At 34.7% G+C, this 72,089-nt stretch overlaps 1 long non-coding RNA gene across 1 annotated transcript; it reads right to left on the bottom strand.

The window, feature by feature from the left end:
• Positions 1–18,666: 18,666 nt before the first annotated feature.
• Positions 18,667–44,533, bottom strand: LOC121733828. Its single transcript, XR_006036618.1, has 3 exons — positions 44,522–44,533; positions 36,100–36,107; positions 18,667–18,836 (listed from the first exon to the last, which is right to left on the bottom strand). It is a non-coding gene; the product is annotated as an uncharacterized LOC121733828 (long non-coding RNA).
• Between the last annotated feature and the right edge of the window lie 27,556 nt (positions 44,534–72,089).

The following is a 72,089-nucleotide window of genomic DNA, read 5'->3' as shown; positions in this document are numbered from 1 at the left end:
TAGATTTTGCTGAAATTTGGCATGGATAACTCCATAATAAATTCTTAAGAGTCCCGAAAAAGGACATAGACAGTGGCGTAACTATAAGATCCGGGGCCCGTGGCAAATTGATGGGGCTCTATCTGTAAAAATCTTCACGTTTATAATAAACAATTTTATGTACTTAAAAATTATTGCCCATTTGGGTCGGGGCCGTGGCATTTTGCCAGCCCTTTATTTACGCCACTGAACATAGGATACTTTTTGTCTCGGGAAAATGTACGGTTCCCGAATCCCGCGCGATTACTCCGTTGTGCAAGAGTTATGGCACAACGGAGTTACGGGCGTCATCTCTTTGATAATGAAATACATCTGCATTTTCCATTTTTATTTTGCATGTATGGTTGAAAAGTTGCTGAAAATATATTTGTTCAGATTTTTCAATACATAGCTCCACTTTCACGTCGTACAGTCGATTACCTACTCTGGTCTGTGTTATTACTTTTACACGGATGATTCGTTCTCTATCATCATGGATTTCGAAGACTTCATGAACATGATTGCTTTGGAATTAGTTTGTGCTCTTTATTATTTAATTAGGTAAACAATCTGTTTTTAGTAATAAGTAATAACTAAGAAGATGATCTTACAAATAAATATATATAAAGTCAAAAATCATATTCAATGAATTTGAAAGAATATTTCATGATCGTGTATATTTAAGTAAATATAGCTTTCGATAAGTACTGACTTTCCGCGGAAAAAGTCTGCGGAAACATTGTGAAGTCCACAATCAATAATAATTTAGCTCATTACTTTTTATTGTGCTAAAAATATAAACAATTACCAAAAAAGTGCATGACTTGTATGAGAATCATATGAGAAAAGCGCCCGTGAGTTTCCGCCGTCAACCGACCCGCAGCGTTGCCGTAGCTTAGCAACGATATCCAAGAAGCCTATTCCACTGTTCTTAGCAAAGAGACCTAACTAGTAGATCGTTTCTCTTATTTAATAAAAAAACATCTAAAATTATGAAATTCCTATAATCTTCGTCTACCCAAAATGATTCAGGTTTAATTAAATCGATATTATCCAGGACCTTACAGTCATTTATGGTCTCTCCATTGTCATTATGTTGTTGAGTTTTTGGAAGGTCCTGAGGGAATTTTGTTTGGGATTCATCGGATTAATGTCAGCTTGTCAAATTTTTATTCAAAGGTATTTGAGTACCTATACCTGCAACTCTGCATGCCAATATTTAAATGGGGATTAGTTTTTTCGAAGTTGTGTTTGTGAAATATGCATCAATTAATATTTTTGTTATTATTTCTCAGGCTTAGTTGCGAATAACCGCTAAAATTATGCTAATTTGATGTACATATATTATATTCTTTGCATAACATATTAAGTAACATAAATACACAGAGGGAGCATAACAGTAGATACACATTTTGAAATTTCTCTCCTAAAGACTAAAAGCAAGTAACGCTTTTTTTATTGCTGAGGGCAGCTCAAGTGGCCCTGACTGATGTCACTGCGACCCTTGAGGATCTACTCGTATTGTGACTCCTTCGCATTAGAGTACCGTCCCCAACCCAATGCTGTTCATAAATTAAACGATGTGGTTGGGGTTGGTGGCACGAATTTCCTCTGTGCATGTGCATTCGTAGTGACCAAGGTGCCTGTTCCTGCTCTGTAGTAGAGCAGGACAGTCAAGAAGAAGGTGTATAGGTGTCTCATCCTTCTCCTTGCAGAATCTGCAAGTCGTTAAGCTACTAACACCTATTCTGTTAAGGTGCTTATTGAGCTTGCAGTGCCCAGTTAGGCTTCTGGTAAGGATTCTTAATTGATTCCTACCCATGGTGAGCACTATATTTCTGACAGTTTCTTGTTAAAGCCAGGAATTAGTGCCTTGGAGTGTGCAAGGCCAAGACATAAATAACGCTTAAGTAATTGAACAAAATCTTAAAAATTAAAGTATATTAATCTTAGATTAAAAATTTTTATAAGACTAAGAAAGTAAAGCGCAAACAGCCCATCGGATAATAAGAGAAAATTGCGACTGACTACGAGGGCTGCTATTTATGTATCCGGAACTGGCCACTTACAAGAACAATATTTAAAAAGTAATTACAACATTTGAAAATAGAACTCTTTGGTTGAAGAATACATTTTGTTTCATGTGACTGTCAATTATTTTTCCATTGTGGCGTCATTTTGAAAATTGCGTGTCTTCATTTGCCATGGATTTAACGCGTGAACATTTTCGTGCAATGATTTACTACGATTTTCGGCGTGGGCTAAATCAACAACAGTGCTTTATTCAACTCACCGCAACTTTTGGAGATGAAGCACCATCAAAAACCACTGTTTATCACTGGTACAGTGAGTTTAATCGTGGGCGGTCTATGCTCACGGATGAAAATAAAGAAGGTCGCCCAAAAACAGCTGTTGTCCCACAAAATATAGATGCTGTGCGGGAACTAATAATGCGTGATCGTCATGTTACATATCGCGAGATAGAGGCGTCCTTAGGCATAAGTATGACGAGCATACATAAGATATTACACGAACATTTGGCTGTAAAAAAAATATGTTCGCGTTGGATTCCGCACAACTTGACAATCGATCAAAAACGGGCTCGTGTCGATTGGTGCAAAAAAATGATAAAAAAATACAACCGTGGTACGTGAAAAGCCGTTTATAATATCTACACAGGTGATGAATCTTGGATCTATGCATATGACCCCGAAACTAAACAACAGTCAACGGTGTGGGTGTTCCAAGATGAGCCGAAACCAACAAAAGTTACTCGTGCAAAAAGTACTTTGAAGCAAATGGTCGCCTGTTTTTTTGGAATTAATGGACATGTGGCTACAGTGCCATTAGAGAATCGTAAAACGGTTAATTCTGAATGGTATACGACCATTTGTTTACCAGAAGTCTTTGAAGAAATAAGAAAGGACAACCGACAACGCAGAATCATATTACATCACGACAATGCTAGCTGTCACACCTCAGCTGAAACAACTCAGTTTTTGGAGGGTCAAAAGATCGAATTGACTGGTCATCCGCCGTACAGCCCTGATTTGGCACCTAACGATTTCTTTTTATTTCCATACGCGAAGAACAAATTACGTGGTCAACGTTTTTCGAGCCGCGAAGAGGCTGTTGATGCGTTCAAAATGCACGTTTTGGAGATACCTCAATCAGAATGGAAAAAGTGCTATGAAAATTGGTTCCAGCGTATGCAAAAGTGTGTCGATCATCGCGGCGAATATTTTGAAAAGCAATAAAACCATATTAAATGATATATGTTTGTTTCTTTTTTTAATTCCGGATACATAAATAGCAGCCCTCGTATTAAACTAGAGCATACACTTACGAGAATACCTCCGGAGAATTTGCTGGAACCTGCAATTGTTACTCTTCAGAGGAAATGCACAAGTATTTTAGCTATAAATTGTCACATTCTTACAAAATCTCCTCTTAGTAATAAAGCCAAGAAACGTTACAATAGTACACGTATTTTAAAATGTATAGCATTGATTTCCAATTTCTTTTAATGTTTTTTACAACGACTGCTCACAGTCATATTTATATATTTTTAATTTTTCGTCCTTTTAGTAAAAGATGGTCCCGTGCGAGTTTCTTATGCCGGTTCTTCTCGCCGGGGTAGTTTTCGAACCGGTGGTAGGCACTTTAGTAACGATGTTCGGAAAAAAAATGTAAAAAATAACTCTGAAATAAAACTATCTTGATTTTGATATTTTTTTGGATGATTATACAGCGTGTAAAATAAATAACTAGTAATACTAAAGAGTGTAAGTATTTATGTCCCTCTTAAATAGAGTTTACAGTTTTTGTAGTTGCATTGGCTTTTGATCAAAAACTCAACTTATTTCACTTTGCTTATGGACGACAGTATACACAGACGTTGTACATGTATTTGCTAAAGTTAAAGCTCGGAATGTGTTTCTATGTTTAAACTTAATAACTGCGTCATAGAAATTAATTAACGACCAGTTAAATTTTTTTGTTTATTTATAAAACAAATTTGTTACGTAGCAACTACTTAAAACGTAGTTTCTTAGTCACGAGAGAACTAAAAATAAAGAGCATGCTACAGTTTCTCAAGGATTATTGTGCTCGTATTACTACGAGCACAATAATCCTTGAGTAGTAAGGTTTTATCAATGTTTCAAAACACTTAGTTATATTACCTTAATTCAGGCAAGTTATCAAACGGCACGCGCCACGATAACTCGTAATTTATTCGTATAATAAATTGTTAAAAGTAATGTCAACCTTGGAACACTACCTAAATTAAGAAAGCCCTTAATAATTTAATTCTGACTTTGTTTAATGATTTTCCTAATGTTTTTTATTGCAGTACAGCTGTTATAACCGTAAATGGAGATGTTCAAATCTGCCTTAGAAGTATACGACATAACAATCCATACTTCCATGCTATATTAATATTATAAATGCTAAAGTGTGTCTGTCTGTCTGTCCATCTGACTGTCTGTCTGTTACCTCTTCACGCCCAAACCGCTGAACCGATTTGGCTGAAATTTGGCATGGGAATACTTTGAGTCCCTTGAAAGAACATAGGATACTTTTAATCCCGGAAAAATGTACGGTTCCCGCGCGATAAACGAGTTTTGGCGCAACGGAGTTGCGGGCGTCGTCTAGTACTATATTATGCTAAAATCCAAAGTTGTAGCTATTTGATTGACTGACTGTTTATTTTATACACACAGACTATTTTACAGGACTTCTTGTGTGATACTATGACATCATCATATCAGCCTATAGTCGTCCACTGCTGGACATAGGCCTCTCTCAATGAACGCCAAGATGACCGATCTCCTGCTACTCGCATCCAACATGGGCCTGCAACTAACCGGAGATCGTCGTCCCACCTAGTTGGAGGTCGACCTACACCCCGATTTCCCAGCCTTGGTCTCCATTCCAGAGTAAGTTTACTCCAGCGATCGTCTGTTCTTCGAGCTACATGACCAGCCCAGTTCCACTTCAGCGTACTGATTCTCTGCACTATGTCGGTGACTTTGTTCTTTGACGAATTGTTTCATTTCGAAGCTTATCCGCCAAAGAAACTCCGAGCATAGCGCGTTCCATAGCACGCTGAGCGACGGAAAACTTACGAGCTAGCCCTGCTGTAAAAGGCCAGGTTTCCGCCCCGTGATATACCACCCGTGACTATGACATACTATCGTCCATTATGAAGAATTCAATTTGAGTTTCAAATAGATCTTAAAACCTATATTCATAACAATTATACAAGTAGAGTTTATGTGTTCGTAGAACAGGACTTATAGTATTCCTGAAACACCATTTAAACCTTGTTCAAAATTCATCCAGATTATTCTTTCTCATAAACATTTACACACCAAACATTCAAACTTCGCATTTGTATTAGATCCTAACGACTAAAACGCTAAACCATCCTTAATTAGCATAACAATAAAACTATGCGTCTGGAATCCTTATCGCGTTGCCGAGCAAACACTAATCTGTTTTTAATCGTTCAAACATCGACAAAACTATGTTTGGTTTATAAAAAAAATGTTTAAACACACCCCAGGTTGGTTATTAGCGAATAGAATATTGGAAACGAAAATTCGGGTCATTATTATAATTACAGAGACTTGACGGCAAATTAGAGTCAATGAATTTTTCTACCTGCTTTTTTATTTAATTGTTGACTCTAAAAAGGGGTGTGTGTTAAGAATTTAAACACTTCCGGGAATATTTTAATTTAAAATTAGTCTACTAATCTTGATGTCGCTCGCTTGGTGGTCTACTAATAAAATAGTGCGTAATGTTGATATTGGTCATGAAGATTATGACCTAAAATGTGAACAAGCGAATAACCTAGTACTAAAACAGCTCAGTGCTATTTGTGCTCAGAATTAATATTATATTATATTATGACTCAAAAGTAAAGAATGTATTCATTGAAAAATTTATGATAGCGGCAAAGATGAGAATGTAAAGGTCCATGTATGTAAAAAGCCATCCATATTGCAAAAATGTATCATAGACAGTTAGTTATTACACACTTATAAGTCAGATGTATAACTACGAAGTAACAGTTACGGACCATATACAGTGATATAATAACATATACAGGACATTTCGCACCGATAGGGCATGATGTAAGGCGAGAATCGACGCCTTATTTAGTATCGGAAGTCGACCAGTTGTTAGCCTGAGAAAATCATAACTTGCACAAGAAACTATATCATAGAGATTTGATGAACGAGGAAGGAACACAGTTTTGCAACATGCTGCATGCTCCGTCCTTGTCTAGCGCACGAGATAGTACGATAAGAAAGATGTAATTAGATAGAACTTACTCGAGGGGATTTCTTGCAGCATAAAAACCCTATGATAGCCAACACCGCGCATTTAAAGATGTTATTATTGAACACACACATGTACATCTTTGAAGTAAAACAACAACCAGTCTTAGGGCTTGAGCAATGGAGTTTTTAGCGATGGTTACGACGTGCGCAGGTTTTAAAGGTGTTTGAGTAGCGAAGAATGCAGACGGTGTCTGGATTTCACTCAATTTCGATAATCAACTTTAATTTGTGAAGTTATCGTAAGATGAATACAACTAAATAACTATAGGTAATATTAACTATATGCACATACTTTAACCTTTATTTTTATGTATTTTACAGTAAGTTACATTGTAATTCCATCATTTTTATTCGTATTTAAATTAACTGTAAACTTTGTTTACTACAATAATAAATACACACCGAAATTACATAAAACTAACAGCCAGGTCAGTATCCTATTTCGATCTAAGTTGGACATTAAAATGGCCAGACAGAAACAGAATAGGCGAACGCGTAACCGGTGAACCGATTTGAGGACTTTATTTTCTAGAACAGAAAACGTCTATAACGAATTCACAGCGGACGCAATCTACTCGAAGTTAAAACAAACAATTACTGTAGTTTATTTGAAAAGGAACAAAAAATGGAGCAATCAAATCGCTGCAGCTACCGAGCGGCAAAAACACGTCATGGGCCGCGGCTAACGGCCGACGCAGTGTAATATAGAAGCCGGCTAAAACTGCCTTTATTATAACCAAACCAAATTACAGGTGATATGAGTAATAAAGAAATTGAAAATTAACTTTACGGTTTAAAATTGCAGAGTTGATACGTTGATCTAGAGTTTTTATGGGAAATAAAGTAATGAAATGAAACCATTGGCAACAAAACGCAAAGTGTAATAAACATATTCACAAATGTAAGGTAATCTCATCATATAATAATTTCAAATTTTACAACAAGGAATAGGCAGAATGTTACATACAATTTACTATCATAATAACAAAATGTGTATGATCTAAGCCCGTATCTAATTCTAGGCAAGGTGACACACTTTCTCGCTAACTCTGATCGGCAAATGCTTTTCATAAACGTACCCTGGAAGATTTGTGAACAAATAAAATGATTCGTCTCACCCGAGCCAGCTGCGTTAAGGAGCAGAATCGTGCGATTTGCTACGCGCCTCCATCAAGTTTTATCAAAAGGCAGGCTAATAAAGTTTAGCAGATGTGATTTTCTAAACGAGACGATAACAAATGGAATTTGAACTTATGATAAAAATGTGATGAATGAATCCTTATGACAGATGAGGATTAGATACTTTTTATCGGGTGTAATTATGGTGCATCCGTAGGAATAAAAAGGAGAGCATAAAACTAAACCAAAATTACGTAATGTTATGTATGAAATTATTACTTTAATTTGATTGTCAGTTGCAAAGCATGACGATGCTTCATCAGCCATAGAATATATCCAATTAACCCCATACATTGGTAAGGTACTACATTAGAAAATTGTGGCTGGTATAGACCAAAAGCTGAACAAAATACCTCTGATATCGGAAATTGTAAACTACACTAACAAATTCCTTAAATAAGCAAAATCATTTAAATTATGCCATGCCTTAAAGAAAATTTGAAATTCAAACACAAATACTCGGAACGGCATGTGAATTATTTAGCAACACAAATATTGCAAAAACAATACCGGCACATTTCGCTTTCGTTATCGCCACACGATCGCTATCAAAAGGATTTTTAAATTTTTTGATTTCAACGTTAAAGCCCTCGTCGGATTCCGCGCGGCCGACATTTTGACAAAGAAACTGACCTGCATCATTAAAGCCTATTGTAACTTAAAAATTTACAAAAGCGAATTCGTCAAACGTAAAACAATTCGATACGCGTTTGAATTCGTCGTTCGGCCTGACTTCAATTCAATTTCTTAGTCGAAAACGTTCTTGTGAATCGGGTCGCGCAAATGCCCGCCCTTCGGGACCAAAATGTTATTTTTTTCACACAGATTGCTCGTTCTTTGATCTCTAGAATGTGTGTGTGTTAAGCGTTTCCTACACTTTATGCTGCGAATATAATATCATAGCCGACAGCACCCCGCGGGATGTAAAAATGAAGTAAGAGCGATTCGCTATGATTTTTCCTTTTTGCCTTCGCAAGAAAATTTTATTATAATTTTAAATTTATTTACCGTCGGAGCACAGATTCTTTCATCTTTTTCTAAATGTTCCGAGACGGTCTTTCGACGTTTCCTCCTTAGATATTTAAAATAATTGTTTTATAAGGATGATTTAATATTGATGTCACTCGGACGGTAAAAGAGCTCGTGTTTAACTTAAAGTAGCAATAAAATAGCTAAGCTGTAAAATTTCAACGGCTTGAAGTCTAGCGGATTTATTACTGTGTTAATTAAATCTATTATTTTCAGTTATGTTGATACAAGTTGTGCGAATACATAAATGTTTAGAGGCAAGTCGTAATCAGCCCCGGCCTTGTTCTGCCCACGATCAAACGAGCACTTTGCACGTCACTACTACATCATAACAAATCTATTTTCTTGCATTGACTGATAAATGTTAGGAGAAGCGTAAACTGAAATTTATTGTGGCTTTCGATTCTAGATTTATCACGAACTATGAAAGATCTGTTGAGTGTAACAAATTTACCATCGCAAATATAATTTTGAGCAGCAAGAATAAAGACAGAATGCGCGATGAAGTAAAGCACTTAAACAATCTCTTTATATACGTTTCCAAAGTAAATAATGTAATAAACCTTTTCTCCATTATGAAGTTCGGTAGTGTACGGACAGACTTATTAGAGGGAGCCACATAAAATGTCCGAAGTAATCTCGAACGAACGTAATGGATACTACAATTTACGACGTGCTAAATCCTGAATCTGGATGGAGTTATTTTCATAACGCTCCCCTGAATTAGGGAAAGCCCTTGTCTGCTATTCATTAGGATACCTGAAATAGTTGCGAGACCAAAGGTCGAAGGGCAAAAATAATTAAGGTCCAATAAAGTTGAACGTTAAATAAATCTTGGATTAACAGACCATATTCTTATTTATCTAATGAACATTAAATCTTTATTTACCTTTTTAATTAAAAAGTATCAATTCTTTAAATTATAACTCACTTATATCTTTTCGGATCCAAAGTCATTTAACAAAACCGTAGACCAGAGTTTTGGTGACAAGAGCATTTTCGCCAAGTTGTAAAAATAACTACATTTTTCACTTGCCAGTTTTCATTTTAACCTACTTCCGTTGCCAGGACTCCATTCAATTAATACCTGTAGAGCAATTACAGTTTTGAACAATGTCAAGAAGTAAAACGAGTTCACGCTTCAGGACACGTTTGCGCTCTTACCCCGGATTAGACTTGGCGCTTTGAAATTTGGCACAAAGCTGTTAGCACTTTCGGCAACTTTCGACAAAGGTAACACAACCCTGTTTGTATCAGATGCAGCTGTATCATTTTCGATGAGCATTTTGTGCTAAATTTTGATCAAACCTTTGTAGGACCTAGTTCCGAATTCTATTTCATAGAAGCATAGACAAAGGAAATTTGTCTTTTAGAAAATGTTACTAAGTAGAATATGCTTACAAATAATAAAATCTTAAAACTCCCAAATTAAAGTAAGTGTGAGAACTTGTAAAACATTATTTCAATTACAAAGACTACAAAACGTCCTTTCAATTTCATACTGTGAGGTCGTGTAATATTTCATTATATTTACTAAATGATCACCATTGGAGACCAAAATACGTATTGTTGCGCGTGAGGTCCCCTTTTTCGGCTCAGGTGACGCTGGCGTTACTAATTTGGCTATAGATCTTTACGCCGATAGAGGTTCGTTTGACGAAAAAAATATTTTCAATGAATTCAACAGCTCGTATAAAACTCAATTTGATTTGCCTGTCCGTGGCGTAAAAGATCGCCGCGTCCATTATGTTAAACGTAAATGTACGTAATTTACAAAGTGACATAAGAAACATTAATTTAAAACGGATCGTAAAATATAAGGCCAGAAGTCAAGCATTTGGGCATATATCACATTTGGAATTTAATTGTAGACCAGTCAGTACCTTTCACTCGGATTAAGGCTGTTTTAATCATGCTTCATAACTTTAACCTATCGCCTCCGATAATCTCATTAGTGTTTCTTCCGAGATAAATATAATATTACTTAAGAGCTCACCTGACTCTAAAAATCAAACATCGTCCTTCTCTCCTTACACTCACGCCCGTCTTTCATATGCCAGGTGAAAAAGGACGGCGCGGAATCATCGCCGAGTTAGTTTTACTTGAATAAAAGACGAACTATAATGATTATGAAAAAAGTGTTTTGAGCAAATTTAGGTTTTATCAATACCTTTTTAGATATTAAAAATATTAAAGAAAAGACAACAAACTTCGAAGAACCAAGCAAAAATGTGTCTAAAACAAGGTTTTTTGTAAAAAATAAACTATCGAGCATTTTTTGAGTAATCGTGTTTTCGTCTTGAGCATTTAATCTTTATGAACTGAAGTTACTTGTGTCAAAAAATCTGTTTTCTAGACCTTACAGATTTTGAGATCTAGGTTAAAGTATGTAGTCAAGTTAGGGTCATATGGGCTCTTGATTTGCAAATAAAATTATGGTAAAACATTTTGCTTACTGATGAGCTTTCTTCGTGGACTCACTATTTCACGTAGCTTTACATTAGCTTCTTCAAAACTATTCAGATAATATACATGCATTTTAAAAATAGTAATGTGATCAAATAAGCAGAAAGTTGGAACACATTTTCCTATTAATCTGGACTATTTATATTGCACTCTTAATTTTGAGTCTATTGGCCGAGCTTTATCTATAATTTTTTTTCCCTTTGTCCCAAATACCCTATTACTAGTTTAATTATTCGCTTAGTCCAATCTCCTCGCCTTTTAAATACATCGGAACTAGAACTAATCTCACAAAAACGACAGGTTTTTGAAATCGCGAGCTCGCTGGGCGGTATTTTCGCGACAAAAGGATTCACAGTTAGAAATGTCAAACGTATAGAATTAATGACAGCAACCTTTTATTCGGAACTATTGTTTTGTGTAACATTCTTTTGTCCATTATAGCGTTCATAATGGCAGTGTTTAGTATCATTGCTTTTGTGATTTTTTGAAGTTCATTGTGGCCACGTGGCGCGCTCTGCGTGCGTGCTAGATTTCTAGAAAAGCAAAGGACAATGGGTCTTCATGCTCATTAAAACAAAATGGCGATCCGTTACGCACTCAAAGATTTTAGCTGACGTAAGTATAATGTAGAATACTATAGCTAATTAGTGAGTTTGTATTTTACTTGCTACCGATTATAACTGGAACTAAATTATTTAAGACAGATCTAGATTTGAAATAAGAAAGAAGCTATCCTAAACTCTAAAGTAACTATCCTATTTATCTCTATGAAAAATATAGGTACTCTATTCATACTAAATTATCTAGTATCTACCAAGTCTATCTGTCCGTCTATTTTTCTGTGTGTTCGCTTGTTATTGTGTTCCGAAAAGGATATATGATAGTTCTGTTTCAAAAACGTGTACGGTTATAGTTATCGGCCATTTCTATCTGAACTTCATATTAATATTAAATGTTATCATAGTATTCATACTAGTACCATTAGAGTTACCATAAGTTTTATAATTAATGGATGAACTCGAACAATGTTATAAGCATCTCTTACAATTATTAATAATGTTTTCATTATTAATTATTTATGCTTATATATAAACGATTACATATTATGAAACATAATATTAACAAAATTAAGACCGTAATAAATTAATGGACTCAAAGGATGGACATTAATAGGAATTCTATTAATGACTCAACTGGGACTTAAAACGAAAAGCGTTCTCGGATGAATATTTAATAACACTAAATCATCCTTTCGACTCCAGCATTCCGACATAGTCGAAATATAACAACATCTCCATGAAATTACTTTTAAATTATATTCTGACAGCTATACTTTTTTATTTCGCAGATTTTAGCTGCGATCTGCCATTTTGACAGGCATAGACTACAGCCCAGATTATTTGCATATTTTTCGAGACACGCAAAGAATTCTATCAGATACACAGGATGTTCTATTAACATAATTTGGTCGTATGCATATTTGTTTTTTTTTTTTAATTTACAGTTGCATTTTGATGCCAAGGATGGAGGTAAAAACTTGAAGGTTAACAGATTACAAAGATCGTCTTCAGATAAGAGATACAGTCTGTAACAAAAGTGCAATTGTACATACTTTTATGTTAAAACACCAACAATAAAAAATTCAACAAACTTGTCTTTAAATATTTTCTTATTTACTTACGTATAAATTTTAACGAAATCTTGTTTTATTTTTACCTTCTTTAATTTTGTTCTCCACTTTTTTGATATAAGATGTCACCGAGCAAGTTTTGATGCTGTTTCTTCTCGCCAAGCTAATAGTTCCCAAACCGGTGGTAGGCATCAATATTGTCTCTACATTAAAAAAAGTATTGTACAACGCCAATTTTGAATAGACTTTTGATTTTTATAGGGGAGATTTTATAGCCTGTGGCCACCAGAGATTACCTTTTTTGTTTTTGAAACGAAGTTCCTTATCGCGCATTCGACGTAAATCTGAAGGCTAGACAGAACGATATTTGACCTTGATTTGACCTCGACACTTTTTTTACTACCTACATGTTAGGCAGAGGGCGTTGATAGTAAGTATTCCTGTGTGTCAACTAGATAACGTTTTTTTAATAAATAGCGACGCGTGGTTCCTGGGCGTCAATAGATGGCGTTTTTATTTTTAATAATTTCATAAGAAATAACTTCGTTCCATTCGGGTGTCCCTTGACACATCTCAAGTTTTTTATTAATATTAGGGTTAACAAGCTTAATGTTTTACGTAGTTTATACTAAGCTCACCTATTTAGAATCATGTTCATTATAGACGCCCAATATACAGTAATCCAGGCTAATTTTCATCGTGATTGTACTGTCGGTGTGCGGCTTACACTAATAGTGCTAATGACTAGGGATTATGGCAGCAGCCCTTCCTGTTTAGACTTATGTTAAAGGTTTTTTTTGCATCTGCATTGTTGTGACTCATGAGTCATGCCACAAAATATATTTTTGAGCTTACCAATATCTGCTTATCCATCGAAACAAATATTAATGCGTTAGTCTGTTTCTGTCTATAATTTTCTTACTCTTTAACCGCTGAACCGATTTGAAAGCACCGAAAAACGTCAATGCGACGAAGTTGCGGGCAATAATAATGGCCTGTTTCACCACTTCCTGATAAGTGCCGAATATACTATCCACCACTTAACTTGACAAATGAAGTATGGAGAATCTGTCAAAAAAGTTGTGAATAGCCAGGCACTTTATCAGAAAGTGGTGAAACATGCCCTTAGGGCCCGTTGTTTGATCGCTAGTACTAATAGTTAAAAACTGCTAGTTAAACTAACTATTGGTTAGAAATTACAAAATGTTGTTTTTCAATCGATACTTAAGCTAACTGTAGTAAAAGTTTTTGACAAATTGTTAAATACTTTGACCACGCTCGGACTGCGTAGTTAACATTGACCATTAGTTTGATTTGTTTGTTGTAATTGTAATATCTAGTCGAGTTGAGATACTTTGCTGCCCAAAAAGAGTGCATTTATAAAAAAAATATGGATTTAAATGTACTTATACATTTCGATGACTCGGAAAGTTCTTCTGATGAAGAAATCATTCTAGAATGCGTTTTAACACGCCGCGCCGCCCGAAAACACATCGCTCTAGAATTGTGCAGCTAGCTGCTAGACTATTGGGATGAAGTCGAATTTGTCGAAAGGTTTAGAATGTCCAAAGAAACAGTACTTTGGATAGTTGCTGAAGTGATTAAGTCTACATTGTGTACTTTTTACTAAATAGGTAAGTAGCCAGTAGGTACCAACAACAACAGTGCTGTATTACATAAATATTTAAACCTGGCTACCATAAAAAACACAAAAAGGGGTATTTTTATGCAAAAAGTTTAAATAAGTCATAAAGTTTCTAAAAAATTGAGAAAACACGTGCAAAAATTAAAAACAATTGTATTTTTTACAGAAGTCCCCATGAGCCAATAAACCACTGATCTCCATTACACATGTACGCTGGATCTATGATAACCACTTTTTTTTTGTGCCATTTGAAGCGGAATCAGCGCCCCCATTATTAGGACCGAGAACTAAATTTGACGTAACCATTGGTAACCATGTATGTATTTTAATTCTCTATGGCTTAATCGTTCGAATTGTTTTCGTGTTTTTAAAGTGTTTTAAAAGGTTTTACGCGATTAAGTAATATATAAATAAGTGGTGGTAGTTCATAGTTAAACTATGAAAGGGTGTATGTTATGTGAAACACGGTACAAAAAGGGATGTGGGGTTACATTTCACAAGTAAGTGATTTTAACAGCTCATTTCTACGATATTAAACTTTTATTGATAATATAGGCACTTAAAAATGTGGCACTAATCTTATTATACCGTATTCACCACATATTTACCTTTGTTTTACCGATTTTTGATAAACAATAAAATTCAATAGTGCTGGAGTTTTCTGTCGATAAAACTTATCGATATCTATAATAATTGTATTGAAATCTCCGATAACCGATTTTTATTATCAAATACATATTATGCTCTTAAAATAATTGACAGGTTTCCGTCTGACGAAGGAAGACTGGAATTATGGTTGAAAAAAATTGAAAAGCCTGGTTGGCGTCCGAAAATTGCTATTACCGCTTGCCGTTACTATTTGAAGTGCACAAACGTTCTCTGTGAAAATACAAGGCGCAAAACTACCATTTGATCGTGATTATGTTTGGAAAGTTTATTTCAGCGTCTACTCTTTCTTGACAGACTGTAACTGTGTAACGGTAACTAATAAAATATAATGTTAAAGTATCGCACATATATTTTTATTATTTATAAATACCTTACCTACTCCACCCTAATAAAAAAATGTATTCAAACGTTCCATATTTATTTATGGATCGCATTATCCAATTAGTTAATTTCCCTCGCACTTCTGCAATCAGCACCAAAATGGCGAAAATCAAATGAGATAAAGTAAATCGATAAAAATTGGCTTGCTAGATGCATAAATAAATATGGAACTTTTATATTATTACAAGACTTTCCGCGCGGCTTCTCTCACGTAAATATCTAATTACACAGACAAATTGGTCCACAAAAAATAGCCTATATAATCCTTCACGTTATACATTCCCCCGCTTTTTCCACACTTTCCTCTATTTCTTAGCCCCTATTAGTCTCAGCGTGATAAAATATATAAAATGGCCTGTCTAACACTGAAATAATTGTTCAAATTGGACCAGCAGTTCCTGAGATTAGAGCGTTCACACAAACAAACTCTTCCGCTGTATAATATTATATGATGAGATTAGTTAGGGTCTAATCACACAGAACACTTATTCAGCTTTGTTCAGCTTTAATACGATACACTGTAGCACTACTTTGATAATATTAGAAAATACAATACAACAAAGTTTTCGTAGTGCTAACTGGTAAAAATAAATGGAATATAGATAGGTTCTGCTACTTCACGTTATCTACGTATGAAATGGTTGTTAATTTATTACGCCTATCTAAATTACGGAGAGGAAGTAATCTTTAATGCAAATATGTAGCGTTTGTATTATTCAATTTAATATTTTGTCCTAATGGTCGATTATCTGAATCTGGAAACATTTCATCGATAATAGAAAAGACAGTTGTACATCACTAGTATTAGTTCCAAATACTCCCACTACTGCTATCAGCGCCAATATGGCGACATGATGGCGACTTTCAAACGTCATTTTTACGTCAAATTTAGTTCATAGGAACTAATAATGGGGGAGCTGATTCCGCTTCAAATAGGCACAAAAAATAGCTGTCATTTCAAAGGGTATCATCAGTCCAGCGTACTTATATAATGGAGGTCAGTGCAATAAACCCATCTTTATTTATTATTATATACAAAGAATTTGAGTTAAGTTTTAATTACGTTCCTATGTCAAATACTTTAAGAGCTATTGTTCTTTGAACATTGGTTGTGCGTGAACGCAAAAGGTTCGGTACAGCCGACGTTTCATAAACAATATTACCAGTAGTAAAAAATTCTCCCTGCAGAATTTTGGGTTCCCCATGTTCCTTCAAATAGCAACACAATTGACGAGTGAAAGTCAAAAATCAGTTGAAACAACATATTTCTATTTTAACAACTGCTCAAGGTTTAACTACAGTCAACTAACTAATGGTTACGGATACTATTAGTATTTTTTTACTAGTGATCAAACAGTCTAACATAAATTAGGGTAAATGCGAAAGTGGGTCTGTCTGAAACTCCATAACTCTAAAACTACAAGTAATCCGTCCATAGTTTGTAGACATAAAATTTTATACATACCATCCTTATCCATAATATCATGTTTGTCCTGATCATACTTGAAAACTTGGTCACTTCTTAGCTTCATCGTACAACTACATGACATGGCGTTTTGAATACTGTTTACACAGTGCAAAGGAGATGTATGTTTGAAATCATTGTCATAGTTATTTATAGTGAAGTACACAATTACTATGCTTTTAACAAATAGCTCATTATACGCAAAACGTTAGGGTGACCACACTTTTAGATGGGATAATACAAGAAACTTTACTGTCTAAAAATAATGCATTTCACCAAAATATACGAGCTATATTTTTAATAAAAACTTACAGTCCTTATGATAAAACATTTCGTGACTAGAAAAAAAGCACCATAGATTTTTTCAATTTTTGTACTTACAGAAGAAAATATTTACACAAGAAAGCGGTAATGTCACAGATAAAAGAAAGCCTAACTAATAACTACTCTTCGTATTAGTAACTCAAGTAACCCTAGCACGGCCACCAGTAGAAATGCAAAAGTATAGACAAACTGTGGAGATAAACTTAAGGTGGCGTTCCGATCATTTTTCATTCCGAAAAATTTTATTATAATGCCACTTTATGACAGACTCTAGTCCTAAAAATTCAAATAATATCCTACTCTATGACATATACTATAGTCTGTCACAAAGTGGCATTTTAATTGAATTTTTGTCGGTCGCGATTGGCCGCGGTAAAGATCGGAACGGCATCTTTAGTTTATGTCCACAGTTTGTCTATACTTTCGCATTTCTACTGGTGGCCGTGCTAGGGCTACAGGTCCGCTGATAAACAGCCCTGTATCAGCGGACGTCCTTGTTTAGTTTATGCGTTTGAGGTAATACGAATTTTACAATACTTTAAATAATTAAAAAACGACAAACAGAGCTTTTAATTTTTTTATTAACTTGGTGACAATATTGGAATAAGCATAGAATAATATAGAATAATAATAGCGTAAAAGTTATAAATCCTCGTTTCTCAGCCTTCTTGGTGACCCTACACACGCAGTATTATCGTCAAGTATGAAAGGTCCGTTGTGTAAGGTGCAATCGACCACCCAGCGCGGCTGCATTGTGCGCCTCGTTAGAGGTAGCAAGGTTATTGGGTCATCAGATGGAATTACCTAATATTGATAATAAGAAAGACCAAGGCCAAAGTATCTCCAGAATTGGGAAACACTTTGTTATCGTAGACAAAGTAGAATATTACGGAAAAAAAACTTAATTGGCCTAAACCATAAATAGGAGGAAACATAATATTATTATTGAGGAATAAATCCTTTGATCTTTACAAACACTTCACATTTGATCTTCACATTATTATTATTATTATCTGGTACATAGTTAGATAATATGTTTTATCTAGATACGCGTTAGCGTATCGAGCCAAGTTCAATTATTATTTCCTTTACTTCTATGTGGCTAATGAGTTTTAAAATACTGTGGCGGTACCCACAATTCGCCTAACATTTCTGCATCGCGCTATCGAAGTTTTCTGAGCGCGTCAGTATATAATATACGACAGCTGAGATGTATCACGTGGGCTTCGGCCTGACCGAGCATAACACCTCGCTCGGTCGGAAGATCTTCCTTTGGCCACCATGCATTATTCCCACAATACTACTGAAAAGTATATTTGTTTATTTTTACAGAATTAATAGAACATTTTAGCAACCCTAGTGGATTTCCTCTTCAGATCTTCACTTCCTTTATCTCATTGAAACTTCAACTCGGCAGGGCCGGACCGTGAGCTTAAGGGTCCCTGGTCTGATACTACTTAGGGCTACAACATTTTAACTGTCAGTTCGTAGTCCCAACACCAATTGTATAATAAACCTTGACCGTAGGATTCTCAGGGATACCAACAAAAAATTAATAAAATTATGAATTATTTCGCATTATCGTCTATTTTTGACTTGACGTAGCTGGGCTGTGGAGGCCCTTGAACTCATGGGGCCCTGGGCTTAAGCCCAAATAGCCATATGGTAGATCCGGCCCTGCAACTCGGCGGTGATATAGAACTCGTTACGACATTTATTAGTTATAATGAATTACTCATTGGTTAACATGTGCTCGCTACTTAAGATTTAGAAACCAGACGTCACGTCAATCAATTGAAGATCCCTCTAACATTAAGCATATGCTACGAGCGTGAATAAGTACATTAATAAATGGCCCTACTACACGTTACATTTTGGATCGAGTTCTTATTCTCGATGAAAAATGAAATTTACAAAACGAATGTAAAATGAAATAAAAAAAATTATATCATTTTTTGCAGTTTTATGAAAAGTAAATCTTAACATACTTTAGTAAACACACGTTATAACTGATATCTGTTTGTTAGATAAGTAAAGTTAGATTTACTACCTGTAAAAGCAATACATCAAACTTAGGTGGTATACTGTTTGATACCAAACATCGAATAATAATAATTATGACAACGACAGCAACAAGCGATGATTTAATGGCCGGTTTATATTTTTCTTAATAATTGTAATAAGATAAGATAAAATTTATTTCTCAGTACAATACAATATAGAGCTATTTAACAGTAGATACATTCTTGTCCTTAGTAATTAAGTACATTCCCAAATATTATATTGTACGAGTCTGGTGCCCAAGCTAGGCTGGGCCTGTGTTTCAGGTCACCAGGCTCCTCAAACAATAATGCTTTTGTACATTTTGTCAACTCGAACGCAATTTGATAAATATTAATTCGACTTTCCACAGTAGGGGTATATAACATTAGGTGGTTGTATTGTCGCGACCTATTTATCAAAGTCGAATTAGTAGATGACATTGAGGCGCAAAACATATGGCCTATTACCCTGCGGTGAGTGGATCATTATATCGGAATTAGGTGCTAAGTAAATTATACAAATCAAACGCCATGATTAAGGAAGTCACAGTTGGTGCACGAATGTTATATTATGAAGGGTGTGCATGTTCCTTTATCGAATTCGAATGACAGTTCTTAACTGCAAAGAAACGGACAGGTTTCAATATCTGTCAAATTCGTCGGGTCTCGCTAGGATTATGAACGGATTGTGCCTCGCGCTGGCTGATATAATTTATTTTTAAATATTTAAAATAAAGATTTCAAAATTGGATTCTGACAATTTTAATCGCATGTGCCAAAACACAAACTACAATACGACCAAAGAGGAACACGTCCATCGAATATGTCATATTTTTAAATTCGTAGGTAACAAGTTAACAACCCTAGCGACGATTTTCATCATAATACGTCAAATTTAAAAATTTCAACATCAGTTCTAAGTCGGCACACTCTATTATTCTGTCTACTCTGGCTTTGTCCACACTGTGCCTTTTTTGTTCATCAAGGGCATGCGTTATAGCGCAATAGCTTTGTCCACACTGTGCCTTTTTTTGTTCATCAAGGCATGCGTTATAGCGCAGTCAACATCGCACGTGAGGCATGCCCGCGACGCTATGACACTTTTCTTTCCAACGCGGGTGGATTTTGTCGCATTCAATTATTGAATATGCCAAACGTAAGTTGAATAAAAAGATGATGACGAAAATTGAAGATGAAATTGCGTAGTGTGATATTAGTGATCGAAGGTGGACATAGCTAATAGTCCTATAGTTTTGAGAACATGTGGAGTTTGTCGAAGAATCCTTTCTTGTTTCCTACGTTTCGGTTGCTTTTCAACCGTCGTGGTTACGAATAGTTTTAGGTGACAAATGTCCTACTACTTAGCCGAAGATTCTTTAATAATATTTGTGTTCTGACTTCCGATCTATGCATGGCCTAAAACTACTGCTCTGCGACAAATTAATGATGAACCTCTTTTAATTTGTAATTTACCAGCAGTGACGTCTCTTCAAGTGAATAGTTTAATTTTATAGTTCTACTCATCTGAATAAATTAATGTTTTAAATACGTTATTACTACTATCATAGTATATTACCTTTAACATACTTCGAAATGTAAACAAGATATAATAGCGTTTAAAATTGACGATTAAAGGACATACATTAAATGCGGTTATGACTTAAACAACATGACCATGAGATTCCCGGGAGACCGATAAAAATGTCAGAGCTAAATATTTAAAACCGATATTCTTTTTGCAAATGATTTAGTAAAGGTCAAAATCAGATTTATGCTTCTTCTGGGACCAGCCATCGGACGATTTATAGGATGTAGCGAATTTGATAATCACCGTTTTACGTTTTATCAATATTTACATAATTTATTAAGTGTTTGATTACAAATATTATAATGTAGTTTAAATGTGAACATAGTGTTGGGGTTATATTTTGTCTAATGTTTCCTCAAAATATTGGATAAGATTATATTTAAGTTATTGTATCATTCGAGAAAATCAATAGTAGTTATTTATTGACGATTAGATGGCCCCGTAAAGTTGGTATTATTTTCTTCCTAATATAAATCTTTCCTGGATTTCCACGAATATTTCAAAAATAAAATTAGCCAAATCGGTTCAGCCGTTATAATAGCTCCCACGCCGGTTTCGGTGACGGTGGCCGGTTTCATTGAAACCAGGCCAGCTACGCAGGAGTAATTTTATAGTGCTCAAGTGTGTGCGCAGTACACAAGAGCACTCTCTATTCTTTTACTCTCATAACCCAGTGGGATGGCAGACCGACATGACTAGCGAGAGATCAGGCGCAGAACCGACTTTTTACATGCCCATCTGACGCATGGATCATCTTACTTGTCAGACAATCAGGTGATCAGCCTGCATTATCCTAACCAAACTTGGAAATAACATGTTTCCAACGCGGGAATCGAACCCACGACCTCCGAGTCAAGAGCCGAGCTCTGAACCACTGGACCACGGAGGCGTTATTTAAGTTATTGCAAAATATTTAAAATATTGTAACATAAATTCAAGTGAAAGATAACTTACCAATTTATCGTATCAAACTGATAACAGAACACGGGTGGCGTATTCCGAATAAATTACGCCAGAAAAAAGCCTGATACGCGAGAAAAAAAACTGATATGACAGAAAAAACGCCGATACGACAGAAAAAACCGCAGATACGACAGAAAAAAATACTACCAGATATGATACCTTTAATGTGCAAATCTTAAAGGATAATCTACATGCCTTATTATGGTAGCGGGCTCGGGGAGTATCGTGCGCGGTGTATCAACCCGCAATTTACAATCGGACCTCACACTGCAAATGTATTCGCAATTTAATTTTAATCTATTTAATAATAAACTCGCTGGTGGTATTCCAGTTGTGATAATTTACCATGTAGGTAGGAAAGTCCACTAAAGATTATGTCGAATATAGAATATAAACTATTAAAATGTTCAACGTATACCTCGTAAAAAGCTGTGACAGAAAGACATGAACAAGTAAAGTTCACAAATACTCGAAATATTCATAGGATTTTTTTCTATAGTCCTATAAGATATCCAATATTTCCCACACTGCATCCTTAAACTTTGCCTTAGTCTTAATAGCTATCATTAGTATCCTGCAATACTTTACAAATTTATTTTTATTTATTTAAATACTTCATGCAAACTACAGAGGAGGGCTTGTGGCATACTCATAAAGTTAATATACATAGCGGAATAGAGCAACAATCTCGAGCTGTCAAACGAAACCGAAATTGGTTTCATCTGTGCGTAAAAATATGTGTAGGTACGTATACACTTACACAAGCATGATTGAACATCATTTCTATGAGATTAAATTGTCAACGTGCGGCACGTGCCGACTGGACGTCAAAAAAAGAGTGCTGCTGTCATATTGTATCACACGTCTCTTTTTACCACGCAGTGTTACTGATAGTGACATCTCTCTTGCTCAGGCCTTTGTTTCTCTATTCCGCTAGGTATATTTACTTTATGGGCGTACTTTATATCTGGGGTTTCGTTGATTGGCCTTCAAAACAAAAACCAATCATCGACGCTGTCAAATAGATCTTGTCAAAGCCTCAGAAACCGAGCATAAGTTATCAGAATTTGCCATAAACAGACATGATGTATGGTAAATAGGCTGTTGCTTCGTATATTAGCGACTGCTCAATAAATTCCCGACGAGCATAATTGGAAACGCTTCGTATTGATAGAACCCGATGTGGCCTGTCAGGGCTAACTTCATAAATTAAGACATGAGCAGATGAAGTGGGTAACTAATAATTTGAAAACTAACTTTTTTTTTTTAATAAATAAGTGGATTCTATATTAGCTAGATAATGAAGTAGGTAAGTTACAAGGGTTGTAAAAACTATAAATTATAATGGAAAAAAAAACGTGTCGGACTCGCGCACGTAGAGTTCCGTACCAGAAATATCATAGATCAAAATTAGGCCAAGAATTGTGTTTTTTATTTTTTATTTATTTATTTACACTTTATTGCACACAAAACCATTAAAAAGTAACATAATATTAGAAAGACGACACAACAGGTACTGCTTATCTCTAAAAGAAATTTCTTCCAGCAGTCCTAACTAGAGAAATTTGAACAGAAACATCAGATAGGGCGTGCACAGATAATAATTAATATTGATGAACAATTTAAATTACTGTAACATTTTAAAATACAATAATTATACTATACTATTATACTACAATACTTAGATACTAATAATACTATTCTATAATTTATTACATACTATATCGACATAATATTATATACCAATTATAAATATTTAAACATTATATGGATACTGTATACTATATGTATATTTAATAATAATCTTAACTGGATTCAGTATTGAGGTAGTGTTCCTTCAAGCGTCTTTTAAAGACAGTGATTGTGGGACTATCACGAATGGTGTGGGGAAGGGAATTCCATAATCTAACTGCATACTTTGGTAAAGGAGTAGGAGAAGAAGTTGGAGCGATGGGAGGGGAGGGAAAGATTTGTTCTCACATTAGGCCTACAAGGAATGTCTAAGGGTCGAGAAAAGTTAAAGCGATCCACGAGGTAAGAGGGAGAGAAAGGGTTATAAAGGATATTGTAAAGGAGGGATAGGATATGGATATTTCGCCGAAGGCGAATCGGGAGCCACTTTAACTGTGACCGAAGAGCTGATACGTGATCATATTTTTTTAAACCAAAGATAAAACGAATGCACTGGTTTTGCAAACGTTCTAACTTCGTTAGCAACTCTTCGGTAACATCCAAGTAACAGGAGTCAGCATAATCGAGGATAGGGAGAATGAGTGACTGGACTAGGGAGATTTTAGTTTTTAAGGGTAAAAAGTTCTGAAGGCGCCTAAGCATGTGTAATGAGTGGAATACTTTTCTACTTACCTCGTTGACTTGCGGTTGTATGGAAGTCCGCCTTAAATTTGAATTTTATTTAAATATTATTATTTATTATTAAAGTACACACACATCTAAGGCCTTTGAATGTTATTATTGATATCGAGCAAAAAAATATTTTTATTTTAGTAAGTATTTGTTGTTATAGCGGCAATAGATATACACAATTCTTGAGTTACAGCCTAGAGACAGACAGATAGGCAGACAGACAGACGGACAGACAACGAAGTCTTAGTAAATTGGTTCCGTTTTTACCTTTTGGGTACGGAACCCTAAAAAGTAACTCCTTCTACTAATTTCACAATGAATTTTATACAATTGCAACACACCTGCAGCTCTTCTGATGTTACGAGTTTTCATGGGCGACGGTAGTTGGTTTCCATCAGGTGACCCGTTTGCTCGTTTGCCCCCTACGTTTATATAAAGAAATCAACTCTATACTCTACATTCATAGTACACACTCTTAAGTATTTCAATCACTTTGTTTTGTTACTCGACCCTTTGTAAGTGGCACATCTATACGTATAAAATTGGAGTGTCTGTTTGTAATATTGAAAGAACCGTCTTTTACTACATGCATATGAATGTACATACGGGACATATACCAAAATAGCACTTTTTACAATTTTTGTCTGTCTGTATGACTGTCTGTTTCTTCCGGCTTATCTCTGAAACGGCTGGGGCAATTTTAACGGGACTTTTTTTGGCAGATAGCGAATATAATAAGGAGTAACTCAGGCTACCTTTTAACCGACTTTCAATAAAGGAGGAGGACATATTTTTACTTTTTTTATTTTTTAACTATGTATTTTAAATTTTGTTGACGCGGACGAAGTCGCGGGTAACAGCTAGTATTAAAATATTTATAATTTAAATACTCGTTCTTAAGAGGATGTCGATCGCGACCTTCGCAATAAAGATACAAAAAAAAAGAAATAAAAATGCCGGAAATGAGACAAGCGAGGAGCTGTTTATTATTTACCGAACGGATATCAAATAGCAAGTATCCTGTTGTGATAAAATACCGACATTAATTGCATATAAAGTCATCTCACAAAAAATGATTTTGTCTTTTTTTTATGAAATAAGACGGCAAACGAGCAAACGGGCCACCTGATGGAAATCAACTTCCGTCGCCCATGGACACTCGCAGCATCAGAAGAGCTGCAGGTACGTTGCCGGCCTTTTAAGAGGGAATAGGGTAATAGGGGAGGGTAAGGGAGGGTAGGGAAGGGAATAGAGGAGGGTAGGGAAGGAAATAGGAGGGGGTCGCGATGCGATAGCGAATTATATTTTGTTTTTACCTGTATGTCATGTGATACAACAATTTTATAATTTCAATCTAATATAACCCAGTTTATGATGTTTTGTAAAAAGAATAGAAACTCTGACAGTTTTGCGGACAAACTGACAGATTTCCTTTGTTAATCAGCTATCATTTTGTCTAATTTACTGTTAGAATAAACCTTTCTATGGTAACCATGCTAAGCCTGCAGGCATAAATAATAATGAGTGAAAATTTTCTTCTCAAACTATAATATATAAAAACTACACTGAAAACATCAACTACTCATGAATAACCATAGAAGTAGTTCCTCACAAAACTTTATTGGAGACACAGAATTAGTTTACGAGAAATTGAACCAGTACAGTGTCACGCGATAATATTTAAATGCTGATCTACATAATTTATAGATCCCTCTGTGACAGGACTAGGAGTAATAATATTGAATGCTATTTTTATATTATTGTAACTTTATAAGTAAGTAAGTCTTTATTCTTTTTAATAATATGTGCATGGGCGTACCGGGGGGGGCAGGGGGGGCTGCTGCCCCCCCCCCCCCCCCCTGGATCATGTTGACGTTCCTACTAAGTATATTATCTAGTACTTTTATCTATAAAAATTAAAAATTAAGAACGAATTTTTGCCATTTGTTTGCAATACAATATTTTTACAACAAAAAATTATTAATTTTTTATTCTTTATAAACACCTAGCTTATGAAAAATCTGATTTGCCCCCCGCCCTGGCCCAGAACCTGGGTGATTTGCCCCCCCCCTGGCACCAGAACCTGGGTAATTTGCCCCCCCCTGGCCCAGAACCTGGGTACGCCCATGAATATGTGTAACTGATAATTGTGTGGTACTTTTAATATATTTTGATTCAGGTTCTGAAGACGTCTTCTGTTCTCTTTTTCTGTTCTCTTTGTCTTTATGTATTCTTTATTTCTTTCACTTTTATTATTTATTTAGTTCCCTATGTTGTACTGAATCATTCACATTGATGGCTTGCATAACTTTAACTTTTGTATTGAAGATGTTATTCATGTATATTGATTTTGTTAATTATTTGTAAAATGCCGACCACTTAAAGGCAATTGATAAAATGCCTGATAAATAATTGACGTATAAATCGTCAGATAATCGCGTGTCTAAAATCAGATAGTAATATTAACTAAGACTTTATTCTACCTACATTGCGTGAGATCTTCGCATACTTAAGCAGCTATTTATAGTGAATCCGTAGTCCGTACTAATATTATAGCGAAAGTGTGTCTTTCTGTTGGTTTGTTATTGATCCACACCTAAGCCGCTGAAGTAAGTCAGTAGTACTTTTAATAAGGTACCTCAAACACTTTAATGAACAACGATATTGTTGGTTTTTTTTTATGAAATAAGGCGGCAAACGAGCAAACGGGAATGAATGATGGAAAGCAACTTACGTCGCCCATGGACACTCGCAGCATCAGAAGAGCTGCAGGTGCGTTGCCGGCCTTTTACGAGGGAATAGGGCAATAGGGGAGGGTAGAGATTGGAAGGGTAGGGATATAGGGTAGGGCATTCATGGGCCTCCGGTAAACTCACTCACTCGGCGAAACACAGCGCAAGCGCTGTTTCACGCCGGTTTTCTGTGAGAACGTGGTATTTCTCCGGTCGAGCCGGCCCGTTCGTTCTCCCACGTATAAACTCTTAGCTACTCACCCAAACTTATTTTTATTTAAAAAGTAAAAATAACTGTCTAAAACTGTTTTTGTTATCTGTAGTAGAAGTACTTAACATTAAATACTATACTCAGTTACCATAAAATTGATAGCAGCAAAACCACAGTTACTAAATACGTCGGTAACTCACTAAACGATAGTATGTTTGATACCAATATGCCGAAAAATTCAGTTAGAAAGCTTTATCGCGAAAGCACTAAATCACCAAAATAAAATTTATTAGGTCCAATATAGATAAGGTTGGTAATATTGGACCATTATTAATAGGTGTTTCGATACGATCTGCTTGAATTAGGCATAAAGCGATTTTCTCAGAAATGTACTTATCATAATATAATATCTAGCGGATAGACCATCACTAATATCATCATTATTAGCACGATCCTAACAGCTCATATTACCAATTATTATATTATTATATTTGACGGTCATTTGTACCCTAACTACGATTTCATCATCAAAAAATGACATGGTATAATTTTATTATTATCTGCGAGACCTGAGGGCTGAGTGTGAAGCATACGAGCCAGCGTCCCTGGGACTCAAACTTTCTCCATACCGAATTTCATCTAATTTGGTTCAGCGATTTAATCATAAAGGTGACAGACAAAAACAAATTCGTATTTCTAAATACACAGAATAGCAATTCTTCATGAGTTAATGTAATCTTCAAGAAATGCAAATTCCACAAAAGTAACAGACTTAATCGTGACTAGATTGAAAAAGCTTATGACCTTAGCCGTGAAGTAGACAAAGGCGCATGTAGTCACTCGATGTCTACCGTCTTGCCAGACTCTTCAGTAAGGCATGTTTATTGTCTGAAAACAAAGACGACGGTTCAAGGCTTAGTGACAGCGTCTAGAAGGCAGCGATAAGAGCATGGATGTGTTATAAAATCTAGAGAAGATGGAGAAAGTAAATTTATTTTTATGAAGTTTTATACAGAACGCCGCGCCGTGTCTGACTTCGAAAAAGATGGGACAAGGAGATATAATATAAGATAGGTATAGAATTAAGAATGTGAGGGTAGGCATTTTCCCGGAAATAGCATAGATACTTAAAAGAAGCAGTCCAAACATATATATGAAGCGCAAGTAGGAATATAGTAGGTATAATAACCGTTTTTTAATCCACGAGCATTAGCATTCAGTTATTTCACAATATAACCAACATTACTACGGGTGGCTTGCACCAGAGGCGTGGTTAAAGTTAATGTTATGGTCAAAGTTAACCTCAACTTTGACCACAGAATTTAACAGAAGACGTTGCTGGTCCGACAAGGCTTTAAATGAATGTGAGCGGGGGCGCTGCTGTAAAGGAGAACTGTCAAAAATGGCGTTTTTGTATGATGACAGCGTTAGTTCCTCTTTTCGCCACGTGTATTTAAAGCATTGTCGAGCTTTAAGGTTATGGTTAAATATGGCGTCCATTTTTGACTTTAACCAAAGATTTGACATTTTGCATTGTAGTTAAAGTTACAGTTATAGTTAAAGTAAGTTTGTGCAACCCACCCTAAACTGTTTTATCACATGTTCCAAACTAACAAAGAAGGATGCATACTTGAAATGCGAAATCGATTAAGAATACATTCCTTTTATATTACCAACATTTTAATTAGATAAGTCGCAATATCTATTCTCCGACATCGTTGATAACGATACAACGGCATGCCAATTACCAAGCTAACGTTGTAGAAGCACGTGAATTCGTGTCTAGGAACCGCCCCGGCTTGTGTATGTTTATGAGTGCGACTTATCTATGCACTTCCTCCTGCACGTTTTGTTTGATCATATTTATCGCGTTTCGCTCCCGGTCGCATTACTCAGAGCATCTCATTAGGATCCAGAATGTTCTAATCTAAACTGATCGTCTTGTTAGTTGTATCTGCAATCTGCAAAGCTGATGTGTTGATACCCGTAGCTTCTTTGACTCTGTTTATTTTAGGTTCCAGGTTTCTATCTAGGACGAATAGTCGATTGTTGTATGAGCATCATCTACTATTAACATAGCTATTATTGAGGTGAATAACTGGTAAATACAATATCAAGTACCTATTTAGTTGTATTTTATATTACTAGCTAATGACAGTTTCGGAAATATTCAAAGTGGTAATTTTTTAGTTGGTATTTTAACAGTTCTTTTTAATATCTCACAGGATAATATATCCTAAAACCAGATAACTTTTACAACCGTCTCTACGTTTAATAGATCATAAGAATTTCAACCCTAAATGAGTCACTGAGTGAAAGCAAACATCCTAGCTATGTTTTACCACTCGCCTGTAATAAAACATAAAATTATAATAGACAAGTTCACGCTAAAATTTTTATTACTGTGGGTAACTCTACCCTCTTAAAATTGTATTATAAATACCATTAAACTTAAAATCTTTAAAATCTTTTTTGGTAAAAAAGTGGGACCCGTGCGAGTTTCTTACGCCGGTTCTTCTCGCCGAGTTAGTTCCCAAACCGGTGGTAGGCACCGTAGTATAAACATTCTGAAAGCATTTTCTTAAAATCTACTCAGAAATAAAATAATTTTTATTTATTTACTTTAGTCCTAGTTATATAAAGTCTATCTTTGAAGTAAACTAGGTTGAAAGCAAAAACACGAATTCCTACTTAATCTGATACGTTATCAGAAAATTCTATTTCAAAGGCTTCGCCCGACTGAGTTGGCAAAACAAATAAGACGTCAAACATCCTAAATTAGGTTACACTCTGCAACCCCTAATCTATTAAAGTGCCGCACTATCTTCTTTTAACAAATCCAAGTCACCGTATCTTTTGTTTTTTACCGTAACGCGTTACAAGCTACAAATTGAAATGATAAGAGATTCAAGAAGCGAAACACTCAGAAAACGTACATTTATGGGATCACAAATTGAGGCTTTTAATGTCTTTATAAGTGCCGTCTGAGCCCTGCGTTAATGAAATAGTACGGTTTATTGATCTACCTGTAGTGACACGAATCCGACCACGTCTAACCCAGCATTATGTTTTTTCTTTAAAATTATTCTCTGTCCTCCTCCAACGTGTTGTTATTGTTTGAGTGGAAAGGGACGGGAGATGCATTAGGTCGTTTCATTTGGAAAGGCGACCCCCGTCATTTGATAAGCCGTTGATGTATTTTTTAGGATTAATCCATTAGACTGTCATCTTATTTTTTTCACTATTACCATCATCTGCGTGTGGTTGAGATTTCGGAAATACTTTAACTTACACGAGCACTTACTTAGAGAAAAACTTATTTACTTAGTAAATTTTACTTAAAATGCGAACTATACTCAATCATTTGTAGACAACTTAATACAAATTATTGGCTTGGGATTTTAGTTTAAAAATACTAGGATGCCAAAAACAGATTTCCTGTGCTATATTGTAAACAACCAACATTTGGGTATTTTACTTTAGGTTCAGTGCCGTAAATAGGGCGGTGCCACCCGTGCCCAGGCACAGGGCGTAGACTCTGGGGGGTGCAAGAATGACCAGACCAGGCAGACTCTTATAAGCTTCTGCTTTTTGGAAGCCAGTTAAAAAACAAGGGTACAGTTATAAGCTCGCACAGGGGGCCTATTATGAGCTCTTAAATCCATTCACTTTACGTCCTTATACAGTCAGTATAAGGACGAAAAGTGAATGGATTTAAGAGCTCATAATAGGCCCCCAGGGCGCAAAAAAGGCTTTTTACGGCACTGTTTAGGTTTTATAAATGTGTGAACAAAAATAAAAATTACATTTTTCATCTCTTGTAAATCACATACAGCATTCACTAAAACAATGACAATCAACTTTTCACTTCCACAATCAGACAGCATTTCCATAATTTTATCAGAATTTATTTCGGGATCAACAAGCTGTCGCCACCCGCATTCCAGACAATTGATACAATCATCACCAATGAGATTTTGGGGTGTGTAAAACAGGATAATTGCATTGGCCACCGACGAAATTATTGTTATAGTCACTATTCAATGATAATTTTATTTTGGAACTGCGGGCTTAGGTACTTAGGTACTTAGTAATAACTTACTTTATCACATTACTCTAGAATTGGTTCGTTAAGAGCTTGGGGTGAAAGCTGTTTCGGCGATCAAACGAAAGTATATTCGCTCGTTAAGTTAGATGTCTAGAAAATTATTAGAATACTCAGCTTTTTGTTAGGCACTAGTTAGAAAGACCAAGAATCCGAACGTTAATTTGCAAAAAGATGGTAGATGTTTTGTCGGATACATCTCATAGTACTGATTGCCAGCTCAATTAAGAAGTCGGGTAGGAAAATCTGACGGCAAAAACAGTGTGACTCGTACAGGAAACTCGTATTCTTATTATATGTAGCTCATTGATCGGACAAAAAGTAAAAAGCCCCTGTTTCTAATAAAACCATAATCCGCCTTCAAGCTGAAGTTTCACACATGGCCTCAATAAGACCCGTCTGTTGGACGCCAAACTGTGGCGCCTTGGACAATACTCCAATAAAAAGGTGTTGTCTTTAACAATTCTATCGTCTAGAACAGGAAGTATTTAGGAAACAAAGGTTTAGGATTATGCTAAACCTTTTTACCTGCAGGTAATTATGGTTAATTAGTCTAAAAGAATAATGGCTGTGTGTGGTCTAGGATCATCCCGTCTGGTGTCTGCTTCTTATCTGGGTTTCTTTTGTCAGTTGTTATCTATTCACTTGGCACGTGTAGAAAATGTGTAAAATAGAAATAGTAACAACACAGTTCGGAATTTTCTATTGAAATGAATATAGAGATAGAGACATTGAATGATTATGTTTCAATTAACTTTAATAACTTTATAAAGAGTTTAACTGAATACGTATGGAGTTTATAAAAATTTTCATTAAATTAAAGTAAAGTAGTCATTACACATAATCTCTGAATGCGGCCGTTAGTCTTGCTGCCCCAAAATATGTTCTGCCACTTTTTAACTAAAAAGTCAGCTATAAAATTTAAAAAAATCATGAAAAACGATAAAATTCTTCATTACATTATCCAGATATACTTATAATATGAAAGTGTTATAACTTATAAGGCTAACCTAATATGCATGCCGTGGGTGCATTTCTGGTGTTTGGCCTGCGGGCGCGAAGTGCACCTTGCGTGGACGCTTACGTCGCATCATGTTCACATTATAAACGATTTCCTTTTTTGCTGCACGTCAAAATATTGCTACTTTATTATATGACTAGTATCGTTATTACAAGCAATTTCAATTCATATTGACCCCATGCCAAGCAAACTAAAAATATTAATGGAAATAGGTATTTTAATTCACGCTTAAACTAAATTACTGATTCCTGGCAAAGAAAAGTGACTCACGAGGAAGGAAAGAAGTACCTAAGTATTTATTGCTTTAAAATGTACGATTTCAATGAAATATTTTTTTTTTATGAAATTAGGGGGCAAACGAGCAAACGGGTCACCTGATGGAAAGCAACTTCCGTCGCCCATGGACACTCGCAGCATCAGAAGAGCTGCAAGTGCGTTTCCGGCCTTTTAAGAGGGAATAGGGTAATAGGGGAGGGTAGGGAAGGGAATAGTTGAGGGTAGGGAAGGGAATAGGGTAGGGGTTAGGGGATTGGGCCTCCGGTAAACTCACTCACTCGGCGACTCGGCGAAACACAGCGCAAGCGCTGTTTCACGCCGGTTTTCTGTGAGAACGTGGTATTTATCCGGTCGAGCCGGCCCATTCGTGCCGAAGCATGGCTCTCCCACGTATATATATCTGTATACTTACGTCCAAACTAGTTCTAATTCTCTGAGAATCTATAAAAAAAATCGCATCGTATCCTACTTAATTTTAGTGCTTTCAATTTAATAAACTACAGTCGTATTCTCTGATTACGAAAAATATGTTAATTCGGCGCTCGCGTAGGCAATATGACCTACTAAGTGATTGGATTCTGGAGGCAGACCGTGTTTTGAATTTGAACAAAATACACACCCGACCCAATGTTTACGAATTGCTTGAAGTTTTGTTCTAGCGAATACTTGTGTTTGTACATGTACTGAATATGTAACTACAGTACACCTTGTAGTATCATAAAGCTTATTCTGAGTACCATATTCAGGGACTTTTGTTACTTCTGAATCAGCTGGTTATGCAAATCTTTAATTTAGTTAATATGCATACGCACTGCAGTAAATTATTTAAGTACTACTTTTTTCAACCTTTCTTGAATTTCCTAGATTATGGAAGAAGAAGAAAAAAAATTGTTAAACATATTTTTTATTTTTTAAGCTATGTTAAATGTGATTATGAGCAAAATAATAGACCTCTATTTTATGTTAAGTTCACTGTTCAACCAACCGTCAGTTAAGTTCAATTATATTAATTAAATTAAGTAAAAACTTGGAAAATGTTTCTAATAACCACTTAAGATGCAAAATATTACCAAAATGAACGCCTTTCTTCACAATATGGCGCAAGAAATTTCCATCTTTTATGAAATATTACTGATTACATAAACGGCCATTCCGAGAAATCCAATTTTAATTAAAAATAAGAAAATTGTAATTAATAAATTGTGTCTCGACGGTATGAGATGAACAAATTATTTTGGACTTTTGAATAAATTGTTTAACCTGGTTATTGTGGGGATTATGATAATCCGAATTATTTTGTTCTTTTTTCATAATGTAAGGCTTAGAAGTTAATATTTAGTGAATTCGGGAAGCCCATAAATGGATAACAGCAGTCTGAAATGATGAGCAGCAATTGAAAAGTATAAAAGGATACGTCATATTATAGTCATACTAGCTATTTGACCGAGCTTTGCTCGGTATTCGATGAAAATGATATTTTCTAAAAATGATTCCTACCTAGATCGATTTATCGCCCCCGAAACCCCCTATATACTAAATATATATATACAAGAATTGCTCGTTTAAAGATATAAGATTATGATGGAGCTGTATAAAAATAACAAACACAATATTTATACCAATAACCAGTATAGTTATTTATTATTATTATTAACAGCCGTTAGTGTCCCACTGCTGGGAAAAGGTCTTCCCTGCCTCTGAATCAGACACGTGGAATAACCAGTATACCTAGTTATAATATTTTTTTTCGATACTGTAATATATTCTATGACTCAATAATAACTTGTTGACATAATAAAATCGCATCGATATTTATACTTCACCATTAATTTAAATTTTAATTGACTCAAAACATCTCAATTTCCGAACGCCCCCGGCCTTTATATTGGTTCCACTGCGGGTCTAAAATTTAAGGGCTTGTATAGACAAACGACTTTGAAAAAAAATTTTAGACCACGATAAACAAAGCAAAATGATTTATTTTACTTTGAAAATATAATAAATATCCAAATAATAAACAAAATAATTGAAATTTTGCTGTTGCAGAACCTTTTGTGGGCATTAATATTTTGCCGGTTATCAAGATGCGTTAATAGCCTATGAAAACTAAATAAATAATTATGAGGTAGGGCCTGACAAAGTATTTCCCACGAGTAAGGTACTTATACGATCTTTCTGGACACTCTTTCTTTGTTAACTAATAAGGGTGCCTTGCACCCACTAACTTTAACTATAACTTTAACTTTAACTATAACTATAACTACAGTGTGAAATGCCTAATCTCTGGTTAAGGACGCCATATTTAACTTTAACCATAACCGCTCATACATTTTTTCGTGAAAATTTACTGTGTTGTTATAAGAAATATTTTTTCTGACAATTTTTACGGATAATGAAATTTTTTATAAGTACTCTCAATCCCGTTACCTGTAGCTTGAATAAAAAAAAATAAACGCAACAGACATCTGTCAATTTCCCCGGTCAAAGTTAAGGTTAAAGTCAAAGCTAAATTTAGCCTTAACTATAACCATAACTTTAACCTAGGCGTGGTTAAAGTTAAAGTTATGGTTATGGTTAAATATGGCGTCATTTAGCTTTAACTTGAACGTTAACTTTAACCGGTGGTGATATTTAACATTAACCAAAGATTTGGCATTTTGCACTTTAGCCATAGTTAAAGTTAATGTTACAGTTATAGTTAAAGTTAGTTAGTGCAACCCAACCTAAGTGGTTTACACAGCCAGTCTTTGTACAGCGTATATAAAATTACAATTTGCATATTTCACTTTAAGTGATCAGCATCTGAGCACCAAGAAAAGAGTAAGTACTGAAATTAATAATTTATTCGAGTGAAATATCACTCTCATCGGCGATGTCCAAATTAATTTTGAGTGAACTGCATTCACTCGAATGAACCATGTGCCAAGCACCAAGCAAAGAGTACTGAAATTAAACATTCATTCGAGTGAAAAATCACTCTTATCAGCAGTTTTCAAATTATGTAATTTTTAGTGAATATTCACTCGAATGAATGTGGACCTTTAGGACGAGCGTGTGCCCTTCCTAAAGGAATTTATTGGATGTCATCGGCGAGCCGTGATTTAAGGGCCCGCCACGCTCTGACCCTATTTAGATTATCCAATCTAACGTACAACATCCCTTTCAGCTGGGCCCAACAGATGATTTGTATTTTTGTAAATAAGATAAGTGGTTATCATCATCATGGCGAAAAAGTTATGGAATACCGATTTTCAGACTAACGCCATGTTATAATTATTATTATCTCGCTCAATGTAATTTTTGAGCATTGAGGTTGATGCAAGTGGAGGAAGTCTCGAGGAAAAAAAGGAAAAACTAACGATTCAAGCGTAAGGGTTGGTTTAGATTGCAACTGACATAATGTTGTAGGCTTCTAGCGCATGACCAGATTTTTTTAATAAAAAAAAAAAGATTTTTTTTTCTAAAAATTGGGGATGAAAATAATTGATGACATGACTGTGAAAACAATATCATCTACGAAAATATATGAAGTACTGCCTCGTGTCATCGTTGTGACATCAACTACATTTGAGTCTGCGACGTATGAGACAAAAAAAAAACAAGCTTCGATCGATATTTTTATGACTCCATTGAATGACCTGGTCATCTACGTATCACTTTCCTCGTAATATAAATCTTCCCTGGATTTCCACGAATATTTCAAGGCACAAAATAGCCAAATTGGTACAGCCATTTTCAAAAGTGAGACTAGCAAAATTTAAAGTTCAGTTTTTGTTCATATTGATTACTAGTTGACGCCAGCAACTCCGTTGCGCCAAAATAAAAAATATCCTTTCTCGCTTCCCGGGATTCAAATTATTTTCATACCTTTCAGCAAAATCAGTTCAGCGGTTTGGGCGTGAAGAGGTAACAGACAGACAGACACACTTTCGCATTTATTATATTAGAGTATAGATTTTATGAATCCAAAACAATCAAATACATATTGTGTTTGTGACAATCTGTGTTATTATTTTAAAACTGTTGCTACAAATAAACTAAAAATACCTAATAGGCACTTTCGTTACTGTTATTTTATTGACAACTATAATAACTCGTTCGTAATTGTGAAACGTTTGAAAAATACGCGTTTTATTTTTAACTGAATTTTTAAAATAAAATAGCACAACATCATAGCTAAATTATTAATTTTAATATACCTTATACCTATATTATATTAAAATTAATTTATTGGTTAATTAGTTCATATTGGTAATTTATAACTGACACTATTCCATATATCTAACAGAAACATCAGAAATTACGAATTCAAAAACGTTACTGTCCCTCTAAAATGAAAGAGATAAAATGTGATTGTACTTTTTTACTACGCGAACTTTATTACTGAAAAGAAAGGTCTAGAAATATCCGCATCAGAAATGTATGAGAAAGTACTTTAAAAGTTTCACGAAAGATGTAGCCACAGATAAAAGCAAAATAGACATGCCAATTTAAGTTCTCGCAGTGAAGCTTCTGTAGCGGCGTTAAGCACTTTTTTGGGATGGGGGAAAAAAAAACAATTTAAGTGGTGCCAGGACAAGTGACCTTATTAGTTCATAATGGAGGAATAGAAGATCGACGGCGCACCGTAGGAGAGAAAGTCTTTTATTTCTACAGCACGCCGAAAATGCAAGCTTATTATATTATGGTCTTTGGTTTTCACTTCTTTTTTTTTATGAAATAAGGGGGCAAACGAGCAAACGGGTCACCTGATGGAAAGCAGCTTCCGTCGCCCACACTCGCAAGTCGTAGCATCAGAAGAGCTGCAGGTGCGTTGCCGGCCTTTTAAGAGGGAATAGGGTAATAGGGGAGGGTAGGAATGGGAAGGGAAGGGAATAGGGGAGGATAGGGAAGGGAATTGGGCCTCCGGTAAACTCACTCACTCGGCGAAACACAGCGCAAGCGCTGTTTCACGCCGGTTTTCTGTGAGAACGTGGTATTTCTCCGGTCGAGCCGGCCCATTCGTGCCGAAGCATGGCTCTCCCACGTATAATACTTCTGCGGCACTTCCGGAGTGGAATCTGCTGCTTATTTCCTTAATAATTTAGCTTTCGAATTACAATTATGTCATATTATTTTGACCATCATAATTGAAACTCATCACCGCAAAAGATTTGTTTTATATATTTACTTATGTTCCGCTGTGTATGGTGAAATTTCTGGTCCTTTCAAAGATCTTTGGATATTTCTCGAGGCCTTAACTCGTGATATATTTTACTTTTTTGCATGCTCTTTTATGCTTTAGCAGTAGCCACCAGAGGACATTTTGCTGTGCTATCCAATAAATTGTGTTCTTGTTTCTTATATAAATACAAAAAGGGAACATGTTGGAACAGTTTGATTTTAGAATAGCCCTGTGGGGATGAATTTAGAACAGAGTTGGGTATTATGATTCTCTTATAGAGCGGAAAAGTGACCTGAATTAAATATTAAATGCTCACAATTGTTGTTTTTTTTTACATTTGGTCAGTGTTTAAAAAATCATAATATTTGTTTTTTCAAGTTTTTTTAAAAGTTTAGGTTTGAATTTGATTTTTACCAGCTTTTAATGCATCAATTTTTCAAATTTCAAATTCAAAATTGTGTACCTATCTCTGTAATCAAATAGACTAATTTGCGAGTTGTTACTTATTTATTTACAATATTGATGAGCTGGAATGACCGATCTAAGGCCGGTATAAATAGTCAGTACTCAAGATGCATCTCGGTCTCAAGACACGGTTCAGGCTCTATGATTGGTTGGCAGTCAAAATTTGGACCAGTCATAGAGTCGAACCGCGTCTTGAGACCGAGGTGCATCTTGAGTACTGACTTACCGGCCTAAGTAAACTACACTCTCAGAAAATGTAAGAACAATTCGAATTGCTAGTTTTCGGAAAAAAAAAAATAATTGCCATGGTTTTATATGAATACTGCCATTAGAATTTTAACAAAGAAGTAATAAACTAATTTTATCCATCCTTAGATTCCTTTAAAGACAAACGCAGATACTTTTCTCTCCGGAACTATTGAATCCGTTCGCAATCGTTTAAAATGACAAATGTCGGCGGCAGCTACTTATTTATAGCTCGTTCCTGGTAAACCAGCGATTGGTGTAACGAAAGATTAATCTCCGTTTAACAAATTGTTGGTATTGACCAAGAATTTGTCTTTGATGTGACTGAAATTATACTCATAACGAGAATTAGGTCGCTTTGTTCTATTACTTGAATCCATATATCATATGACTTTTTTCAACGTATTGTTTAGGTGGTTGCTTTTGCCTTGAATTATTGTAACTAAGGGTTTAAAAAAATTTCAGCCGATTTTCAGCCTCGCAGAATAAGCACACAAATTTTTAGGTCAGTCGGTCAAGCCATTTCGTAGGATTTTGGCAACAAGCACCGCGCTTTTGCAATTTGCAGCTTTACTACTAGTGGTAGTAGTCCTTATTTCGTTAATTAGGTAGGTACTCGTAAGCGTATATTTTTTTAAGATTAAAAGTATCCAATATCTTTTCCCGGGACTTATAATATCTCCATGCCAAATTCATGAAATTGGTTTAACTGTTTGAGCGTGAAGAGGTAACAGACAAACAGACAGACAGACACACTTTCGTATTTATATTAGTATATAATATATGGACAAGATCGGCTCGTGTTTTTCTAGCACATGAGAAAAGCCAACAGACAAATGAAACGGATCTTGAATATTTAAAATATTATCTGTTTTCTTATCGTTATGCTAAGTACTCATATACGGTTTCGATCGATAGTTTTACTCCAAATCTAGTAATAACCACCGTGTAGACCGCAAAACTGACAGCTCAAAGCTTCGAGTCGGCTCGATGGAATTAAATATGTCAAATATGTAATTTCCTTCGATTCGGAGTAAAACCTTGTACTATTATCTATTCTGTGGTAAAACTATCGAGCAAAATCGTATGTGAGTACTTAGCATTACAATTTAAATTTAGACTACATATTATTTTACAAATATTTTAGGCTCCCAATAAATCGTGGGATAGTTAATAAAGTTTTGATTTGTAACAGGTAACCGTAATGCAATAAATATAAAAGTTATAACCTCCAGGAGCTCGGCGCGGCCACAAACGGATTATGGCCATTATTACCCACACACCGCCCTAGGGCAAGGACTTTGGTTATTCATTTACTATTAAAGATGCTTTCTTTTTAAAAAACGGCATAGTGTGTGCCATGGTATGGGGTTCCTTATAAAACAGAACAGGGTTTCTTACGTTACGTTTTTAACAGGTTATCTAAAGCAGCAAACAGTAAAAAAACATTTAGAAACCGGGAAGTATTTTATATTCATAAGGGCACGTCGATTGAACGTGTGTAAATGCATTTTACAAGTTACTAAATTTCATATCAGGGAAGTTGATTGATCCATATTGCGGACCTAATATAAAGTTAATATACCTAGCGGAATAAAGAAACAAAGGCCTGAGCAAGCGAGATGTCACTATCAGTAACACTGCGTGGTAAAAAGAGACGGGTGATACATGACAGCAGAACCAATTTTTTCATCTGTTTGACGTCCAGTCGGCACTTATCGGCACGTTGACAATTTAATCTCTTAGCTTGATGCTTGTGTCAGTGTATACGTAAACAAATTTTTACACACAGACGCAAATCAATTTCGGTTCGTTTCGTTCATAACCAGGTTTCGTTTGACAGCTCGAGATTGTTGCTCTATTTCTCTAGGTATAACTTTATGGGACCTACGTAAATTAGTTGGGTTGTGTCACCCAGCCGACAAATGACGACTTACATTAAGTTGACATAATTCGACCAAACGACGTAGGTCCGCTGCCTATGAATCAATTTATTCTATGGTAAATGCTTTATTATGACTTATTCAGATTCCCCATAAATAGCAGTAACATTATTGTTTTATTATCGTAGTTACAACAAACTGCACTTACAGTAAAAATTCCGTGAAGTTGTATCGGTTGCATGTAAAAATGAAATAAGTCGGGTCTCGAGCGTTCGCCGGCGAAGCCTACTTCACTGTTATTAGTTTTATGTGGGTAATTGAAAAAAATGGTAATCGATATTGAAGCTATCTCCCCCAGACAAGTGGATAACGAGCTACCCTTTTATTGGAATAAAAAATGTAGATGGTACTTACTCTGTTTTGGTTTTTACAGTATTGATACAATATAAAACTAACTTTTTATTACAATATTACAAGCGACCCGCCCCGGCGTCGCACGGGTATAAAATACCAATATAGCCACTGAAAAAATGATTAAAATCGATAGCCTATGATCCTTCACGTGGTCTACTTCTTATCTGTGTGAAATAACATAAAAATTTCTCCAGCAGTTCGCGAGCCCTTTCAAATAATTTCCCCCGTTTTTTTCACGTTCTCCTATTAGTCTTAGCGCAATAAAATATAGCATGTAGCCTTCCTCAATAAAAGGGCTATCTAACACTGAAATATTTTTTCAAATCGGACCAGTAGTTCCTGAGATTAGCGCGTTCAAGTTAGCCCTTTCAAATAATTTTCCACATTTTCCTCTACTTCTTCGCTCCTATTAGTCGTAGCGTGATAAAATATAGCCTATATCCTTCCTCTATAAATGGGCTACTTAACACTGATAGAATCATAAAAATCCGTTGCGTACCTAGTTTTAAAGATTAAAGGGAACAAATGGACATGAGGGAAAAAAGCGACTTTGTTTTATAATAATATTTAAGTATACATGAAAATTTTGCGAGTAAACGACTAAAAGTATGATTTGAAATATTAGGGATAGTCCATACAAATATTGTAAGTGCTTTGGTATGAAGATACTTTTAGTCCCGGGAAAGGACATATTAATTATTAAGATACTTTTTATCCCGTAAAAATAAATATTATGCTCCGCGCGATAAACGAATATTATTCACGAAAAATTAATAATTGACTGAGTAAGACACAAACTGTCGAATTTATACTTACAAGTACCTGGATGACCGAGCTTTGCTCGGTATAGCAAACACTCATTGATCTCGTGTTACTTAATAACGCCATCTGCTGGTCGTTAAAACAATTAGTTGCCAACAAAATAGTATTATTATTCGCCAATAGATGTCAGGAAGAGTCATATTTTTCAGTTTATCGATTATCGATAAAATACGAATAAAAAGACATTTTCTGAAAATGATTCCTAGCTAGATCGATTTATCGCCCCCGAAACCCCCTATATACTAAATTTCATGAAAATCGTTGGAACCGATTCCGAGATTCCAAAAAAAAGTAAAAAAAAAAGAAATAACGATTAAGACAATACTGTAGTGCAAATAATTAATGCTTTCATCATTATTTAATCATACAATATGACAGAATTGGCGAAGTCTACCTCGTGTACCATTTTAAACATGTATTTACGGACCCTTTACGACAAAAGTTTTAAACAATTGGCAACTTTGACAGACATTTTGAAACGACAAAAAGGATTAGATATACGCGATTGAACAAACTTTAGCAAAGCCACAAGTATAACCTCGTGCGATTGTCAACCGTATGTCCATGCAACAATATTCATGTTTCGAAAAGGGGTAAGGGTCTTTGTGGTTCAAGAATGGCATTTTTTCAGCTGGTGTCTTGGGAACTAATAAATTTAAGGTCCCTTACTCGGTTTCTTCAACTTTGTAGTTTCAAAATTACATTTCTTTACTCACTCGATATATTCGTGTTTGGGCCGACCCTTATTTTACGGAGATCTTTCCTGTGAAAAAAGACTTTCTACGAAAAGAAAGAATTATTTTTATATGTAACTCTACCTCTAAATGTGCTATCGTTTAAATAAGTAATGCCTGGTTACTGGGTTTTTCATAATACCGATTTAGCTAGTTTTTGATTGTCAAAATTAACCAATTATAACGCTTTTAAAAATCGCAAAAAAGACTACAAACATAGCATATTAAGGTAAATAAAATTATTAAAAAAAAAAAACAAACATGGCATAAGGTAAAAAAAATATCATATAGAGAACCCGCATGAAATGTACATGTATTTTTTTCGACGGCACTTTAAAATCAATAATCCTTAAACTGTCTATTGTGCGGTTAAAGGTTTGTGTAAACAAGGTTTTGTTCAAGTTTTTGCGAGCTATTGAACAACGCACGCCAAATATTTCAAATTTTGTTCGATTCTAAGTTGAGTCGAGTTTTGTGTATACACAAAACATTAAAAAAAAACGCTGTAGCATGGTTGGAAGTACACGCGTCAAATTGTAATAATTTTCCAAATTAATAACGTTATTATTTTATGCATTGTTTACACATATTAAAGGTTCATTGATCCCTGCAATGATTTGATAAATATACGCATAATCTAATTGAAAAATAATTCCTATTGCATTGAATCACAATCCATTTTCCTCTGCAGGCAATAGTATTTTGTTTGCACGGAATAGTGTCTGTTTTTCTTGTGTTTGTGCCTGAAGAAGTCTACAAACAGAACGTGCTTTTCGATAGATGAGTGCCTACTTATATTGACAAGAGCTATGTCTTATATTAGTTCGCCATCGACGTTCAATTCTGGGTAGATCGCGAGCGAGGCCATGATCGGTGCGTTGTCGGAACGGAATAACGCTTCTGCGTTGCTACGACGCACGATAATTCAATATCAGACATTGATATAGCGCGTGATTTATAATCCTACTTTACAATGCTGTATTTTCACCGAAGCTGATTTAAGTTGCGTTACGAGGAATGTCTTTTTAAGATCCAATTGGATTGTATTGATACAATCACTGCGCTGAGCGAGCACAGGCAAATTAAGCTTAGCTTGGCTCTGGTGAAACCGCAGCATAATTCCTATCCGTTCCGTCGTTTCGTCAAGAGATCCCTTCGGACATTGTAACTTAACGATGAGGCATTTCATAAAATAACTAGTTATTTTAGATTTTGAAAACGTCTGAGCGTTCGACTGGTGACGCATCGCAGCGCAACGGAGCTATGTGGCTCCTCTTGGGGAATACATACAATGAATACTGCTTAAGAAATATCGCATCGCATAACATTATATTTTGTTTATTAAGCAAAACGATGAATATTGTGAAATAACTGTAAATATAAATCTATTTAATATATTACATCAATGGCTCATAATGAAATTCTTTGGAAGGCTTCGTTTATGGAGCATGACTCGTATGTAAGACTTATTTGTTGTTTGCTGAACATACACAGCTCTTTCAAGATTTTTTCATAGATACTCAAGAACATGGAGCGTTATTACATTATAATTAATTACTTATTTCCCGTATAATATACAGTTACGCGAAGCGTTTGTTAACTTTTCCAATGCAAATAAGTTGAGAAAAACATAGAAACTGTTTATTTACTTACTAGAAGAATTTGATTGGCTATCATCGAAATATTAAGTATGTAAACACACCATGCCGAAGTTCCGCGGCGGAAGTTCGGCATGATTACGTCAGCCATGTCAAACGCATACAATATAACGCGACTGAATTTCGCCATGGTGTGTAATCGGTGATTTAAAATACATTGCAGGCGGAATCAAGTCGAACATCCGCCGCGGAACTTCGGAATGGTGTGTTTAGACACTAAGTCAGCAACAACAAAAACGTAAGAAATCGGAAATTAGATATATTTAAACGTATAATATTATCTTAGACACCTATTAAATGTTATGGAATTCAGTGGAAATAGTATTTTCTAAAGGAAATTGTAGCAATGGCTAATAACATCTTAAAATAGCCATAAAGAAAGTGAATGCGTGTCAAGTCGTATTTTTAAACGAAGGGAAAACGTAACTACCCTCATTACGTCGGGTACTAAAACTTTATGGACTTTCGTTTCGCATTTGAAAGGTTATAAACACAAAACACATTTTAGCATAAATTATGTGTTGAAATGTAATAAATGTCATAAAATTTTAATTATGTTAAAACTGATTTTATTGTAGTAATTGGATGTAAAAACTTACATTTTGAAAAATTCTTAGAATTACTAGTTAGTTGGCTACTATTACTGATTAAGATGAATTAATTACTTTATAGACACTTAGTACTAACCATTAGTAGATTTCCTTTTTTTATGTCATTTTACTTAATTAATTTATTATTGTTACTACTGTTATTTTTTTGTCATATTGTTTATATTTAATACTGTTTTATTATTTAAAAATTATGAGAAATTGAAATAAATTTGCATGCTAACAATTTATTAGCGAATTGTGCTGAAACTGTACCTATTACTTTTGTCATCTTTTTACTAACCACATTTCGAGCAAATAAAGATATTATGATTATGATTACTATAGTTATAATGAAATATTTGTACTTTCACGATAGATTATTTATCAAAAAGAGATTATAATAAAATATGATACAAAATTTATGTCGATTAGAAGACTCATTTATATCTTGAACTTCATATCCAAAAGTATCTGCGACATGATTTTCAGAATCTTTTAAATCACTTCCTAAGAAATTAAACCTAATAATAATACATCAATCTTGGTCACAAGAGCAAGCAATTTGTCAGGTGTCCTTACTGCCATACAGCAGTAAGTTAAAAATAAATAAAAACAACATGTGCGGAATGGAAGCGCTCGCAAACACATGAAAGTAAGTATGTTATTTTTAGCAATAAAATGACCGCAATGAAAACAATTTATTTTATAATGATCAACCGAAAACAGCATTAAATAATTTACTGTTACACCGCACCGAGCTATAAACGCTCTTATAACGTCCACGGAAGTATCAAATTCGCGTATTCAGATCTCACATGCTGTAATATAGAGTATAATTCTATGGGCGGTCATTAAAATGGCCACACTATGTCATTATTGTCGAAACAACAAAAAAGTAACAGTGCCACATATCATCGCGGAAACTGGCACTTAGGCCCGTAGTTTCTATCGTAAATCAAAGATATTAAAGATGGTGGAACCTCTTTCGAGTTCACAATATAAATCATCAGTACCTTTGCATACATAAATCTTATAAAAATAGTTGCACGCCCATGTTTCTCGATACTTTTGTTGGGGTACTTTTACTCTTAGGGGTCGGGTTGGTTGACAACCTTTTTGTAAAAGTGATGCTAAAAATAAAATATATTTAAGTCTTTGAGAGACCCGGGCAAAGGTTCTTTACGATATTGACTAGAGAGCCTTCGTAGCTTGTAAGAGATGACTAGACGTGATACGGAGAGCTGGGAATCTTATACTTACCTTAGTTTGTATGGATCAATGCTTTAAAAGTTATCTTTTTAAATAAAGCTAGTTGTTGGCCGTCGCTTTCTGCGCTTAAAAATTAAACTCAAATAGAAACGTATGTCTTTTTCCAAGATTTAGCTGTGCCTGTTTTTGTCAAATTGTATAAAAATCGTCTACTAATGAATTAAGTAACTTATTTGATGCAACAACAAAAATTAAAAGAAAACAAAACATTAACTTTAAACACGAAGACGCGCGAAGTGTAAAACAACAGTTAGTTATAAAAAAATTACAAATATTACAATAATAAAATTAATGTAATTTACATCTGCTACAAAGGTTTGACAAAAATGCAGAATATCTGATGAAGAGACGAGTAATATATCTACTTCAAAATTGAGTTCCAAAATTCCACCGCAACATACATACTTACATACGTACAGAGCAAGTTAAATAAAAGCTTTTAACAAAACACCAACGATTCGATACAATGAAAACTTTATTACACCGACCGCAAAAATCGCAGATAATTACATCACGTTACGTCACTAATCTATCATGGCGTGCACCATCATTGCTTCACCAAATCAAAGCGCAAAATTGTGAACACTTTCACGCACGTGCTGTCCATTTTCGTGATCGCTTCATTACTTTCGTTTTCCGATATCAAATATTGCGTTCTTTATATGAAATAAATTCAGATGAAGATCATTGAATTCACTTTCGACGTCACGATCTCGAATAAAGCTCGTCTTGACTGAGCTGGGTGAAAAGGTTTGCGGTTATCACACGAAGGCTCCAAGCCGCTTCATATAAAATGTATAATTCTGCAAGCATTTTAAGATGATTAGAAAATGCTTTGTAAAGTTTCACATTCATGCCCTTCTGGAAATGTCGTACAAGTATCGTTTTGCATGTAGATTTTAGTATTAACCTATATATAATATTATTATGTCTGTGGCCGTAACGAATACTGCTGCTATTTTAAATTACTTTTCGCGCTCATGTCAAATTCCACAATATCAAATATCACATATTATTATGAATCAGTCAAGAGCTACTGTATATATTTACTCATCATTATTATTGACAGTCTTCAAAACTTTGATTATTAAAATGTATGTTATGAATCCAGATTTTATTAACAAGTTACAAACAGTAAAGCAGGATAGGATAGATATTAATATTATAATAAAATATTAAAATGAAACCCCAATAAGTAACAATAACTGCGCTTTTCCAACTTCGTGTGATAGATCTCACATTCATTGTATCATAACTAATATCAAAGCGAAACGTCGAGTCACTAACCATTATAGAAGTGTTACTGTTTTGTAGAAAACGTCTTGTTAGAATCGTGACGAGATGGAGATAAACCACAAGCAACAGTTTGCAGTTGACACGGACACAAATATTTCATTGTTGTATACAATACACCTTTGAACATACATTTTGCAGTTTTCTAAGGGTGCTATGTTAGAAAGTTTGGAAACAGCGCATTCCTTGTTTCTTATAAGATGATTTGATTCTATCTTGTTGATTTTTTGTTTGTTTACTTGTTCATTAGCTAATGTCGTTTAAATTGTTATTTTATTTTTTACTATCAATGTGGCTATCGCATTCGATAACATAATTATTTTCTTCGTCAGTCCATAAACGTTCGCCTCACTACTCACACAATACAGCTGCAAAGAAATCGCTTAAAATAAAATTTTATACGGGTATATTAAATTTTATTTTTTCTTCAATTCAGCAATAGCACGTAAGAATTTGATGTGCTCTTAGTTCATCCAGTATACTGTTATTGAGCTCATTTGAGTGTGAGCACTCGCTCAGATGTAGAGGAAACACTCGTATAGCTCGTACACTTCAGACTAGAAATTAAGCAAGAAATACTCGATTTTTATTTCCACGTTCCATTTTTATATAGAACAGCTTGTAGTGTTCATTTTTATTTTATTTTGTACTGTGTTTCAGATGTTTAGCATGGTTGTGAATTGTAAGATTGAGTTAGTAATTTATTTTAAATAACTAGGTTTTATGTTTTTGTCATGACTGTGTACTCTATAATTTATGTATATTTTTCATCTCCTTTCATTATCATCAGGCCTATACCCAACATCTGCTGAGTTTAGGCCTCTCCCAATGAGCACCAACCATTTCGATCTTGAGCAGCAATCATCCATCCAATATTCGCCATCTTCTTAAAAGCTGCAAGGTGTTTTAAGCTACATTTGGCTAATCGTTGTCTCCATTCTAACATCTTATTTAGTATTTAACTAAGCTTAAAACTAACTTAAGTTCAAATTAAACATTTTCGAATTCTTATAAGAACAGAAGCGCAAAATCGCATCAGGTGTTATTGTAAGGAAAGTTTTGAACGTTCATAAATCTACCCTAAAAAGCTAATGTTAGCATTTCACGTTCACAAAACACATTCACGTAATCTAATATAATGGAAACCTTTCGATCACAAATTGAAATATATGTAAAAGGTATTCAATATATCTCAGAGAAAAACATGTGACATCATTTTAACACACATCCGAGGCTAACATAGATAAATCGGTCGGAAGCCTTCGCTACATTGACTCTCTTAACGACCTTTATTCGAAATCAGTTTTGCGTCGTTGATGTGCCTTTGAAAGGATTTTCGTTGGAAATACACAAGTTTGGTTGTTTTTTGTTTCATTCTTTTAGGGCAAAATTCAAACGGTTTTAAGTTGTATGGCTGGTCTCTGGTTGTCGCCAAAAATTATTTTATATATTTTTTTATCATTTTTTCTCTATTTGATCTCAGTGGCTTACGGCCCTGTAGAAACGGACGATTTTCAAGATTTAAAAGTGACAGTAGACACAAAAATACAATTTGGAATTTTCAGATAATTTTTGCACTGAATTAAAGACAAAGAATATATCTAGGGCGATTCGTTTTTTTGACTCGATTTAATTGATGTATAAAAAAACGACGATCAAAAAACTATTAAATAGCAAGCGCAAAGTGTGTGACTGAAAGCGTACCAGCCGAACCTTTGCGCCTGCTATTTTATAGTTTTTTGATCGTCGTTTTTTTATACATCAATTAAATCAAGTCAAAAAAACGAATCGCCCTAGATATATTCTTTGTCCTTAATTCAGTGCAAAAATTATCTGAAAATTCCAAATAATTTGGACATAGTATGGAAAATTCGTTAAAAGAAGAGGTAAGTTTGGGATTTTTTTCTATCGAGTGAAGTTCATGATATTGTGTAATGGAATATAAATTCCACTGTGTTAGATCCTTAACTAATACATATATTTTTTCAGAATTTAAATTACTATATTTTTGTGTCTACTGTCACTTTTAAATCTTGAAAATCGTCCGTTTCTGGGAATACAGGGCCTTAAAATTCATCTCTAAGCAGTAAGCATGTTGCCTATTTCGTGGCTAAAATAAAGATGTTATAAGAAAGCGGGTCTTAATCTAAGATCATAGTTATTTGTATCTACCTACATTATAAAGAACATTATTATAAAGAACATAGATAGAGTTCTGAGACCTAAACAATCTACCTACATTTTTATAGAATTGTATCTACACGATTCAATGTTGTTGCAAAAAAATCAGGTTGCTATAAAAAACTACAGAATTAAAGAAAACTACAACCGTCTCAGAATATCAAAATTCAGCCATCTATGGTCCAAACTCCAAACCACGAGACAAAACTTTTGGCTTGCTTTGTGTTTTAGAACAAAATTCATCGTTCAATATTTTAGTAAAATTTTAATCAAATGTTATGGTTAGTTTTTATTTAGAAAGACTGGTATTGTCTTTGAGTGGGTATTCTCCCCATCAGTGTTAACAAATGTGGATGCCACATACAATGTGAAGATATATTTGTGGGAACTGCTTTTGTAATTTTTATCAAACGCTCCGAATATACGGCTCCGCAGAGTGACGAACATTCTAACAAACTGTGAGTTATGACGCACACAGCTGCTGACAAGATGTTAATTAATATTATTATGAGAAGTATTTGGTATAATTAGTTCTGTGAGTATCGAAAGTGTATAAGATAAATATTATTTGCGAATAAAAATATTAATAATCAAAACGGATGCGGTCACTTATAATAAATTAATATATATCACGCGAACTGTATAATTTTCTGGGATGAAAAATTCCTATTCCCGGAGGCCGGAACTCAAAGTATCTCCATTTTAGTTTAAGTTTAAGCGTAAATTTGTAACAGATAGACAGGCACACACACACACACACACACACTTTCTCATTAGTAAGAATATGATAACAACTTAAACTGATAATTTAATTTTATCAATTTCTTAAATCCGAGCAAGTTCCACGGTCTACAAGTCAGTGTGTCCCCTAGAACAGTTTCATGCAACAGTCCTTTTGTATTTGACACCCCCTCACTATTTGATTTATAGATTCGTTCGTTGACTTGTCTCTTTCGCTTTATTAATGAATTTATTTAAACGCTAATGAACAAGTTACTTTCAGACAAGTGAAACCAATTTATCTGGATCAAGAATGAAGTTATTTCGAAGACGTAATTAGCCTGGCTTATAGTCAACGTGTTTTGCAATTGTAATATGACAAGACGTATGGCTCGTATGTACTGAGATGGAAGAGGTATAACAATGATAGATAATGCGTATTAATTTCGGTTTCTGTCAGAATCTTCCATTGTTGCATCATCATCATCATCTTACTCCAATGCCAATTCTATGCAAGGAAGAAAAGTCTGATAAGCAAGACGCTTATCAGACAATTAGATTACCTAATCTAAATACTATGCATTGTCTATGTAAACTTGGGCTAGCTCGTAAGTATTCTATTGCTGTGTAGGTCGACCTCCAACTAGGTGGGACGACGATCTTCGTTTAGTTGCAGACCCATGTTGAATGCGAGCAGCAGGAGATCGGTCATCTTGGCGTTCATTGAGAAAGACCTATGTCGAGCAGTGGACGACTATAGGCTGATAATAATTAATATGATGATGATGTAAATTTGGAATCAATATTTTTGTTATTTCAACGAAGAAATATAGGTTTTGGCATCCACAGATAGTTTTTTATAATTATGAATCTATTTTTTATGCTTACATCAACTTTTTTTATACTTTTAGTGTTAATGAGAACTGTGTATACTTATAATGTATAATCTTTTGTAACCGAAGCTTTTTGAAGCGCGGCTCATCAATTTTAAACACACGGCGAGTCAGTGCATTCAAAGGTTGGAGCTTTTTACTAATGCTTTCAGGAGCTTAATTAACATCCTCTTCTGTGAATAGGGATACTTAATTCGAGCTGTAAGTAAGGGGAATAGACTAAGTAATTGAGTTGAAAACTGACAACTTCATGAGCTTAGCATAAATGTACTTATTACCTCTTACAACGTTTGATGTGTGACTGATTCTAAATGTGTTTTATACTATTGCATCTAAGCATTCTATAGCTTTATTCTAATATTATATAATAGCTATGACTTTCTTCTGGCACCTTAATCTAAGGTTGTACATTAAGAGTTTCGCTTCTAATAAAATATCGGAATTGGGACGTATGGAAACCTTAGTATTTCTTTGATTTTACTAATTTATTTAGAAACCTTGCAACTTTTTGTATGGTTTTGCGTCCTCAAGAATTCGTCAAAATTTTCAAGCATTACAACTCGATTCTAGTGTAGTAAACTCACAGCTTGCCAAAAAAGTCAAGTAAATACATTATTTACTTGACTTTTTTGTGTATGTACCATCAAGGAAATTGATTCCTAAGCAGTTGACGGACCTACGTCATGTAGTCGGCTTATGTCAATTCAATGTTAGCTGTGATCGGTCGGATGAGTTTGACTTAACGCGACCAAATTATTTAGGTCCGCCATTTGCCTAGGAATCAACTTCTCTAATAGTACTATATACATACATAATAATATACAAACGTGGGACAAAGCTGGTTTCATTTCTTTTATTACTACACGTATTTAATTATTATTATTAAATTACATTAATTGTCTAGTAGGTAGCTTTCCCATTTATTTTTCCATTTTCTAAAAATAATGGGTGTCGCCGCGTATTCACAAGTTTATGTGGTTTAGGTTTTGCTACGCGACTGCATGTTACTTCAAATTAAAGTAAAAGCACCAAAGTGGGATGTAAAACATATAAAAGAATTCAAGCTAGCCAACGGATGAAGATTTTATAGCAAAGCCACGTTACTGCGTTGCATTGCGACTTGCGATGATGCGATATCGCTCAACGTTTTAATGGATGGATGTACATACAGTGATGAGTGATTAATATGCCATGTCTATATGATGCGTCATTGCATGCAATGTGACGGAACAACAAACAGCGGGGCTAAAACGGTCGTATAGCAATTCCTCTCAATCAATCCGCAAAATGAATTGTCAAAACTGTCAAAGTCACGAATGTCAAATTAGTACGAATATAAACCAATGGAATTGGTCAAACTCACGAATTTCAAATTAGTACGAATTTAGACCAATTGAATTGGGCTAAATTTGACATTCGTGACTTTGACAGTTTTGACAATTCATTTTGCGGATTGATTGAGAGGAATTGCTATACGACAATTTTAGCCCCGCAGGAGATGAAGTAAGAGGACGCACCGCGCTATCATCTTGTATTGTAATATCGTGCGTCATCGCAACACTGCGTTTTTTCCGTTCCGAAGACGCAACGCACCGGAGTTATATGGCCACACATAGTTTTTGTTGCAAGCCTCTGAAAGAACCAACAAACTATTTTTATGATGTTTCATTGATTTTTATTTTAGGTATATAAAACTATTCAATTTCTGGACACCCATTTCGTTGAAAGGGTGAGCAATGAACCAACCAAGTGTAACTGTATGACAAGGGTAGATATAAAATTTCAGGGTAAAACGTGTCTCAAAATAAAATAATATCAACGGAATTTAACTTTCAATTCAATATTAATATTACATATTGTGCAAAAGTATGTCTTTTACTTTTTCACGCTAAACTGCTAAACAGATTTTGCTGATATTTGGTATGTAGATAAGTACTAGATACTTTTAGTTCCGGGAATGGACATAGGTTTTATCTGGTTCTATCCCGGTAAAATGTGTTCAACAAAATATAAATACATAGGATCTGCTTGTTTGGTTCTGTATCAGAAAATGGCAGTAAAGTGAATAGGTAGTTTATTAGTTAACCGTTGTGTAGGTAAATATTTTCTATATCTCGGTGAAGCCAAACGAGCGTAATTTGTGAGTAATAAATCGCAGAATTTCTTACAAATAATGACCCACAAAATAACGCTCGTGTGAATCAAACAGGACTTTGTATGTAACTGAATGCAGCAGAATTTCTGCCAGCCGAAATTCTGCGACTCACAACTCACAAATTACGCTCGCTTGGCTTCACCCATACTGTACTCGGCGAAATATGGCGGTAGCGGTCATTGACTTCCTGTCAAACAGGGTCAATGACCGCAACCGCCATGTTTCGCCGAGTACAGAATTGTAAGGTGGTAACTGAATGTAATTAGTACGTACTCGTAACAACACGTAAGGATGGTTATAAAATTTGGCACATATCGTGTAAGCCTGATGTGTTTTATTGGACAAGACTAATAAAAAAATGTGTGCAATTCCTGCTAATCGTACTTTTGAATCATAATTCATACCACATATAAATGTAAATTTAAGTACCCTTTACTTATATAATAATGGGATTGACATACTTGCCTATCTTAGGATAAAAATCCCTAAATAAATGATAAAAAAAAATATTCATATCACATTATGTTCCAGAAAATCTAAATAGATTTTACCGCAAAACTGCGGACAACAAGTTAAAAATACCCTCTAAATATTGTGAAAGTAGCGGAGTCTTACATATTTTACAAAGTTCCTCGACTGAAACACTCTGTCCATCCGAAGCTTTACCGATACCTCTATAAAACAGAATTCGAAACATTCTTGTAGCGGAGACTAAAAATGTTTAGCGCTAAAGCAGCGATTCTGAAACTTTTTTGGTGGCGCAAACCTTTTAAGAAGTGATATTTTTGACGGATTCCCCCCCAAAAACATAAAGTTTTGTCTTTGAAAAAATGTTCTCCATGCTGTTGTCTGATGACATTGCTAAAATAATTTATGGTAGATATCGCTTGCCCCTCTTCAAGGTTTTTCGGAGCCCCGGGACTCCCCAAAGCAAAATTTCAGTAATAATACCCCCAACACCGGTTTCGGTGACGGTGGCCGGTTTCATTGAAACCAGGCCAGGTACGCAGGAGTAATTTTATAGTGCCCAAGTGTGTGCGCAGTACACAAGAGTACTCTCTATTCCTTTACTCTCATAACCCAGTGGGACGGAAGACCGACATGACCGGCGAGGGATCAGGCGCAGGACCAACTTTTTACATGCCCATCCGACGCATGGATCATCTAACTTGTCAGACAATCAGGTGATCAGCCTGCATTGTCCTAACCAAACTTGGAAATAACATATTTCCAACGCGGGAATCGAACCCACGAACTCCGAGTCTCTCTTAGAGAGAGATTATTACAATCGAGGTAGTTAATAGGTATTCTATACAATTTTTTAAGTTATAGTAATACAAAAAGAAATGATAAAAAAGGTAAATATGATAACATGTTTCTAAAAACTTTTCAGGTCAGGAAGAAAATCATTAATCTCTCTTGAAAAAAGTTGTATCAAATGCTTGAAAGCTGTATCATGTAGTTCTAAGCGATAGATTAGCATAACCGAACTTGAGTCTCAACTATCGCTTTGATAATAATATGCAAAGCGGTCAAACATTTCTTAAACGCGACTCCTTGACGTTTACATAACATTCTGCGCGTAATATGCACATCATAGTAATATACAGTAGATCATCCCAGTAGACCACCAGGCGTACGCACATTGAGGCGAGCTAACGTTGGGTTCACGTTCAGGCAGTAGTTGTACGCGCGTAAAATTTTCTCTGTTTAATCCGAAATTGATATCAAGGATACAATTAAGGTGACGCCGTTAAAGTAAAAAACCATGTTGGATATGTTTTAGATTGCTTGTTTTGTATGAGAGGCCGGCCCGGTCTCTTATAGAAAACAAGCAATGGAACAGCAAAAAATGGAAAGGGCGTAAGCGACAAAATGGTTATTTTCGCGTAATTTAAAAGCCATAAATACATTTCATATAAGCTCTGGGCAAATTAAAGTGTATTAAATCACTCTCCTCTTTTAGCAAAATAGGAATCCCTTTTTTTACAGAGGTATTTTTGATTGATTATTCTGTGTTATAAAAGTTGACCAATCGTGTTATGCTATGGGTAATTCAAAGACAAAGACATAATGAATACTGAGAATGAACTTTAATTTCTTAGCTTTAGTCATTGCTGAGAAAAATCGATATCGTTACAGCTAAATTATCAAGGCATTGCCTTAATAGCAAGTATACATAATGGCCGGTTTATATCATTCCAATCCAGTAATCCAAACAGCGCAAGATTGCTACTGGAATAATGTTAACGGCCACTGGAATGCACAGAACTGCATATCAGTGCATTCCAAAGTGCATTTATGTTATTCCAGTAGTCATCCAGCGCTGGATCGTTCACTGGATTGGAATAATGTAAGCCCGCTGTAACAGTCACGTCATACGCGAGTAAAATTGTCTATGTTTTGGGGAGATCGATTTCAAGGATACTTCCGAGTTATTCAACTGCATGATAATATATTATATGGATACAAATAGCAATTCGAGCAAAAAGTAAGATCAAAAGCAGTTCACGGAAACGTTGGATACTCCTTTTATGATGCCGCTCGCTTTTTACGCTGATTTCCATTCCAATTATTACCAAGTGTGGATTCCATGTTTACATTCGCTGCCCAGATTTGTCCCACATTGCCCGTCTCTTTCACGCTTGTGCAGAATCGCGAGACAAAAATAGATTCTTCAAATGTTGTCACAGTATGAGTGATGCTAGGTTCAAAGAGATGAAATTGTATGTTAATAAAATAGTGTGGAGGACTGTCTGAGTTCCTAGAACTATTTTAGTGATCTTGCATCTTGTATTAGGAGCCACAGTGGATGGTACGGTCTTAGTATTTAGTAATTATACCCTTTATCTCTGTATAACATCTAACACCCAAAATAATGGACTTTTGTCATTCATTTTTTTAGATAAACTAATCAAATAATTAAGAGTTTGAGTTAAAAGTTCATTACCATCGATTTTCAACCATCTAGCTAGATATTTTTTTTATAAATTTTTATAGTTAGGTATAACTTTGCCAATTTAATACTACTTTTTTTTGTAGTTTTTTAATTTGTAGTCAACATTTTGTTACAGTCTTCAACCCTTAGAGTTCAACCAAAAATCGACCGGACACTAAAGAAGCAATATAACTGTTAACATACTTCAAGGAAATGTCTTCACAGAACAAGCAACTTATAAGTCCTTTGCGTGGGTACATGGAAGTTACTGGCTCATGCCAACTAATAGGACTACTGCAAGTCATCGACTTACAACTCTCTCAGACATTAAGGTTCATTGTTCTCGTTCTCTTTGTTGACCAAGCATTACTTACTCTGGATCTATGATATAACATGTTTATTGTCTAGGTATGTTATATATCTCTACGATATAATAATTATAAAGAGGAAAGTTTGCATCGAATAGGCTCCGAAAATACAGAGCCGGTTTCGATGATAATTTGGCAATGACGCAGACGTGTATACCATGGGTCTATGATGTTTATTGTTTCGGTATGTTGTTATATTATATCTATACGGTATACTAATTATAAAGAGGAAAGTTTGCATCGAATAGGCTCCGAAAATACAGAGCCGATTTCGATGATAATTTGGCAATGACGCAGACGTGTATACCATGGGTCCTATGGATCCTACGTACGTTGACACCATTTATATTGCAACAATGGTTTTTAGGCGGGCAACTTTTAGTAATATAAGAAAACTTTATACGTGGGAGAGCCATGCTTCGGCACGAATGGGCCGGCTCGAACGGATAAATACCACGTTTTCACAGAAAACCGGCGTGAAACAGCGCTTGCGCTGTGTTTCCCTACCCTATTCCCTTTCCTACCCTCCCCTATTCCCTTCCCTTCCCTACCCTCCCCTATTACCCTATTCCCTCTTAAAAGGCCGGCAACGCACATGCAGCTCTTCTGATGCTGCGAGTGTCCATGGGCGACGGAAGTTGCTTTCCATCAGGTGACCCGTTTGCTCGTTTGCCCCCTTATTTCATAAAAAAAAAACTATGAGTAAAAGTTACAAAAAAATATTATAGTTTATTAGCATTTTCAACCATCGCTTTCGTCGAAGTTGTCGTTTTAAATCATCAGGTATTGATTTAGCTCCCTGCTCCACCATGCACCCTCCTATATACCAATTTATTATTTTCTTAACCTTGTCATTGAGTTAGGTAGCTTTTGCTACCTGTACACAAAATAAGGAGTATCTTAATAATTTATTTGTGCAGTTGTGATTAATTAAAAATTGAAAAGCGCCAGCATATTATAAAGCTGAATAGCTCTTAATGAATTGCTATTGCGAAGTAGGTCGCAACTTGTAATTGGTGAAAATGGTGACCGCGGCTGCACCAATTTTAGATTTATTGTTCTGTAATTACTCTGAGGAAAATCTGGAAAACTTTGCACAATTAAATTTGAATTACAATAACCTCTTTGTTCCTTAAAATAATGTTGGGTAAATAGAGCTTTTTTCGAGGCGTCGCGCCTCGCATTTTGGGTCAACGTTTTTGAAAGGACTCTTTCAATTTTCTCTCGGATGCGACGATGCATGCGTTCTTAGTGCACTAAATTAACGTGAAATTATTTGTTTTAAGAATATGATTTTTTTTAAATAGTTTAAAGCGGAAAAGAGGTTAATTCTACTAATATCTGATAATTAAAATGTGGTTAAGCACCACAATATATTAATTAAATAGTTTACTCCAAATGAATGCAATTTAAACAATTTATAAAACCGCAAAGAACAAATAAATAAACAATGTGTTATTCGTGAACATTAAAACAAATTTTATTCACACGTCCAACATTCGATAACATTCTACGGTGGTCAAACGATATTTTGAAATATACAATATTTATCTAAAAGAAACTTGAATAGTTACAGTGACTAATGTACATACGCTTTAGCCATAAGATTACAGTTACACCATTTAAGCCGACTATCTGGCGGCATTAAGACGAAAACTCGATAAATTCTGTCTTTTCAATATCTGACTTCAATCGTTCAATGCTAGGGCTGTACCGAAGGTGGTTCTGATAAAATTTATGAATATTCCGCTGTAATCATTCATCATTTAACAATAACACGCATTAAGGTAAATTATCTAGGTTCGACGCTATATTTTTCATTAGATGATTATTTACCGGAGATTAAGGACACCCACATGATCAATAATCCATTATAAAAACGCAAACAATAAGGAGTTATCGGTGATGTAGGTATGGGAGATTCGATTAATGAACTTGCAGTCATATTAGGAGACATCGATAAATAAAAATATCTAGATGCTATCTAAAAGAAACTTGAGATAGAGATACCGGTTCAGTACAATTGAATGAAAAAGTGTTATGATGCAAACGGTTTGACGTGATCATGCGTTATTAAATATCTCGAATGTGGTGTCATGATTAACATAACATAATTTTAAAACTATAAACTTCACAGATTCTAAAAGTTATATCTTTAAATAAATATTCAATGAAAACTGATCTAAAATCCATTATAATTAATATTCACAGCTAAATTCTAAATTACATTCATACACATACAAATTCAAATTTTATTTTATTTTTTTATTTAATATTTGCACTCGGTAAGCTAACAGAATAAGATCTGAAATAAATAATGAAGAATTAATTTTGTCCTTCGTAACACAACGTTTTATACAACAGATATAATACGTGTAAACCAAATTTACTCTTCAATTAAACATATAAAACTACATAATATATAACTTAGCATCAATTAAAACTTCCCGCTCATTTATGTCGGTCACTGTACCGACGCAGGCTATTTAATATGCGATAAACAACAATATCTCATTGATAATTAAAAAAAATGATCTGTCTAAAGTAATGAAGCATACACGCTTGGAACCGGTAGCGAGAGATAAGTACGTTTAATGATAGTCGACTAATGTCGGAGACTAACCATCAGAGTGGTTTAATATCACAAAAACTATCTATCACTAGGCATATCAATGAAATTGAAAAGTTTGTATCGATAAAGATAATTAATAATTTGGGTAAAGGGATTGAAAAGATTGTTGTTTTGACAATAAAATATTTAGAAGCAGAGTAAACAAAAAAAGATTATTAGGATACAGATAATATGTTATGATCAAAAGAATAAACTAACTTGTTTTAAAATCTAGTAAAAAATCCTTATCGAAAATACGCATTGCAATCATAAAATACAACGATGTCTTTGATAAGTTTTTTTAACAAAAAATATGTTACATATTTGGGAGAAATCTTATCTGAAAACACGGATATTATAATTGGGTTAAAATAGTTTTTGCTTACAAAAAAAATGACAACGGACGCACCGTTCCGGACCGGTGGGTGAATAGAGACAACTCAGACTTGTGACCACCTAATTAAGCAAAGACGAAAAAAGATCCAAACAAAGTTTATGGTGAATTAAAACATCCGTTTACACAGGCCATAATTAACAAAGACTCTATAAATTAATTTAAACTTAAAAAGTAATGAAGAACTTCTATATTATTCAAATTTGTTTTAGTTTAAATGTCAACGCCAGCTAAGATACGGCTGTTTTATAATTGTGTTTTATTCATAATTTAAAAAATTGCTTCATTTTATAATATTTTTTGTTTCTTTCTTACTGTCCAAGAGTAAAATGGTGTCTTTGTTTTACACCCTTTGGACGTTTTCCAAGTAAATTGTAACAAATAATCATGCTCTATCTAATTAGTAATTACACACAAAAAGCGAAATCACTATTATCCTCAACATTATATCCACTAATAAACCCAGGCGACGCGATGTTCTGTTATTCAAATCTATGAATAGAATACTTCTAACAATATTCCTTACAAGCAAAGCTCTTTATGGATGACTCTTAACCTTATCTTATAAAAATCTCGATATGAAGAATGCTCCTACCTACCCCCGTGGCACGTCGTTAAGATGTTATCCCTTCAACGAGAAGTAATCTGTAGTTGCGAGTGTCGGGACCAACTACAATAGTAGGGTTGGCATAATGGGCAAGTTTTTTACTATTTTATTGCTTTGAACCCTCGAGGGACGCTCGTGTGACAGATCGATGTTATAGCTAAAAAGAAAAAGTGTATTTTGACACGGCCTTCCATTTCGTAGATATTTCCTTTCGTTATTGTGATCTACCGAGGATATGGGATTTTAAAAAATGTCTCACATTGTTTTATATTCATCATTGTCACGCTTCTGTAAGTTTGGATTTAGGAATCTCGCCCAAATGGATCTATCGTCGTTTGTGGTCTCACGTTATATTTATTAGATATTTTATTTATATCATACATATTTCTGAAGATTTATTTGTCTGTAACATTTTTGTTCCCTTTTTAGGGACGACGAATATTTATCTTCCGAGGTTTTAATGTTGACACTAGCAATAATTGTATCTAGCGAATGATTACATACTTTTAACTTTTCCATGATTCTTCATTAATTTATCATTTATCGTATATCATTTCAAACGTCATGTCTATGTAAAAAGCAGACGTAAATGAACATGACGACCGCCTTGTTTGTATACGACCATCCATACTATCCATAGCTAATTTAGGTAGCATTGTGCGCTATACCTGAATGAGATTATCACAGAACCCGTTGGGAGTCATTGCTCATAAATCATATCCCATAAAATGCATCTGACAATCATCTATCCGAGCTTCCTAGATGGATACCGTAATAGTAAATAGACCTTGTAGCCGCAAAGTTAAGGTTCAAAATATGATGATCAGCTAGATATTTCGATAGCTAGTGTATTGTTAAAATGACAAGCGAACTATTCCATTTGATCGGAACAATTGTTAGTATTGTGTATAACATATCTAAAAAGCGAAAAAGTTTTGAAACTATTTGAAGGATTGAAGCCATAAATCACTGGACATGCGTGGATGATATAGTATCAAAATTGCAAGTTTCACAGAAATGGTTTTTAGTTTGGACTATTTCGTTGAATGTATCAATCATTCTCAAAACTTGCTGGCAAACAGAAAATTCAGTTGGAAAAGAGTATCCTGAATCAAAAAGTGAGCTTCTCTGTATTGTTTATTCCTAGATTTTGTAGTTGCTTATATTATTATAGAAATTAAAAGCATAATAATATGCTACTTAACAGTATAATAATATTATTTTTATGCTATTTAGTAGCATTCTGACTAGATAGGAATGATACGTCAACAAAATTATTATGATTTTATTTATAGCTATACATCATGTATATCTATATAACACAATATGATCTATGTTTATAAGTAAGGGTGATTAGTTTTTATTATTTGTAGGGGGGATAGTATAATATTTTAGCAACATCGTGTCACCACGAGCCAAATCTTGAATCATATCTCGAAATCGCAATAAAGATCCAGCGAAATAGGAGTCCACATTATCCGAGGGAATTAGATCTCGCGTATTCAAAACTTTACTATTGAGACCTCGGAAGGGAACCGAATCTGATAAGGCAGATCGACGATAGGGCCCCTTTTTCTTTTCGCGACACCTTTGTCATGACAAAGGGGCTGTTTGGTTGAGCGGTGGCATCTGAATGGGCCTGCTATAACGCTCACATCCCGCAAGATCGGCCGCAGATATACATACTCAGAGATTTATTAATCTCCTCGTTCATTGGAACAATGCTTTCGGCAGGCACCTGGTGCTTTTTTACTTGAATTGCGTTTTTGTCCGCCGCTTGCTCAGTGTTTGGACAGCGAAATTCTTGTTAATATAAAGTGAGTTTTAGAATATCATTAAAATTTTCGTTGATAATTCATATTGCTCACTGTAAGTATTGTAGTTTAAACTATGTAAAGAATATTCTAAAATAAGAAATGACAGTATTAATAAATAACGTAGAAATGGAAACTTTAAATTGTTTCACCAAAATCAGCGTATCATATTACTTCCATCATTCCTTATAACTTCTTCTAGGTGTGATAATATCCGTCACGTACTATTCACATATAATTCAGAGAAAACTTAACTTAGGTTACCTTATACATCAACTGCGTTAGTTAATTAAACCGCAGACCCCGATCCTGTTGCATATAATTTGTCCTCGTCGTGTCATGTAGCAGGTATAAATAATCTGATATCGTAATATCAAGGGTCGTAGACAGAAATTCTTACGCGTCCTTTCGCTGAAACTCAACGCTTTATTAGAGCTAGTTTATCTCACGTACGTAAATTTTAATTATTACCCGGTGAATGCGATCCTTTCACGTGGATCTTGGGACCGATTTCGACGTATTTTATCTCGCTACGTTTCTTAAAGGGGATAAATTGTAAAGATTCCCAACTTTTCCATTTCGTTAATTAAATTCGGACTACTCGAATAAGATTAAAATATAATTCAAAATTGTGGTTTTTGCGTCTTGACTCTCGTAACTCTTTGATTAAATCGCCGTGAAAGATTTCACTCCTTATTTATTGAGCTTTTGTTACTAATCCATCATCATGAACACGATTATTTCATTTCACTCTTACAATAGTCTTCAATAAGTGGTCTACCAGTGACTTAATAGTTCTTATGCAGCTGCAGCGCCACATCTTGATAAGAACACCCGCATTTGGCAAACACACCGCAGCGGGAAGCCATCACAATATTTTACCATCCATGGCTTATTTGAAAAGCACATTGACACATTTTTTGTTGCTAACTATAAATTGATAAACTTTAATAAATTTTCGAGACAGCATTAACGACCAGCTCAAACCTTCTTGTAACCTCATACGTTTTAGCAATACGTCATTCAACAAAAGGGAAATTAACAAAATAATTGATTTCTATACCAAAAATAAAATATTCAAAATTCTATAACGTTTGGATAGCACGTGATCGAGTGGCACGTGTAAAATATATATTTACAACCCTTTTGTTTTAAGCAATACGTTCGATGTGAACAAATGCGTGAATCAAAGTCTGCACACCCTTACAAACTAAAATTAAACCCTTATGGAATGTTACTGGTTAAAATTAATTAAATTTACATTCCGTTGATGCCACCATGTGTCTAAAGCGTTTTCAGAAATCACATAAACGGAATGACTGCGGTTTACCAGAGAAATAAACCTTTTCTCGGTAATCGTATGAAACGTAATAACCAACACAATGTTGCCATTCATAAATTCGAATTATCCTGTCAGTCTCGAGTGTTCCAGTAGTAACATTTTATATTAAATTTTCTACGATAAAAACCTATGACAGATATTTGTAGGAAAATCTTGTTATTCTTAATTTAAATTAGATACAAGTTCTGCTGCAAGTATTTTGCTTAAAATTACAATCTTTTTTCTTCCTTTTCTTTTCTAAAATATTTGCAAATGCTTGCAAATGATCATGATCTGAATCATCATTATTAAGATTTAGGGAAATATGCCGAATATGTTACACAAAGTTATTTGTCATATTTTCCAAAATCTTAGTATCCCAAAACTAATAAATTATTTCCATGTTGTGATCACTCCCTTTGAGAACACCCTGTACAAAAGTCGGGGATAAAAACTTGTGTCCATTGTGTTTATCAAACCGCCCTTTTCAAATTTATTGTCGAAGGATGATTTGATGTCTCTATGTGGTTCTATTGTAACCCACTTATCTAATCTATTATATTTAATTCATTGTCCTTCGCGTTCTGTTCTCATAAAATTCTAAGACACTTCAAATTTTGTGACAGTTATGGCTTCTATGTGTGATCGAAGCTTCTATGTTATGGTTTCCAACAGTTTTTTTAAGTCAACGTTTTTTTCTAAATATTGATTTTGGTTTAACCAAAATAGCTTTATCGATTTTATTATGGCTTAGTTATAAATAAAATACTATTAAGTACTTCTTTCACACAAATAATCATTTTTTATTAATACCAACCAACACTTAACTATAGATATGTGATACATTAACATTAGCATACGAATAGATAGCAGATAGACTGACAGACACACTTTCGAATTTAAAATATCAGGTGCCTTACTCCCGAAACTGATATCGATTTCGAATTTTGATTTCAACGGTTTTTGTCACTTTAGACATCTAAAATAGCGCTATTTTAGATGTCTAAAGCATGTCAAAAGTGTCAAAAACTAACTAACTTAAAATTATGTGGTATGATTTTAAACACCCTATAAATAGGAACGTCATTGTCAGAGCGAGCTTAACGCGTCGGCTTAGCTTGCGGTCGGCAACAAATCTCTCGTTTAGTATTCTGTGGCTTCGGCACTGATCAATCGCGGTGCAGTTCAAAATACATACATTTATGTAATCCGCTTTAGGAAAGTGTATGTGAAATATTGAATTTAATTATCATCATCGACTACAGACGGTCTTTATAGAGTGCCGTACCCAAAGGCTGAAAAACGGAACCCTTACAGATTTTCGTCATGATTCATGATGATTCGTTATATCTGTCTGTCTGTCTGCCTGTCCATCCGTATTTATGTTTGTGCCTTATGTTTCTTTCGAAAATATATTTTTGATTATTTTACTAGCAGTAATAAGGGGTGGTTTGTATTTTTAAATTTTATATATTTTTAATTCAATTATAATTAATTTTTTTTACTGACGTGCTGTCGTTAAAATGTCCACTACAAATCTATTTTTTAAGCGTAACAATGTTAGGTACAGTTAGGTTGGTGATCAATTCTTAGTTGTTGTATATCAGCTAGTATGCTCATGTCTGTCTGTTTATCTATGTCACAGCCAACTGGTTAAAATCGCCGTTCAAGCAAACAGCTACCTTTAAATGAACAACGCCATTCAATCACACGTCTAGCTTTTTAATTGAATATTTCAGTCGCTCAAAACGTTCAATACTACAGCTGATTCAAAAGCAGCCGTTTGATTGAATTAGTTCAGCGCTCACCACCGCTAGGTTCGTTTCGTTCACAATTATGGCATCAACTAGCCGGTATTTTGTGATTGTATTAAGATATTTTTCGTAAATATACTTTAAGTAAGTGTTATTAAAGTGACAGAAATTATGTGGGCGCATACGAGTGAATCAAAATTTAAACAAATATTCGATGTGTAAATCGCTAATAAGGAACAAATTAGTCTTTGACATCTTTTTCACCTTGGGAAAGGATAGTCTTTATCACAGCAAAACATTATCCTCAACCATGTTCGGGCAGCATCTTGTACCAACACTGATATATCAATTACTTGACATTGTACAACAATGCATGTAAAGGCTTTCCTCATTTTACATTGTATTCTAACAATTTAACACCTTATCTGGTCCAAATAGAGTCTGTTTTTAACTTTAGAAAATCCGAGGAACGCATGCATTTGAATAATGTAACCTGTCTTGAAGGAGGCCAAGAGATGACTAGACATAATACTGCACGGGAACTTAAATAATTTCAAGTGTATGAATATGGATAAGACATGAAAAATTGCGGAAGTATTGAATAAACCATACTACAATTTACAAATGAGTTTCATGTGGTTCATGCATTTGAAAAAAGTTTGACTCGTAACAAATATAGCTATTAGTAGAAATACTTATTACTAAGCAAAGCTAATTTATAGCAAAAATATTTTTGGTGGTGCATACACCATCTATATATATATATGTATATATATATATATATATATATATATATATATATATATATATATATATATATAAATGGATTTCCAATTGTGTTAGTAACGCTATAACTCGATAACGGCTGAACTGGTTCTGCTAATTTTAGTCTTAAAATAATCCTTGAAGTCCAGGGAAGGTTCTTAAGTGACACGAAGTTTACCGGGACAGCTACTATTGTAATAATTTTCAGCTTATCAGCGTGAACTGTCATAAAGAAGTGGGAGCCTTACCAACTCAGTGGGACAGTATTGGCGATTCATAAGAACTATAATACTTTACATTCAACCTACGAATAATAAAAACTAAGGAAAAGTAACTCCGTCAAAAAACATGCTCCACAATACTTGTCAAAAAAGTGTACCTTAGGTACACATTTCAATACATTCGCAATATTTAGGTGACCTTGAGCGGTACTAGGCTGACGTTACATGACAGATCAAAAGGAACCAAATTTAAAACGGTAATAGTATGGGAGTTAGGATTCCTTAGTTTTTATTATTGGTAGCATTCAACCTTATATTTTGCTGTACAGTGTAAACGGAGTAAGTCATTCTTGCTCATATGCATACAGACATAATTGAATACGTAAGCGGATGCAGTGGCACATTTTATAACATAAAGCAATTACTTCCCTTACAATTTGTACAAACCTTGTTATTTGTTATTAGCCTACCTACTTTATCACCTAGCTATATTATAATATATAAGTAATCTATATTTTTTTATTTCAAATCATTTTCCCGGTCCTGAAGGTCCCGGTTTTGAGAAAAAAAACGTCAATTTTAAAATGGTTAGCTTCATCAATATACATCTTCAATTTAAATATAATTTTATTCTATGTTTTATTTATATTAGGACTGTCCACTGTACCATAACGTTGTTTAAACTTTCTTCGAACCAGGAGCAGACTTCAAATTATTCCTCCCACATATGTAACAGCATCTGAATCAATCACAACATTCGTTCCGACTTTATGCAGCTGTTACGCGCAGATTGGTAATGTGATATAATGCATGTTGGGATTTATAGGATAGTAGCAGACATCTTATCAGCTACTAGTGAGATATAAAAAGAAAACGGGTTTATAAAAATTTGTAATAAGATATTGCAAAACGATTAATGCTTATAAAGATTAGGAACATCTGCATTTGCAATTTTTCTTTTCTTTGTACAAAAATAATTATTTCTATTGCAGATTATATTCAGGTATGTAACCTATATTATATTCAATCTGCAAAGTATCAAAACGGATTTGAAAAATGTCTCTGTATAACGAGTTTGACCAGAAGATACTTTAGAATCTACGTAAAGTACTTTATTTTGCATTGATGATGATACCTTTTTTGGGCAGAGAATCAGTACGCTGAAGTGGAACTGGGCTGGTCACGTAGCTCGAAGAACAGACGATCGCTGGAGTAAACTTACTCTGGAATGGAGACCAAGGCTGGGAAATCGGGGTATAGGTCGACCTCCAACTAGGTGGGACGACGATCTCCGCTTAGTTGCAGGCCCATGTTGGATGCGAGTAGCAGAAGATCGGTCATCTTGGCGTTCATTGAGAGAGGCCTATGTCCAGCAGTGGACGACTATAGGCTGATATGATGATGATGATGATGATGATACCTTACGACTATTAATAGGTAAAAATATTATTACTTCCAATCTTCACATATTGATATTAAAATGAAACGTCGGTTACTAAAGAAATCAGAGGCCCTAGACAAAGTATCTTTCGTTAAAAACGATGACGAAATTCGTTACCAAAATATATGCGGTTTGACATGAGTCATCGCTAAATGACATTTCGCTTGCGAAGACTAATGTCAAATCCTATACATTTTGATAATAAATTTCGTAATCGTTTTTAACGAAAGGGACTTTGCCTACGGCGTCCGTAATATTTTGCTGTTACACCACAGTATCAATTTACTATTGGAATGATAAATCCAGTACTGTTAGTAACATTATGGTAATTGTTTTATATTGACGACACAAGATTCGATGATGGACAGTCAAGATGGACATAACAGTATCTACCGTTATAATTTACTACAATCATATCGCATTATTCTTGGAATGTTATATTTTGTCACATAATCCACTGCATTTAAATCCATAATATTATTATAAATGCGTAGGTATATTAACTTTATGATAAATGCGAAGGTCTGTTTCTCTCTTCACGCTTAAAAATGGAATTAGGTATGGAGATACCTTGAGAGGTATCTCCATACCTAATTTCATTTTTACCTAGAGATACCTTGAGAGGTATCTCCATACCTAATTTCATTTTTAAGCGTGAAGAGAGAAACAGACCTTCGCATTTATCATAAAGTTAATATACCTACGCATTTATAACAATATACCTACGCATTTATAATAATAAAAATAGGGATAAAAAGTGTCCAATGTCCTTTCCTGGGACTCATCACAGGAAAGGACATTGGACACTTTTTATCCCTATTTTTATTTTTAAAAGTACTGTTCCCGAGCCATATGACCGGGAACATGATTTGAAATCAAAATATGTGTATTCTATGAATAGCTAACATTAACTAGAGTAAGGGTGGGCTGCACCAACTTACTATAACTTTAACTGTAACTTTAACTACAATGCAAAATGTTCATATCTTTGGTTAAAGTCAATAATGGATGCCATATTTAACGAAAACCATAGAGCTCGACAAGGCTTTAAATAAGCGTGGTGAAAAAAAGCGGCCAAGTGCGTGTCGGGTCACGCGCAATATAGGGTTCCGTAGTATCGCTAGTTTTTGATAATTTTTGTATGTTCAATGAATGTACAATTTATAACGTGTTTAACACTACTAACAACATCATCTCAGTCACGTTCAAAGGAATTTGAACGAAAAGTTACCTACTTTATACTTCGTCGAATACATTTTTTTAGTTGATCGACTATAACTCAAAAACTTATGAAGTCTTCTTAGCCGTTATTAGTTTTCCTTTTAAATTCAGCATAATATTTCCAACTCCTGTGAATTTTTTCACATTTCCAGAAGCTGTTTAGCTGGTAGAAGGGGGGACACTGGACTCTGGTCTCTAACGATTTTTCCACTTTAAAATTTAATATTTCACAAACGGATCCCTAAATCGGAAAATGATCTATATCTAATGATGATCTATATATATCTACTCATAATATTTTTAAAAAACCTATCCAACGACATCCCACACGATGGGGTGGACGTGAAAAAAAATCATCCCCGCTTGATGTGTAGGGAAGGTACCATAAAAAAATATTAAATTTCATGTACCATTTTGTCGGCATCATTAATATGTGCATTTAAAATTCCATTTTTGACAGTTCTCCTTTACCGGCAGCGCCCTCGCCCACGTTCATGTCAGAGTAGACAGAATTATAGAGTATACCGACTTAGAACTAATGTTGAAATTTTTAAATTTGACGTATTATGACGAAAATCGTCGCTAGGGTTGTTAAATTGTTACCTACGAATTTAAAACTATGACATATTCGCTGGACGTGTTCCTCTTTGGTCGTATTGTTGTTTGTGTTTTGGCAAATGCGATTTAAATTGGCAGAATCCAATTTTGAAATCTTTATTTTAAATATTTAAAAATAAATTATATCAGCCAGCGCGAGGCACATTCCGTTCATAATCCTAGTGAAACCCGACGAATTTGACAGATATTGAAACCTGTCCGTTTCTTTGCAGTCGAACTACTGGCTGTTATGTCTATTGTGTTCATGTAAAGCCTTGTCGGACCAGCAACAGACATCTGTCAAATTATGTGGTCAAAGTTAAGGTTAAAGTTAAGTTAGCCTTAACTATAACCATGTTTTTTTAAATTATAAGGGAAAAAATGAGTAATTTCTCTTATGTTGTAAAATCTTAGTTACCCAATTCATCCACTTATACCTTCAATTGTAATCTGTACACAAATAAACAGATTAATACAATTTGTATTTATGATCCGTGTTCAATATTGATATGGTTTTGTTGCTATTTGTCGGGTAATGAAATTATTGTTGACACACATGACACATAAGCGCTGTGCTTTAGTGAAATAGCTATTGTGAACGCTGAATATCAGGATTACATTGGCTGAATGGTATCAAATTCTATGGATACCGAATTTGCAGCACAATAAAATAGAACACATTCATATTTTCATCAATCAATCAACCTATGAATCGAACACTTCTTTCCTATCATACGTGGGAGAGCCATGCTTCGGCACGAATGGGCCGGCTTGACCGGAAAAATACCACGTTCTCACAGAAAACCGACGTGAAACAGCGCTTGCGCTGTGTTTTGTCGAGTGAGTAAGTTTACCGGAGGCCAAATTCCCTACCCTATTCTCTTCCCTACCCTCCCCTATTCCCTTCCCTTCCCATCCCTACCCTCCCCTATTACCCTATTCCCTCTGAAAAAGCCGGCAACGCACCTGCAGCTCTTCTGATGCTGCGAGTGTCCATGGGCGACGGAAGTTGCTTTCCATCAGGTGACCCGTTTGCTCTCATATTTCATAAAAAAAGAAGATCAATTATAGGATCCATAATAATGTTATAAATGCGAAAGTGAGTATTTCTGTCTGTCTCTTCCTTTCACGCCCAAACAACTGAACCGATTTTGCTGAGTATAGAGAAATAAGTCCTGCAAAAGGACAAAGGATACTTTTTATCTCAAAAAAAGTGTATCTTTTCCTCGCTATAAACGAATTTTGGTGCAACGGAGTTGCAGGCGTCGTCTTGTTTATTAATAGTGATGCAATTATTGTATGTATCATACTTACACTTTTTGGATTGAAATTTACTATATTATGTAATAATCACCGTTTGACCTCTCAACCTTAATTTAGTTTTTATCGAAATATCTCTTGAAATATAATATATGAAAATAATTTGAGTCCGCGGTTATCGGAATAATTAAGGCTAGGCCTCATTTATACTTATAAAATATTCAAAAAGGCTTCGTATATGTAATCACAGACTGCTCAGCGCTCATTAAAGTATAATGATCTATGAATACGAATTCTCAAAGGACACAGGTTCGGTTTGGTGATAGCTTTGAAATAAAATCCACACATTTTTCCACATTTAAATAAACTAGTAATTTCAGCAAATCCAATACCAAATGCACCATCTATTGTATCTCTAGTTTCATCCGTTTCTTTATCTATATTCTATATGTACATAGATCATATTTTGCCAGTATCTAGCAAAGCATTTGCTTGTATCTAGTAGCAGTACCATGCAAAACAAATTTTAAACTAGTTAAGACGAATGCTGGTGTTGCGGCTATATAGTGCCTTCACCCTTAACAGTTGTATATGGCGTCATTGTTCTCAAGGGATTGAATTGTATTGTCTCATCGATTGATCCTATTTATAGGTGAACAATGTCATGGGTGGTGTAAGTTGGGAGATGTAGAGTTATAATGACAGTCTTGTTAGACATATTATAAAAAAATATATATTTTTTAATTTTGTTAGTCTCGCTAGAACTCGAACGGCTGAACCGATTTCTTGAAAGGAAGGAAGTCTTGGAGGGAAGCGATCACTAAGTTATCAAGTTGTAATATAATATTCTTAGGAATAATTTCGAAGTGTTCATGCTGACATTAAATAGTTTTCTATATAATTATTAAGTTTAAGAATGCAAATCAGCATTGAAGTGCCAATACCTTCTTCCTTACATTTTTTAAATCGACTACAAGTTCAATTCACGGTTTTACACAAGTACATTATATTATTTAAATCTTAATTTATAAAATAATAGTATTTTTGTAACAATTTCCTTAGAAATTCATTATCCTGTAAAATAACCTATAGTTAGGAGGCATTGGCACTTCAACGACAAAATGAAAAAATTTTTTCCAATAAAATTACTTATAATTTTATATTTTGATACAGAAACAAAATACTGAAGAGATGTCTTGGAACAATTCATAAAAAAGGTGACATGGTGACATTGACTAAGTAACTAATTACACTTAACAATATCAGCCCATGACTTGCTACGCTCGATGTGTAATGGTATATTTGGTGGCATAACATATGACTCTTCAACACTCAGGAGACATGGGTGGGTCACAGAGATTTGTAGTTGACACCAGGAATGAAGAATTCCATTATGTCATTGATGGTATTTTAAGCTGAAACTTTGGTAAGACTGCGGTTACGTCAATGGTTAAAATAGTTGCTTTGATGATTTCTTTATCAAATTTTGTTAAGCACTTAGCATATTATTGCACTTTGAAATTTATTTGAGTATTTTAAGAAGTAACTTTAGAAACAAGAACTTATAAGAGCCTTTTTTCCTTAACACGTATATGCTTAAAGTATAAATATATCTTAAAGTATATAAGAAATCCCCTTGGTTTGAATTGTTTGTTTTTCCCATGAAATATGGGCAAATCCCACTCAACATAGGCTGAGCTAATTTAAGAATCGTTTAGATAGATAAATTCAAATTTGGTAATTGCGTGGGCACTCTCAGTGTGAAGCTTCGAGTAGAACAATATGATAATTACACACATTTGTGTTTTGTTTCTAACGCATTCTTTAAC

This window comes from Aricia agestis, chromosome 14, assembly GCF_905147365.1.
Source record: "Aricia agestis chromosome 14, ilAriAges1.1, whole genome shotgun sequence".
Taxonomy (NCBI): domain Eukaryota; kingdom Metazoa; phylum Arthropoda; class Insecta; order Lepidoptera; family Lycaenidae; genus Aricia; species Aricia agestis.
Note: the sequence above shows the minus strand (reverse complement) of the source record. Positions and strands in the feature narration are given on the sequence as shown.